The sequence below is a fragment of the Macaca fascicularis genome, chromosome 20 (genome assembly GCF_037993035.2).
Source record: "Macaca fascicularis isolate 582-1 chromosome 20, T2T-MFA8v1.1".
In the NCBI taxonomy this organism is placed as follows: Eukaryota; Metazoa; Chordata; class Mammalia; order Primates; family Cercopithecidae; genus Macaca; species Macaca fascicularis.
The window spans coordinates 33,558,721-33,630,809 of NC_088394.1; positions in this window are offsets into that span (position 1 = coordinate 33,558,721).

Genomic DNA, 72,089 nt, shown 5'->3' on the forward strand with positions numbered 1-72,089 from the left:
GAATCTGAGAACAGATATTTCGGATCCCTTTGAAGACTATAGGGCCAATGGAAATATCCTCCAATAACAAAGAGAAAGAAGCGCTCTGAGAAACTTCTTTGTGTTCTATGAAATCATCGCACAGAGTTACAGATTTCCCCTCAAGAAGCCTTTCGCTAAGACAGTTCTTGTGGAATTGGCAAAGTGATATTTGGAAGCCCATAGAGGGCTATGGTGAAAAAGGAAATATCCTCAGATGAAATCTGGAAAGAAGTGTTCTGAGAAACGGCTTACTGTTCTGTGAATTCATCTCACAGAGTTACATCTGTATTTTGTGGATCTCTTTGCTAGCCTTATTTCTGTGGAATCTGAGAGAAGATATTTCGGATGCCTTTGAAGACTACAGGGCCAAAGGAAATATCCTCCGATAACAAAGAGAAAAAAGCTTTCTGAGAAACTTCTTTGAGTTCTCTGAAATCATCTCACAGAGTTACAGCTTTCCCCTCAAAAAGCCTTTCGCTAACACAGTACTTGTGGAATTGGCAAAGTGATATTTGGACGCCAATAGAGGGCTATGGTGAAAAAGGAAATATCCTCAGATGAAATCTGGAAAGAAGCTTTCTGAGAACCTGCTTAGTGTTCTGAAAATTCATCTCACAGAGTTATATCTGTGTTTCGTGTATCTCTTTGCTAGCCTTATTTCTGTGGAATCTCAGAACAGATATTTCGGATCCCTTTGAAGACTATAGGGCCAAAGGAAATATCCCCCCATAACAAAGAGAAAGAAGCTTTCTGAGAAACTTCTTTGTGTTCTGTGAAACCATCTCACAGAGTTACAGCTTTCCCCTGAAGAAACCTTTCTCTAAGACAGTTCTTGTGGAATTGGCAAAGTGATACTTGGAAGCCCATAGAGGGCTATGGTGAAAAAGGAAATATCCTCAGATGAAATCTGGAAAGAAGCTTTCTGAGAAACTGCTTAGTGTTCTGTTAATTCATCTCACAGAGTTTCATCTGTATTTCTTGAATCTCTTTGCTGGCCTTGTTTCTGTGGAATCTGACAACAGATATTTCTGATCCCTTTGAAGACTACAGGGCCAAAGGAAATATCCTCCGATAACAAAGAGAAAGAAGCTTTCTGAGAAACTTCTTTGTGTTCTCTGAAATCATCTCACAGAGTTACAGGTTTCCCCTCAAGAAGACTTTCGCTAAGACAGTTCTTGTGGAATTGGCAAAGTGATATTTTGAAGCCCCTAGAGGGCTATGGTGTAAAAGGAAATATCCTCAGATGAAATCTGGAAATAAACTTTCTGAGAAACTGCTCTGTGATGTGTGACTTCCACTCACAGAGTTACATCTGTATTTCGTGCATCTCTTTGCTAGCCTTATTTCTGTGGAATCTGAGAACAGATATTTCGGATCCCTTTGAAGACTATAGGGCCAAAGGAATTATGCCCCGATAACAAAGAGAAACAAGCTTTCTGAGAAACTTCTTTGTGTTCTGTGAAATCATCTCACAGAGTTACAGCTTTCCCCTGAAGAAGCCTTTCGCTAAGACAGTTCTTGTGGAATTGGCAAAGTGATATTTGGAAGCCCTTAGAGGGCTATGGAGAAAAAGGAAATATCCTCAGATGAAATCTGGAAAGAAGCTTTATGAGAAACTGCTTAGTGTTCTGTTAATTCATCTCAAAGAGTTACATCTCTATTTCGTGGACCTCTTTGCTAGCCTTATTTCTGTGGAATCTGAGAACAGATATTTCGGATCCCTTTGAAGACTATAGGGCCCATGGAAATATCCTCCGATAACAAAGAGAAAGAAGCGCTCTGAGAAACTTCTTTGTGTTCTGTGAAATCAACGCACAGAGTTACAGCTTTCCCCTCAAGAAGCCTTTCGCTAAGACAGTTCTTGTGGAATTGGCAAAGTGATATTTGGAAGCCCATAGAGGGCTATGGTGAAAAAGGATATATCCTCAGATGAAATCTGGAAAGAAGTTTTCTGAGAAACGGCTTAGTGTTCTGTTACTTCATCTCACTGAGTTACATCTGTATTTTGTGGATCCCTTTGCTAGCCTTATTTCTGTGGAATCTGAGAAAAGATATTTCGGATGCCTTTGAAGACTATAGGGCCAAAGGAAATATCCTCCGATAACAAAGAGAATGAAGCTTTCTCAGAAACTTCTTTGAGTTCTCTGAAATCATCTCACAGAATTACAGCTTTCCCCTCAAGAAGCCGTTCGCTAAGACAGTTCTTTTGGAATTGGCAAAGTGATATTTGGAAGCCCATAGAGGGCTAGGGTGAAAAAGGAAATATCCTCAGATGAAATCTGGAAAGAAGCATTCTGAGAAACTGCTTAGTGTTCTGTTAATTCATCTCACAGAGTTACATCTGTATTTCGTTGATCTCTTTGCTAGCCTTATTTCTGTGGAATCTGAGAACAGATATTTCGGATCCCTTTGAAGACTATAGGGCCAAAGGAAATATCCCCCGATAACAAAGAGAAAGAAGCTTTTTGAGAAACTTCTTTGTGTTCTGTGAAACCATCTCACAGAGTTACTGCTTTCTCCTCAAGAAGCCTTTCTCTAAGACAGTTCTTGTGGAATTGGCAAAGTGATATTTGGAAGCCCATAGAGGGCTAAGGTGAAAAAGGAAATATCCTCAGATGAAATCTGGAAAGAAGCTTTCCCAGAAAATGCTCTGTGATGTGTGACTTCCACTCACAGAGTTACATCTGTATTTCCTGGATATCTTTGCTGGCCTTATTTCTGTGGAATCTAAGAACAGATATTTCGGATCCCTTAGAAGACTAGAGGGCCAAAGGAAATATCCTCCGATAACAAAGAGAAAGAAGCTTTCTGAGAAACTTCTTTGTGTTCTGTGAAATCATCTCACAGAGTTACAGCTTTCCCCTCAAGAAGCCTTTCGCTAAGATAGTTCTTGTGTAATTGGAAAAGTGATATTTTGAAGCCCTTAGAGGGCTATGGTGAAAAAGGAAAAATCCTAAGATGAAATCTGGAAAGAAGATTTCTGAGATACTGCTAAGTGTTCTGTTAATTCATCTCACAGAGCTACATCTGTATGTCGTGGATGTCTTTGCTAGCCTAATTTCTGTGGAATCTGAGAACAGATATTTCGGATCCCTTTGAAGACTAAAGGGCCAAAGGAAATATCCTCCGATAACAAAGAGAAAGAAGCTTTCTGAGAAACTTCTTTGTGTTCTGTGAAATCATCTCACAGAGGTACAGCTTTCTCCTCAAGAAGCCTTTCGCTAAGACAGTTCTTGGGCAATTGGCAAAGTGATATTTGGAAGCCCATAGAGGGCTATGGTGAAAAAGGAAGTATCCTCAGATGAAATCTGGAAAGAAGCTTTCTGAGAAACTGCTCTGTGATGTGTGACTTCCACTCACAGAGTTACATCTGTATTTCCTGGATATCTTTGCTGGCCTTATTTCTGTGGAATCTAAGACCAGATATTTCGGATCCCTTTGAAGACTACAGGGCCAAAGGAAATATCCTCCGATAACAAAGAGAAAGAAGCTTTCTGAGAAACTTCTTTGTGTTCTGTGAAATCATCTCACAGAGTTACAGCTTTCCTCTCAAGAAGCCTTTCGCTAAGACAGTTCTTGTGGAATTGGCAAATTGATATTTGGAAGCCTATAGAGGGCTATGGTAAAAAAGGAAATATCCTCAGATGAAATCTGGAAAGAAGCTTTCTGAGAAACTGATCTGTGAAGTGTGACTTCCACTCACAGAGTTACATCTGTATTTCGTGGATCTCTTTGCTAGCCTTATTTCTGTGGAATCGGAGAACAGATATTTTGGATCCCTTTGAAGACTATAGGGCCAAAGGAAATATCCTCCGATAACAAAGAGAAAGAAGCTTTCGGAGAAACGTCTTTGTGTTCTGTGAAATCATCGCACAGAGTTACAGCTTTCCCCTCTTGAAGCCTTTCGCTAAGACAGTTCTTGTGGAATTGGCAAAGTGATATTTGGAAGCCCATAGAGGGCTATGGTGAAAAAGGAAATAACCTCAGATGAAATCTGGAAAGAAACTTTCTGAGAAACTGCTTAGTGTTCTGTTAATTCATCTTACAAATTTACATCTGTATTTCGTGGATCTCTTTGCTAGCCTTATTTCTGTGGAATCTGAGAACAGATATTTCGAATCCCTTTGAAGACTACAGGGACAAATGAAATATCCTCCGATAACAAAGAGAAAGAAGCTTTCTGAGAAACTTCTTTGTGATCTGTGAAATCATCTCACAGAGTTACAGCTTTCCCCTCTAGAAGCCTTTCGCTAAGACAGTTCTTGTGGAATTGGCAAAGTGATATTTGGAGCCCATAGAGGTCTGTGGTGAAAAAGGAAATATCCTCAGATGAAATCTGGAAAGAAGCTTTCTGAGAAACTGCTTAGTGTTCTGTTAATTCATCTCAAAGAGTTACATCTGTATTTCGTGGACCTCTTTGCTAGCCTTATTTCTGTGGAATCTGAGAACAGATATTTCGGATCCCTTTGAAGACTATAGGGCCAATGGAAATATCCTCCGATAACAAAGAGAAAGAAGCGCTCTGAGAAACTTCTTTGTGTTCTGTGAAATCATCTCACAGAGTTACAGATTTCCCCTCAAGAAGCCTTTCGCTAAGACAGTTCTTGTGGAATTGGCAAAGTGATATTTGGAAGCCCATAGAGGGCTATGGTGAAAAAGGAAATATCCTCAGATGAAATCTGGAAAGAAGTGTTCTGAGAAACGGCTTACTGTTCTGTGAATTCATCTCACAGAGTTACATCTGTATTTTGTGGATCTCTTTGCTAGCCTTATTTCTGTGGAATCTGAGAAAAGATATTTCGGATGCCTTTGAAGACTATAGGGCCAAAGGAAATATCCTCCGATTACAAAGAGAATGAAGCTTTCTCAGAAACTTCTTTGAGTTCTCTGAAATCATCTCACAGAGTTACAGCTTTCCCCTCAAGAAGCCGTTCGCTAAGACAGTTCTTGTGGAATTGGCAAAGTGATATTTGGAAACCCATAGAGGGCTAGGGTGAAAAAGGAAATATCCTCAGATGAAATCTGGAAAGAAGCATTCTGAGAAACTGCTTAGTGTTCTGTTAATTCATCTCACAGAGTTACATCTGTATTTCGTTGATCTCTTTGCTAGCCTTATTTCTGTGGAATCTGAGAACAGATATTTCGGATCCCTTTGAAGACTATAGGGCCAAAGGAAATATCCCCCGATAACAAAGAGAAAGAAGCTTTCTGAGAAACTTCTTTGTGTTCTGTGAAACCATCTCACAGAGTTACAGCTTTCTCCTCAAGAAGCCTTTCTCTAAGACAGTTCTTGTGGAATTGGCAAAGTGATATTTGGAAGCCCATAGAGGGCTATGGTGAAAAAGGAAATATCCTCAGATGAAATCTGGAAAGAAGATTTCTGAGAAACTGATCTGTGATGTGTGACTTCCACTCACAGAGTTACATCTGTATTTCGTGGACCTCTTTGCTAGCCTTATTTCTGTGGAATCTGAGAACAGATATTTCGGATCCCTTTGAAGACTGTAGGGCCAAAGGAAATATCCTCCGATAACAAAGAGAAAGAAGCTTTCTGAGAAACTTCTTTGTGTTCTGTGAAATCATCGCACAGAGTTACAGCTTTCGCCTCAAGAAGCCTTTCGCTAAGACAGTTCTTGTGGAATTCGCAAAGTGATATTTGGAAGCCCATAGAGGGCTAGGGTGAAAAAGGAAATATCCTCAGATGAAATCTGGAAAGAAGCTTTCTGAGAAACTGATCTGTGAAGTGTGCCTTCCACTCACGGAGTTACATCTGTATTTCGTGGATCTCTTTGCTAGCCTTATTTCTGTGGAATCTGAGAACAGATATTTTGGATCCTTTTGAAGACTATAGGGCCAAAGGAAATATCCTCCGATAACAAAGAGAAAGAAGCTTTCGGAGAAACTTCTTTGTGTTCTGTGAAATCACCTCACAGAGTTATAGCTTTCCCCTCAACAAGCCTTTCGCTAAGACAGTTCTTGTGGAATTGGCAAACTGATATTTGGAAGCCCATAGAGGGCTATGGTGAAAAAGGAAATATCCTCAGATGAAATCTGGAAGAAGATTTCTGAGAAACTGATTAGTGTTCTCTTAATTCACCTCACAGAGTTACATCTGTATTTAGTGGATCTCTTTGCTAGCCTTATTTCTGTTGAATATGAGAACAGATATTTCGGATCCCTTTGAAGACTACAGGGCCAAAGGAAATATCCTCCGATAACAAAGAGAAAGAAGCTTTCTGAGAAACTTCTTTGTGTTCTGTGAAATCATCTCACAGAGTTACAGCTTTCCCCTCAAGAAGCCTTACGCTAAGACAGTTCTTGTGGAATTGGCAAAGTGGTATTTGGAAGCCCCTAGAGGGCTATGGTGAAAAAGGAAATATCCTCAGATGAAATCTGGAAAGAAGCTTTCTGAGAAACTGCTTAGTGTTCTGTTAATTCATCTCACAGAGTTACATCTGTATTTTGTGGATCTCTTTGCTAGCCTTATTTCTGTGGAATCTGAGAACAGATATTTCGGATCCCTTTAAAGACTACAGAGCCAAAGGAAATATCCTCCGATAACAAAGAGAAAGAAGCTTTCTGAGAAACTTCTTTGTGTTCTGTGAAATCACCTCACAGAGTTACAGATTTCCCCTCAAGAAGCCTTTCGCTAAGACAGTTCTTGTGGAATTGGCAAAGTGATATTTGGAAGCCCATACAGGACTATGGTGAAAAAGGAAATATCCTCAGATGAAATCTGGAAAGACGCGCTCTGAGAAACTGCGGAGTGTTCTGTTAATTCATCTCACAGAGTTATATCTGTATTTCGTGGATCTCTTTGCTAGCCTTATTTTTGTGGAATCTGAGAACAGATATTTCGGATCCCTTTGAAGACTATAGGGTCAAAGGAAATATCCTCCAATAACAAAGAGAAAGAAGCTTTCTGAGAAACTTCTTTGTGTTCTGTGAAATCATCTCACAGAGTTACAGCTTTCCCCACAAGAAGCCTTTCGCTAAGACAGTTCTTGTGGAATTGGCAAAGTGATATTTGGAAGCCCATAGAGGTCTGTGGTGAAAAAGGAAATATCCTCAGATGAAATCTGGAAAGAAGCTTTCTGAGAAACTGCTTAGTGTTCTGTTAACTCATCTCAATGAGTTACATCTGTATTTCGTGGATCTCTTTGCTAGCCTTCTTTCTGTGGAATCTGAGAACAGATATTTCGGATCCCTTTGAAGGGTATAGGGCCAAAGGAAATATCCTGCGATAACAAAGAGAAAGAAGTTTTCTGAGAAACTTCTTTGGGTTCTGTGAAATCATCTCAAGAGTTACAGCATTCCTCTCAATAAGACTTTCACTAAGATAGTTCTTGTGGAATTGGCAAAGTGATATTTGGAAGCCCATAGTGGGCTATGGTGAAAAAGGAAATATCCTCAGATGAAATCTGGAAAGAAGCTTTCTGAGAAACTGCTTAGTGTTCTGTTAATTCATCTCACAGAGTTACATCTGTATTTCGTGGACCTCTTTGCTAGCCTTATTTCTGTGGAATCTGAGAACAGATATTTCGGATCCCTTTGAAGATTAGAGGGCCAAAGGATATATCCTCCGATAACAAAGAGAAAGAAGCTTTCTGAGAAACTTCTTTGTGTTCTGTGAAATCATCTCACAGAGTTACAGCTTTCCCCTCAAGAAGCCTTTGGCTAAGTCAGTTCTTGAGGAAGTGACAAAGTGATATTTGGAAGCCCATAGAGGGCTATGGTGAAAAAGGAAATATCCTCAGATGAAATCTGGAAAGAAGCTTTCTGAGAAACTGCTTCGTGTTCCGTTAATTCATCTCACAGAGTTACATTTGTATTTCGTGGATCTCTTTGCTAGCCTTAATTCTGTGGAATCTGAGAACAGTTATTTCGGATCCCTTTGAAGACTATAGGGCCAAAGGAAATATCCCCCGATAACAAAGAGAAAGAAGCTTTCTGAGAAGCTACTTTGTGTTATCTGAAATCATTTCACAGAGTTACAGCTTTCCCCTGAAGAAGCCTTTCGCTAAGACAGTTCTTGTGGAATTGGCAAAGTGATATTTGGAAGCCCATAGAGTGCTATGGTGAAAAAGGAAATATCCTCAGATGAAATCTGGAAAGAAGCTATCTGAGAAACTGCTTAGTGTTCTGTTAATTCATCTCACAGAGTTACATTTGTATTTCGTGGATCTCTTTGCTAGCCTTATTTCTGTGGAATCTGAGAACAGATATTTCGGATCCCTTTGAAAACTACAGGGCAAAGGAAATATCCTCCGATAACAAAGAGAAAGAAGCTTTCTGAGAACCTTCTTTGTATTCTGTGAAATCACCTCACAGAGTTACAGCTTCCCCTCAAGAAGCCTTTCGCTAACACAGTTCTTGTGGAATTGGCAAAGTGATATTTGGAAGCCCCTAGAGGGCTACGGTGAAAAAGGAAATATCCTCAGATGAAATCTGGAAATAAACTTTCTGGGAAACTGCTCTGTGATGTGTGACTTCCACTCACAGAGTTACATCTGTATTTCGTGGATCTCTTTGCTAGCCTTATTTCTGTGGAATCTGAGAACAGATATTTCGGATCCCTTTGAAGACTATAGGGCCAAAGGAATTATGCCCCGATAACAAAGAGAAAGAAGCTTTCTGAGAAACTTCTTTGTGTTCTGTGAAATCATCTCACAGAGTTACAGCTTTCCCCTGAAGAAGCCTTTCGCTAAGACAGTTCTTGTGGAATTGGCAAAGTGATATTTGGAAGCCCATAGAGGGCTATGGAGAAAAAGGAAATATCCTCAGATGAAATCTGGAAAGAAGCTTTATGAGAAACTGCTTAGTGTTCTGTTAATTCATCTCAAAGAGTTACATCTCTATTTCGTGGACCTCTTTGCTAGCCTTATTTCTGTGGAATCTGAGAACAGATATTTCGGATCCCTTTGAAGACTATAGGGCCCATGGAAATATCCTCCGATAACAAAGAGAAAGAAGCGCTCTGAGAAACTTCTTTGTGTTCTGTGAAATCATCGCACAGAGTTACAGCTTTCCCCTCAAGAAGCCTTTCGCTAAGACAGTTCTTGTGGAATTGGCAAAGTGATATTTGGAAGCCCATAGAGGGCTATGGTGAAAAAGGAAATATGCTCTGATGAAATCTGGAAAGAAGTTTTCTGAGAAACGGCTTAGTGTTCTGTTACTTCATCTCACTGAGTTACATCTGTATTTTGTGGATCCCTTTGCTAGCCTTATTTCTGTGGAATCTGAGAAAAGATATTTCGGATGCCTTTGAAGACTATAGGGCCAAAGGAAATATCCTCCGATAACAAAGAGAATGAAGCTTTCTCAGAAACTTCTTTGAGTTCTCTGAAATCATCTCACAGAGTTACAGCTTTCCCCTCAAGAAGCCGTTCGCTAAGACAGTTCTTGTGGAATTGGCAAAGTGATATTTGGAAGCCCATAGAGGGCTAGGGTGAAAAAGGAAATATCCTCAGATGAAATCTGGAAAGAAGCATTCTGAGAAACTGCTTAGTGTTCTGTTAATTCATCTCACAGAGTTACATCTTTATTTCGTTGATCTCTTTGCTAGCCTTATTTCTCTGGAATCTGAGAACAGATATTTCGGATCCCTTTGAAGACTATAGGGCCAAAGGAAATATCCCCCGATAACAAAGAGAAAGAAGCTTTCTGAGAAACTTCTTTGTGTTCCGTGAAACCATCTCACAGAGTTACTGCTTTCTCCTCAAGAAGCCTTTCTCTAAGACAGTTCTTGTGGAATTGGCAAAGTGATATTTGGAAGCCCATAGAGGGCTATGGTGAAAAAGGAAATATCCTCAGATGAAATCTGGAAAGAAGCTTTCTGAGAAACTGCTCTGTGATGTGTGACTTCCACTCACAGAGTTACATCTGTATTTCCTGGATATCTTTGCTGGCCTTATTTCTGTGGAATCTAAGACCAGATATTTCGGATCCCTTTGAAGACTACAGGGCCAAAGGAAATATCCTCCGATAACAAAGAGAAAGAAGCTTTCTGAGAAACTTCTTTGTGTTCTGTGAAATCATCTCACAGAGTTACAGCTTTCCTCTCAAGAAGCCTTTCGCTAAGACAGTTCTTGTGGAATTGGCAAATTGATATTTGGAAGCCTATAGAGGGCTATGGTAAAAAAGGAAATATCCTCAGATGAAATCTGGAAAGAAGCTTTCTGAGAAACTGATCTGTGAAGTGTGACTTCCACTCACAGAGTTACATCTGTATTTCGTGGATCTCTTTGCTAGCCCTATTTCTGTGGAATCGGAGAACAGATATTTTGGATCCCTTTGAAGACTATAGGGCCAAAGGAAATATCCTCCGATAACAAAGAGAAAGAAGCTTTCAGAGAAACGTCTTTGTGTTCTGTGAAATCATCGCACAGAGTTACAGCTTTCCCTTCTTGAAGCCTTTCGCTAAGACAGTTCTTGTGGAATTGGCAAAGTGATATTTGGAAGCCCATAGAGGGCTATGGTGAAAAAGGAAATAACCTCAGATGAAATCTGGAAAGAAACTTTCTGAGAAACTGCTTAGTGTTCTGTTAATTCATCTCACAAAGTTACATCTGTATTTCGTGGATCTCTTTGCTAGCCTTATTTCTGTGGAATCTGAGAACAGATATTTCGAATCCCTTTGAAGACTACAGGGACAAATGAAATATCCTCCGATAACAAAGTGAAAGAAGCTTTCTGAGAAACTTCTTTGTGATCTGTGAAATCATCTCACAGAGTTACAGCTTTCCCCTTTAGAAGCCTTTCGCTAAGACAGTTCTTGTGGAATTGGCAAAGTGATATTTGGAGCCCATAGAGGTCTGTGGTGAAAAAGGAAATATCCTAAGATGAAATCTGGAAAGAAGCTTTCTGAGAAACTGCTTAGTGTTCTGTTAATTCATCTCAAAGAGTTACATCTGTATTTCGTGGACCTCTTTGCTAGCCTTATTTCTGTGGAATCTGAGAACAGATATTTCGGATCCCTTTGAAGACTACAGGGCCAATGGAAATATCCTCTGATAACAAAGAGAAAGAAGCGCTCTGAGAAACTTCTTTGTGTTCTATGAAATCATCTCACAGAGTTACAGATTTCCCCTCAAGAAGCCTTTCGCTAAGACAGTTCTTGTGGAATTGGCAAAGTGATATTTGGAAGCCCATAGAGGGCTATGGTGAAAAAGGAAATATCCTCAGATGAAATCTGGAAAGAAGTGTTCTGAGAAACGGCTTACTGTTCTGTGAATTCATCTCACAGAGTTACATCTGTATTTCGTGGATCTCTTTGCTAGCCTTATTTCTGTGGAATCTGAGAGAAGATATTTCGAATGCCTTTGAAGACTACAGGGCCAAAGGAAATATCCTCCGATAACAAAGAGAAAAAAGCTTTCTGAGAAACTTCTTTGAGTTCTCTGAAATCATCTCACAGAGTTACAGCTTTCCCCTCAAAAAGCCTTTCGCTAACACAGTACTTGTGGAATTGGCAAAGTGATATTTGGACGCCAATAGAGGGCTATGGTGAAAAAGGAAATATCCTCAGATGAAATCTGGAAAGAAGCTTTCTGAGAACCTGCTTAGTGTTCTGCTAATTCATCTCACAGAGTTATATCTGTGTTTCGTGTATCTCTTTGCTAGCCTTATTTCTGTGGAATCTCAGAACAGATATTTCGGATCCCTTTGAAGACTATAGGGCCAAAGGAAATATCCCCCGATAACAAAGAGAAAGAAGCTTTCTGAGAAACTTCTTTGTGTTCTGTGAAACCATCTCACAGAGTTACAGCTTTCCCCTGAAGAAACCTTTCTCTAAGACAGTTCTTGTGGAATTGGCAAAGTGATACTTGGAAGCCCATAGAGGGCTATGGTGAAAAAGGAAATATCCTCAGATGAAATCTGGAAAGAAGCTTTCTGAGAAACTGCTTAGTGTTCTGTTAATTCATCTCACAGAGTTACATCTGTATTTCTTGAATCTCTTTGCTAGCCTTGTTTCTGTGGAATCTGACAACAGATATTTCGGATCCCTTTGAAGACTACTGGGCCAAAGGAAATATCCTCCGATAACAAAGAGAAAGAAGCTTTCTGAGAAACTTCTTTGTGTTCTCTGAAATCATCTTACAGAGTTACAGGTTTCCCCTCAAGAAGCCTTTCGCTAAGACAGTTCTTGTGGAATTGGCAAAGTGATATTTGGAAGCCCCTAGAGGGCTATGGTGTAAAAGGAAATATCCTCAGATGAAATCTGGAAATAAACTTTCTGAGAATCTGCTCTGTGATGTGTGACTTCCACTCACAGAGTTACATCTGTATTTCGTGCATCTCTTTGCTAGCCTTATTTCTGTTGAATCTGAGAACAGATATTTCGGGTCCCTTTGAAGACTATAGGGCCAAAGGAAATATCCTCCGATAACAAAGAGAAAGAAGATTTCTGAGAAACTTCTTTGTGTTCTGTGAAATCATCGCACAGAGTTACAGCTTTCCTCTCAAGAAGCCTTTCGCTAAGACAGTTCTTGTGGAATTGGCAAAGTGATATTTGGAAGCCCATAGAGGGCTATGGTGAAAAAGGAAATATCCTCAGATGAAATCTGGAAAGAAACTTTCTCAGAAAATGCTCTGTGATGTGTGACTTCCACTCACAGAGTTACATCTGTATTTCCTGGATATCTTTGTTGGCCTTATTTCTGTGGAATCTAAGAACAGATATTTCGGATCCCTTAGAAGACTACAGGGCCAAAGGAAATATCCTCCGATAACAAAGAGAAAGAACCTTTCTGAGAAACTGCTTAGTGTTCTGTTGATTCATCTCACAGAGTTATATCTGTATTTCGTGGATCTCTTTGCTAGCCTTATTTCTGTTGATTATGAGAACAGATATTTCGGATGCCTTTGAAGACTATAGGGCCAAAGAAAATATCTTCCGAAAACAAAGAGAAAGAAGCTTTCTGAGAAACTTCTTTGTGTTCTGTGAAATCATCTCACAGAGTTTCAGCTTTCCCCTCAAGAAGCCTTTCGCTAAGACAGTTCTTGTGGAATTGGCAAAGTGATATTTGGAAGCCCATAGAGGTCTGTGGTGAAAAAGGAAATAACCTCTGATGAAATCTGGAAGGAAGCTTTCTGAGAAACTGCTTAGTTTTCTGTTAATTCATGTCACAGAGTTACATCTGTATTTCGTGGATCTCTTTGCTAGCCTTATTTCTGTGGAATCTGAGAACAGATATTTCGGATCCCTTTGAAGACTACAGGTCCAAGGGAAATATCCTCCGATAACAAAGAGAAAGAAGCTTTCTGAGAAACTTTTTTGTGTTCTGTGAAATCACCTCACAGAGTTACAGCTTTCCCCTCAAGAAGCCTTTCGCTAAGACAGTTATTGTGGAATTGGCAAAGTGATATTTGGAAGACCATAGAGGGCTATGATGAAAAAGGAAGTATCCTCAGGTGAAATCTCGAAAGAAGCTTTCTGAGAAACTGCTTAGTGTTCTGTTAATTCATCTCACACAGCTACATCTGTATTTCGTGGATCTCTTTGCTAGCCTTATTTCCGTGGAAGCTGGTAACAGATATTACGGATCCCTTTGAAGATGATAGGGCCAAAGGAAATATCCTCTGATAACAAAGAGAAAGAAGCTTTCTCAGAAACTTTTATGTGTTCTGTGAAATCACTTCACAGAGTAACAACTTTCCCCTCAAGAAGCCTTTCGCTAAGACAGTACTTGTGGAATTGGCAAAGTGATATTTGGAAGCCTATAGAGGGCTATGGTGAAAAAGGAAATATCCTCTGATGAAATCTGGAAAGAAGCGTTCTGAGAAACTGCTTAGTGTTCTGTTAATTCATCTCACAGAGTTACATCTGTATTTCGTGGATCTCTTTGCTAGCCTTATTTCTGTTGAATATGAGAACAGATATTTCGGATCCCTTTGTGGACTATAGGGCCAAAGGAAATATCCTCCGATAACAACGAGAAAGAAGCTTATTGAGAAACTTCTTTGTGTTCTGTGAAATCTTCTCACAGAGTTACAGCTTTCCCCTCAAGAAGCCTTTCGCTAAGACAGTTCTTGTGGAATTGGCAAAGTGATATTTGGAAGCCCATAGAGGGCTATGGTGAAAAAGGAAATATCCTCAGATGAAATCTGTAAAGAAGTTTTCTGAGAAACTGCTTAGTGTTCTATTAATTCATCTCACAGAGTTATATCTGTATTTCGTGGATCTCTTTGCTAGCCTTATTTCTGTGGAATCTGAGAACACATATTTCGGATCCCTTTGAAGACTATAGGGCCAAAGGAAATATCCTCCGATAACAAAGAGAAAGAAGCTTTCTGAGAAACTGCTTAGTGTTCTGTTAATTCATCTCACAGAGTTACATCTGTATTTCGTGGATCTCTTTGCTAGCCTTATTTCTGTGGAATCTGAGAACAGATATTTCGGATCCCTTTGAAGACTACGGGGCCAAACGAAATATCCAGCGATAACAAAGAGAAAGAAGCTTTCTGAGAAACTTCTTTGTGTTCTTTGAAATCATCTCACAGAGTTACAGCTTTCCCCTCAAGAAGCCTTTCGCTAAGACAGTTCTTGTGGAATTGGCAAAGTGATATTTGGAAGCCCAAGAGGGCTATGGAGAAAAAGGAAATATCCTCAGATGAAATCTAGAAAGAAGTTTTCTGAGAATCTGCTTAGTGTTCTGTTAATTCATCTCACAGAGTTTCATCTGTATTTCTTGGATCTCTTTGCTAGCCTTGTTTCTGTGGAATCTGAGAACAGATATTTCGGATCCCTTTGAAGACTACAGGGCCAAAGGAAATATCCTCCGATAACAAAGATAAAGAAGCTTTCTGAGAAACTTATTTGTGTTCTGTGAAATCATCTCACAGAGGTACACTTTCCGCTCAGAAGCCTTTCGCTAAGACAGTTCTTGTGGAATTGGCAAAGTGATATTTGGAAGCCCATAGAGGGCTATGGTGAAAAAGGAAATATCCTCAGATGAAATCTGTAAAGAAGCTTTCTGAGAAACTGCTTAGTGTTCTATTAATTCATCTCACAGAGTTATATCTGTGTTTCGTGGATCTCTTTGCTAGCCTTATTTCTGTGGAATCTGAGAACACATATTTCGGATCCCTTTGAAGACTATAGGGCCAAAGGAAATATCCTCCGATAACAAAGAGAAAGAAGCTTTCTGAGAAACTGTTTAGTGTTCTGTTAGTTCATCTCACAGAGTTACATCTGTATTTCGTGGATCTCTTTGCTAGCCTTATTTCTGTGGAATCTGAGAACAGATATTTCGGATCCCTTTGAAAACTACAGGGCCTAACGAAATATCCTCTGATAACAAAGAGAAAGAAGCTTTCTGAGAAACTTCTTTGTGTTCTGTGAAATCATCTCACAGAGTTATATCTGTATTTCGTGGATCTCTTTGGTAGCCTTATTTCTGTGGAATCTGAAAACAGATATTTCAGATCCCTTTGAAGACTATAGGTCCAATGGAAATATCCTCCGATAACAAAGAGAAAGAAGCTTTCTGAGAAAGTGCTTAGTGTTCTGTTAATTCATCTCACAGAGTTACATCTGTATTTCGTGGATCTCTTTGCTAGCCTTATTTCTGTGGAATCTGAGAACAGATATTTCGGATCCCTTTGAAGACTACAGGGCCAAACGAAATATCCTCCGATAACAAAGAGAAAGAAGTTTTCTGAGAAACTTCTTTGTGTTCTGTGAAATCATCTCACAGAGTTACAGCTTTCCCCTCAAGAAGCCGTTCGCTAAGACAGTTCTTGTGGAATTCGCAAAGTGATATTTGGAAGCCCATAGAGGGCTATTGTGAAAAAGGAAATATCCTCAGATGAAATCTGGAAAGAAGCTTTCTGAGAAACCGCTTAGTGTCCTGTTAATTCATCTCACAGAGTTACATCTGTATTTCGTGGATCTCTTTGCTAGCCTTATTTCTGTGGAATCTGAGAACAGATATTTCGGATCCCTTTGAAGAGTACAGGGCCAAAGAAAATATCCTCCGATAACAAAGAGAAAGAAGCTTTCTGAGAAACTTCTTTGTGTTCTGTGAAATCATCTCACAGAGTTACAGCTTTCAACTCAAGAAGTCTTTCGCTAAGACTGTTCTTGTGGAATTTGCAAAGTGATGTTTGGAAGCCCATAGAGGGCTATGGTGAAAAAGGAAATATCCTCAGATGAAATCTGGAAAGAAGCTTTCTGATTAACTGCTTAGTGTTCTGTTGATTCATCTCACAGAGTTACATCTGTATTTCGTGGATCTCTTTGCTAGCCTTATTTCTGTGTAGTCTGAGAACAGATATTTCGGATCCCATTGAAGACTATAGGGCCAAAGGAAATATCCTCCGATAACAAAGAGAAAGAAGCTTTCTGAGAAACTGCTTTGTGTTCTGTGAAATCATCTCACAGAGTTACAGCTTTCCCCTCAAGAAGCCGTTCGCTAAGACAGTTCTTGTGGAATTCGCAAAGTGATATTTGGAAGCCCATAGAGGGCTATGGTGAAAAAGGAAATAACCTCAGATGAAATCTGGAAGGAAGCTTTCTGAGAAACTGCTTAGTGTTCTGTTAATTCATCTCACAGAGTTACATCTGTATTTTATGGATCTCTTTGCTAGCCTTATTTCTGTGGAATCTTAGAACAGATATTTCGGATCCCTTTGAAGACTACAGGTCCAAGGGAAATATCCTCCGATAACAAAGAGAAAGAAGGTTTCTGAGAAACTTTTTTGTGTTCTGTGAAATCACCTCACAGAGTTACAGCTTTCCCCTCAAGAAGCCTTTCGCTAAGACAGTTCTTGTGGAATTGGCAAAGTGATATTTGGAAGCCTGTAGAGGGCTATGGTGAAAAAGGAAATATCCTCAGATGAAATCTTTAAAGAAGCTTTCTGAGAAACTGCTTAGTGTTCTATTAATTCATCTCAAAGAGTTATATCTGTATTTCGTGGATCTCTTTGCTAGCCTTATTTCTGTGGAATCTGAGAACAGATATTTCGGATCCCTTTCAAAACTACAGGGCCAAACGAAATATCCTCTGATAACAAAGAGAAAAAAGCTTTCTGAGAAACTTCTTTGTGTTCTCTGAAATCATCTCACAGAGTTATATCTGTATTTCGTGGATCTCTTTGCTAGCCTTATTTCTGTGGAATCTGAAAACAGATATTTCGGATCCCTTTGAAGACTATATGTCCAAAGGAAATATCCTCCGATAACAAAGAGAAAGAAGCTTTCTGAGAAACTGCTTAGTGTTCTGTTAATTCATCTCACAGAGTTACATCTGTATTTCGTGGATCTCTTTGCTAGCCTTATTTCTGTGGAATCTGAGAACAGATATTTCAGATCCCTTTGAAGACTACAGGGCCAAACGAAATATCCTCCGATAACAAAGAGAAAGAAGCTTTCTGAGAAACTTCTTTGGGTTCTTTGAAATAACCTCAAGAGTTACAGCTTTCCCCTCAAGAACCCTTTCGCTAAAACAGTTCTTGTGGAATTGACAAAGTGATATTTGGAAGCCCATAGAGGGCTTTGGTGAAAAAGGAAATATCCTCAGATGAAATCTAGAAAGAAGCTTTCTGAGAAAGTGCTTAGTGTTCTGTTAATTCATCTCACAGAGTTTCATCTGTATTTCTTGGATCTCTTTGCTAGCCTTGCTTCTTTGGAATCTGAGAACAGATATTTCGGATCCCTTTGAAGACTAAAGGGCCAAAGGAAATATCCTCCGATAACAAAGAGAAAGAAGCTTTCTGAGAAATTTCTTTGTGTTCTGTGAAATCATCTCACAGAGTTACAGCTTTCCCCTCAAGAAGCCTTTCGCTAAGACAGTTCTTGTGGAATTGGCAAAGTGATATTTGGAAGCCCAAAGAGGGCTATGGTGAAAAAGGAAATATCCTCAGATGAAATCTGCAAAGAAGCTTTCTGAGAAACTGCTTAGTGTTCTATTAATTCATCTCACAGAGTTATATCTGTATTTCGTGGATCTCTTTGCTAGCCTTATTTCTGTGGAATCTGAGAACACATATTTCGGATCCCCTTGAGCACTATAGGGCCAAAGGAAATATCCTCCGATAACAAAGAGAAAGAAGCTTTCTGAGAAACTGCTTAGAGTTCTGTTAATTCATCTCACAGAGTTACCTCTGTATTTCGTGGATCTCTTTGCTAGCCTTATTTCTGTGGAATCTGAGAACAGATATTTCGGATCCCTTTGAAAACTACAGGGCCAAACGAAATATCCTCTGATAACAAAGAGAAAGAAGCTTTCTGAGATACTTCTTTGTGTTCTGTGAAATCATCTCACAGAGTTATATCTGTATTTCGTGGATCTCTTTCCTAGCCTTATTTCTGTGGAATCTGAAAACAGATATTTCGGATCCCTTTGAAGACTATAGGTCCAAAGGAAATATCCTCCGATAACAAAGAGAAAGAAGCTTTCTGAGAAACTGCTTAGTGTTCTGTTAATTCATCTCACAGAGTTACATCTGTATTTCGTGGATCTCTTTGCTAGCCTTATTTCTGTGGAATCTGAGAACAGATATTTCGGATCCCTTTGAAAACTACAGGGCCAAAGGAAATATCCTCCGATAACAAAGAGAAAGAAGCTTTCTGAGAAACTTCTTTGTGTTCTGTAAAATCATCTCACAGAATTACAGCTTTCCCCTCAAGAAGCCTTTCGCTAAGACAGTTCTTTTGGAATTGGCAAAGTGATATTTGGAAGCTCATAGAGGGCTATGGTGAAAAAGGAAATATACTCAGATGAAATCTGGAAAGAAGCTTTCTGAGAAACTGCTTAGTGTTCTGTTAATTCATCTCACAGAATTATATCTGTATTTCGTGGATCTCTTTGCTAGCCTTTTTTCTGTTGATTATGAGAACAGATATTTCGGATCCCTTTGAAGACTATAGGGCCAAAGGAAATATCCTCCGATAACAAAGAGAAAGAAGCTTTCGGAGAAACTTATTTGTCTTCTGTGAAATCATCGCACAGAGTTACAGCTTTCCCCTCATGAATCCTTTCGCTAAGACAGTTCTTGTGGCATAGGCAAAGTGATATTTGGAAGCCCATAGAGGGCTATGGTGAAAAAGGAAATATCCTCAGATGAAATCTGGATAGAAGCTTTTTGAGAAACTGCTTAGTGTTCTGTTAATTCATCTCACAGAGTTACATCTGTATTTCGTGGATCTCTTTGCTAGCCTTATTTCTGTGGAATCTGAAAACAGATATTTGGGATCCCTTTGAAGACTACAGGGCCAAAGGAAATATCCTCTGATAACAAAGAGAAAGAAGCTTTCTGAGAAACTTCTTTGTATTCTGTGAAATCAGCTCACAGAGTTACAGCTTTCCCCTCAAGAAGCCTTTCGCTAAGACAGTTCTTGTGGAATTGGCAAAGTGATAATTGGAAGCCCATATAGGACTATGGTGAAAAAGGAAATATCCTCAGATGAAATCTGGAAAGAAGCTTTCTGAGAAACTGCTTAGTGTTCTGTTAAGTCATCTCACAGAGTTATATCTGTATTTCGTGGCTCTCTTTGCTAGCCTTATTTCTGTGGAATCTGAGAACAGATATTTCGGATCCCTTTGAAGACTATAGGGCCAAAGGAAATATCCTCCACTAACAAAGAGAAAGAAGCATTCTGAGAAACTGCTTAGTGTTCTGTTAATTCATCTCACAGAGTTACATCGGTATTTCGTGGATCTCTTTGCTAGCCTTATTTCTGTGGAATCTGAAAACAGATATTTGGGATCCCTTTGAAGACTACAGGGCCAAAGGAAATATCCTCCGATAACAAAGAGAAAGAAGCTTTCTGAGAAACTTCTTTCTGTTCTGTGAAATCATCGCACAGAGTTACAGCTTTCCCCTCAAGAAGCCTTTCGCTAAGACAGTTCTTGTGGAATTTGCAAAGTGATATTTGGAAGCCCATAGAGGGCTACGGCGAAAAAGGAAATATCCTTAGATGAAATCTGGAAAGAAGCTTTCTGAGAAACTGCTCTGTGATGTGTGACTTCCACTCACAGAGTTACTTCTGTATTTCGTGGATCTCTTTGCTAGCCTTATTTCTCTGGAATCTGAGAATAGATATTTCGGATCCCTTCGAAGACTACAGGGCCAAAGGAAATATCCTCCGATAACAAAGAGAAAGAAGCTTTCTGCGAAACTTTTTTGTGTTCTGTGAAATCATCTCACAGAGTTACAGCTTTCCCCTCAAGAAGGCTTTGCTAAGACAGTTCTTGTGGAGTTGGCAAAGTGATATTTGGAAGCCCATAGAGGGTTATGGTGAAAAAGGAAATATCCTCAGATGAAACCTGGAAAGAAGTTTGTGAGAAACTGCTTAGTGTTCTGTTAATTCATCTCACAGAGTTACATCTGTATTTCGTGGATCTCTTTGCTAGCCTTATTTCTGTGGAATCTGAGAACAGATATTTCGGATCCCTTTGAAGACTACAGGGCCAAAGGAAATATCCTCAGATAACAAAGAGAAAGAAGCTTTCTGAGAAACTTTTTTGTGTTCTGTGAAATCACCTCAAAGAGTTACAGCTTTCCCCTCAAGAAGCCTTTAGCTAAGACAGTTCTTGTGGAATTGGCAAAGTCATATTTGGAAGCCAATATAGGACTATGGTGAAAAAGGAAATATCCTCAGATGAAATCTGGAAAGAAGCTTTCTGAGAAACTGCTTAGTGTTCTGTTACATCATCTCAAAGAGTTATATCTGTATTTCGTGGATCTCTTTGCTAGCCTTATTTCTGTGGAATCTGAGAACACATATTTCGGATCCCTTAGAAGACTATAGGGCCAAAGGAAATATCCTCCGATAACAAAGAGAAAGAAGCTTTCTGAGAAACTTCTTTGTGTTCTGTGATATCACCTCACAGAGTTACAGCTTTCCCCTCAAGAAGCCTTTCGCTAAGACAGTTCTTGTGGAGTTGGCATAGTGATATTTGGAAGCCCATTGAGGGCTATGATGAAAAAGGAAATATCCTCAGATGAAATCTGGAAAGAACCTTTTGAGAAACTGCGCTGTGATGTGTGACTTCCACACGCTCAGTTACATCTGTATTTCGTGGATCTCTTTGCTAGCCTTATTTCTGTGGAATCTGAGAACAGATATTTCGTATCCCTTTGAAGACTATAGGGCCAAAGGAAATATCCTCCGATAACAAAGAGAAAGAAGCTTTCTGAGAAACTGCTTAGTGTTCTGTTAATTCATCTCACAGAGTTACATCGGTATTTCATGGATCTCTTTGCTAGCCTTATTTCTGTGGAATCTGAAAACAGATATTTCGGATCCCTTTGTAGACTACAGGGCCAAAGGAAATATCCTCCGATAACAAAGATAAAGAAGCTTTCTGAGAAACTTCCTTGTGTTCTGTGAAATCATCGCACAGAGTTACAGCTTTCCCCTCAAGAAGCCTTTCGCTAAGACAGTTCTTGTGGAATTTGCAAAGTGATATTTGGAAGCCCATAGAGGGCTACGGCGAAAAAGGAAATATCCTCAGATGAAATCTGGAAAGAAGCGTTCTGAGAAACTGCTTAGTGTTCTGTTAATTCATCTCACAGAGTTACATCTGTATTTCGTGGATCTCTTTGCTAGCCTTATTTCTGTGGAATCTGAGAACAGATATTTCGGATCCCTTTGAAGACTACAGGGCCAAAGGAAATATCCTCCGATAACAAAGAGAAAGAAGCTTTCTGAGAAACTTCTTTGTGTTCTGTGAAATCATCTCACAGAGTTACAGCTTTCCCCTCAAGAAGCCTTTCGCTAAGACAGTTTTTGTGGCATTGGCAAAGTGATATTTGGCAGCCCATAGAGGGCTATGGTAAAAAAGGAAATATCCTCAGATGAAATCAGGAAAGAAGCTTTTGAGAAACTGCTTAGTGTTTTGTTAATTCATCTCACAGAGGTACATCTGTATTTCGTGGATCTCTTTGCTAGCCTTATTTCTGTAGAATCTGAGAACAGATATTTCGGATCCTTTGAAGACTACAGGGCCAAAGGAAATATCCTCCGATAAGAAAGAGAAAGAAGCTTTCTGAGAAACTTCTTTGTGTTCTGTGAAATCAACTCACAGAGTTACAGCTTTCCCCTCAAGAAGCCTTTCGCTAAGACAGTTCTTGTGGAATTGGCAAAGTGATATTTGGAAGCCAATATAGGACTATGGAGAAAAAGGAAATATCCTCAGATGAAATCTAGAAAGAAGCTTTCTGAGAAACTGCTTAGTGTTCTGTTACTTCATCTCAAAGAGTTATATCTGTATTTCGTGGATCTCTTTGCTAGCCTTATTTCTGTGGAATCTGAGAACACATATTTCGGATCCCTTAGAAGACTACAGGGCCAAAGGAAATATCCTCCGATAACAAAGAGAAAGAAGCTTTCTGAGAAACTTCTTTGTGTTCTGTGATATCACCTCACAGAGTTACAACTTTCCCCTCAAGAAGCCTTTCGCTAAGACAGTTCTTGTGGAATTGGCAAAGTGATATTTGGAAGCCCATTGAGGGCTATGATGAAAAAGGAAATATCCTCAGATGAAATCTGGAAAGAACCTTTTGAGAAACTGCGCTGTGATGTGTGACTTCCACTCGCCGAGTTACATCTGTACTTCGTGGATCTCTTTGCTAGCCTTATTTCTCTGGAATGTGAGAATAGATATTTCGGATCCCTTCGAAGAATACAGGTCCAAAGGAAATATCCTCCGATAACAAAGAGAAAGAAGCTTTCTGAGAAACTTTTTTGTGTTCTGTGAAATCACCTCACAGAGTTACAGCTTTCCCCTCAAGAAGCCTTTCGCTAAGACAGTTCTTGTGGAATTGGTAAAGTGATATTTGGCAGCCCATAGAGGGCTATGGTAAAAAAGGAAATATCCTCAGATGAAATCTGGAAAGAAGCTTTCTGAGAAACTGCTTAGTGTTCTGTTAATTCATCTCACAGAGTTACATCTGTATTTCGTGGATCTCTTTGCCAGCCTTATTTCTGTTGATTATGAGAACAGATATTTCGGATCCCTTTGAAGACTACAGGGCCAAAGGAAATATCCTCCGATAACAAAGAGAAAGAAGCTTTCGGAGAAACTTCTTTGTGTTCTGTGAAATCATCGCACAGAGTTACAGCTTTGCCCTCATCAATCCTTTTGCTAAGACAGTTCTTGTGGCATAGGCAAAGTGATATTTGGAAGCCCATAGAGGGCTATGGTGAAAAAGGAAATATCCTCAGATGAAATCTGGATAGAAGCTTTCTGAGAAACTGCTTAGTGTTCTGTTAATTCATCTCACAGAGTTACATCTGTATTTCGTGGATCTCTTTGCTAGCCTTATTTCTGTGGAATCTGAGAACAGATATTTCGGATCCCTTTGAAGACTACAGGGTCAAAGGAAATATCCTCCGATAACAAAGAGAAAGAAGCTTTCCGAGAAACTTCTTTGTATTCTGTGAAATCAGCTCACAGAGTTACAGCTTTCCCCTCAAGAAGCCTTTCGCTAAGACAGTTCTTGTGGAATTGGCAAAGTGATATTTGGAAGCCCATAGAGGGCTATGGTAAAAAGGAAATATCCTAAGATGAAATCTGGAAAGAAGCTTTCTGAGAAACTCCTTAGTGTTCTGTTAATTCATCTCACAGAGTTACATCTGTATTTCGTGGATCTCTTTGCTAGCCTTATTTCTGTGGAATCTGAGAACAGATATTTCGGATCCCTTTGAAGACTACAGGGCCAAAGGAAATATCCTCCGATAACAAAGAGAAAGAAGCTTTCTGAGAAACTTCTTTGTGTTCTGTGAAATCACCTCACAGAGTTACAGCTTTCCCCTCAAGAAGCCTTTCGCTAAGACAGTTCTTGTGGAATTGGTAAAGTGATATTTGGAAGCCCATATAGGACTATGGTGAAAAAGGAAATATCCTCAGATGAAATCTGGAAAGAAGCTTTCTGAGAAACTGCTTAGTGTTCTGTTAAGTCATCTCACAGAGTTATATCTGTATTTCTTGGCTCTCTTTGCTAGCCTTATTTCTGTGCAATCTGAGAACAGATATTTCGGATCCCTTTGAAGACTATAGGGCCAAAGGAAATATCCTCCGATAACAAAGAGAAAGAAGCTTTCTGAGAAACTGCTTAGTGTTCTGTTAATTCATCTCACAGAGTTACATCGGTATTTCGTGGATCTCTTTGCTAGCCTTATTTCTGTGGAATCTGAAAACAGATATTTGGGATCCCTTTGAAGACTACAGGGCCAAAGGAAATATCCTCCGATAACAAAGAGAAAGAAGCTTTCTGAGAAACTTCTTTGTGTTCTGTGAAATCATCGCACAGATTTACAGCTTTCCCCTCAAGAAGCCTTTCGCTAAGACAGTTCTTGTGGAATTTGCAAAGTGATATTTGGAAGCCCATAGAGGGCTACGGCGAAAAAGGAAATATCCTCAGATGAAATCTGGAAAGAAGCTTTCTGAGAAACTGCTTAATGTTCTGTTAATTCATCTCACACAGTTACATCTGTATTTCGTGGATCTCTTTGCTAGCCTTATTTCTGTGGAATCTGAGAACAGATATTTCGGATCCCTTTGAAGACTACAGGGCCAAAGGAAATATCCTCCGATAACAAAGAGAAAGAAGCTTTCTGAGAAACTTCTTTGTGTTCTGTGAAATCATCTCACAGAGTTACAGCTTTCCCCTCAAGAAGCCTTTCGCTAAGACAGTTCTTGTGGAATTGGCAAAGTGATATTTGGAAGCCCATAGAGGGCTATGGTAAAAAGGAAATATCCTAAGATGAAATCTGGAAAGAAGCTTTCTGAGAAACTCCTTAGTGTTCTGTTAATTCATCTCACAGAGTTACATCTGTATTTCGTGGATCTCTTTGCTAGCCTTATTTCTGTGGAATCTGAGAACAGATTTCGGATCCCTTTGAAGACTACAGGGCCAAAGGAAATATCCTCCGATAACAAAGAGAAAGAAGCTTTCTGAGAAACTTCTTTGTGTTCTGTGAAATCACCTGACAGAGTTACAGCTTTCCCCTCAAGAAGCCTTTCGCTAAGACAGTTCTTGTGGAATTGGTAAAGTGATATTTGGAAGCCCATATAGGACTATGGTGAAAAAGGAAATATCCTCAGATGAAATCTGGAAAGAAGCTTTCTGAGAAACTGCTTAGTGTTCTGTTAAGTCATCTCACAGAGTTATATCTGTATTTCTTGGCTCTCTTTGCTAGCATTATTTCTGTGCAATCTGAGAACAGATATTTCGGATCCCTTTGAAGACTATAGGGCCAAAGGAAATATCCTCCGATAACAAAGAGAAAGAAGCTTTCTGAGAAACTGCTTAGTGTTCTGTTAATTCATCTGACAGAGTTACATCGGTATTTCGTGGATCTCTTTGCTAGCCTTATTTCTGTGGAATCTGAAAACAGATATTTGGGATCCCTTTGAAGACTACAGGGCCAAAGGAAATATCCTCCGATAACAAAGAGAAAGAAGCTTTCTGAGAAACTTCTTTGTGTTCTGTGAAATCATCGCACAGAGTTACAGCTTTCCCCTCAAGAAGCCTTTCGCTAAGACAGTTCTTGTGGAATTTGCAAAGTGATATTTGGAAGCCCATAGAGGGCTACGGCGAAAAAGGAAGTATCCTCAGATGAAATCTGGAAAGAAGCTTTCTGAGAAACTGCTTAGTGTTCTGTTAATTCATCTCACAGAGTTACATCTGTATTTCGTGGATCTCTTTGCTAGCCTTATTTCTGTGGAATCTGAGAACAGATATTTCGGATCCCTTTGAAGACTACAGGGCCAAAGGAAATATCCTCCGATAACAAAGAGAAAGAAGCTTTCTGAGAAACTTCTTTGTGTTCTGTGAAATCATCTCACAGAGTTACAGCTTTCCCCTCAAGAAGCCTTTCGCTAAGACAGTTTTTGTGGCATTGGCAAAGTAAGATTTGGCAGCCCATAGAGGGCTATGGTAAAAAAGGAAATATCCTCAGATGAAATCTGGAAAGAAGCTTTCTGAGAAACTGCTTAGTGTTTTGTTAATTCATCTCACAGAGTTACATCTGTATTTCGTGGATCTCTTTGCTAGCCTTATTTCTGTAGAATCTGAGAACAGATATTTCGGATCCTTTGAAGACTACAGGGCCAAAGGAAATATCCTCCGATAACAAAGAGAAAGAAGCTTTCTGAGAAACTTCTTTGTGTTCTGTGAAATCAACTCACAGAGTTACAGCTTTCCCCTCAAGAAGCCTTTCGCTAAGACAGTTCTTGTGGAATTGGCAAAGTGATATTTGGAAGCCCATATAGGACTATGGTGAAAAAGGAAATATCCTCAGATGAAATCTGGAAAGAAGCTTTCTGAGAAACTGCTTAGTGTTCTGTTAATTTATCTCACAGAGTTATATCTGTATTTCGTGGATCACTTTGCTAGCCCTATTTCTGTGGAATCTAAGAACAGATATTTCGGATCCCTTTGAAGACTATAGGGCCAAAGGAAATATCCTCCGATAACAAAGAGAAAGAAGCTTTCTGAGAAACTTCTTTGTGTTCTCTGAAATCACCTCAAAGAGTTACAGCTTTCCGCTCAAGAAGCCTTTCGCTAAGACAGTTCTTGTGGAATTGGCAAAGTGATATTTGGAAGCCCGTAGAGGGCTATGGTGAAAAAGGAAATATCCTCACATGAAATCTGGAAAGAAGCTTTCTGAGAAACTTCTTAGTGTTCTGTTAATTCATCTCACAGAGTTACATCTGTATTTCGTGGATCTCTTTGCTAGCCTTATTTCTGTTGATTATGAGAACGGATATTTCGGATCCCTTTGAAGACTATAGGGCCAAAGGAAATATCCTACGATAACAAAGAGAAAGAAGCTTTCTGAGAAACTTCTTTGTGTTCTGTGAAATCATCTCACAGAGTGACAGCTATCCCCTCAAGAAGCCTTTCGCTAAGACAGTTCTTGTGGAATTGGCAAAGTGATATTTGGTAGCCCATAGAGGGCTATGGTGAAAAAGGAAATATCCTCAGATGAAATCTGGAAAGAAGCTTTCTGAGAAACTGCTTAGTGTTCTGTTAATTCATCTCACAGAGTTACATCTGTATTTCGTGGATCTCTTTGCTAGCCTTATTTCTGTGGGATCTGAGAAAAGATATTTCGGATCCCTTTGAAGACTATAGGGCCAAAGAAAATATCCTCCGATAACAAAGAGAAAGAAGCTTTCTGAGAAACTTCTTTGTGTTCTGTGAAATCACCTCACAGAGTTACGGCTTTCCCCTCAAGAAGCCTTTCGCTAAGACAGTTCTTGTGGAATTGGCAAAGTGATATTTGGAACCGCATATAGGACTATGGTGAAAAAGGAAATATCCTCAGATGAAACCTGGAAAGAAGCTTTCTGAGAAACTGCTTAGTGTTCTGTTAATTCATCTCACAGAGTTACATCTGTATTTCGTGGATCTCTTTGCTACCCTTATTTCTCTGGATTATGAGAACGGATATTTCGGATCCCTTTGAAGACTATAGGGCCAAAGGAAATATCCTACGATAACAAAGAGAAAGAAGCTTTCTGAGAAACTTCTTTGTGTTCAGTGAAATCATCGCACAGAGTGACAGCTTTCCCCTCAAGAAGTCTTTCGCTAAGACAGTTCTTGTGGAATTGGCAAAGTGATATTTGGAAGCCCATATAGGACTATGGTGAAAAAGGAAATATCCTCAGATGAAATCTGGAAAGAAGCTTTCTGAGAAACTGCTTAGTGTTCTGTTAATTCATCTCACAGAGTTACATCTGTATTTCGTGGATCTCTTTGCTAGCCTTATATCTGTGGAATGTGAGAACAAATATTTCGGATCCCTTTGAAGATTATAGGGCCAAAGGAAATATCCTCCGATAACAAAGAGAAAGAAGCTTTCTGAGAAACTTCTTTGTGTTCTGTGAAATCATCTCACAGAGTTACAGCTTTCCCCTCAAGAAGCCTTTCGCTAAGACAGTTTTTGTGGCATTGGCAAAGTAATATTTGGCAGCCCATAGAGGGCTATGGTAAAAAAGGAAATATCCTCAGATGAAATCTGGAAAGAAGCTTTCTGAGAAACTGCTTAGTGTTTTGTTAATTCATCTCACAGAGTTACATCTGTATTTCGTGGATCTCTTTGCTAGCCTTATTTCTGTAGAATCTGAGAACAGATATTTCGGATCCTTTGAAGACTACAGGGCCAAAGGAAATATCCTCCGATAACAAAGAGAAAGAAGCTTTCTGAGAAACTTCTTTGTGTTCTGTGAAATCAACTCACAGAGTTACAGCTTTCCCCTCAAGAAGCCTTTCGCTAAGACAGTTCTTGTGGAATTGGCAAAGTGATATTTGGAAGCCCATATAGGACTATGGTGAAAAAGGAAATATCCTCAGATGAAATCTGGAAAGAAGCTTTCTGAGAAACTGCTTAGTGTTCTGTTAATGTATCTCACAGAGTTATATCTGTATTTCGTGAATCACTTTGCTAGCCTTATTTCTGTGGAATCTAAGAACAGATATTTCGGATCCCTTTGAAGACTATAGGGCCAAAGGAAATATCCTCCGATAACAAAGAGAAAGAAGCTTTCTGAGAAACTTCTTTGTGTTCTCTGAAATCACCTCAAAGAGTTACAGCTTTCCCCTCAAGAAGCCTTTCGCTAAGACAGTTCTTGTGGAATTGGCAAAGTGATATTTGGAAGCCCATAGAGGGCTATGGTGAAAAAGGAAATATCCTCAGATGAAATCTGGAAAGAAGCTTTCTGAGAAACTTCTTAGTGTTCTGTTAATTCATCTCACAGAGTTACATCTGTATTTCGTGGATCTCTTTGCTAGCCTTATTTCTGTTGATTATGAGAACGGATATTTCGGATCCCTTTGAAGACTATAGGGCCAAAGGAAATATCCTACGATAACAAAGAGAAAGAAGCTTTCTGAGAAACTTCTTTGTGTTCTGTGAAATCATCTCACGGAGTGACAGCTATCCCCTCAAGAAGCCTTTCGCTAATACAGTTCTTGTGGAATTGGCAAAGTGATATTTGGTAGCCCATAGAGAGCTATGGTGAAAAAGGAAATATCCTCAGATGAAATCTGGAAAGAAGCTTTCTGAGAAACTGCTTAGTGTTCTGTTAATTCATCTCACAGAGTTACATCTGTATTTCGTGGATCTCTTTGCTAGCCTTATTTCTGTGGGATCTGAGAAAAGATATTTCGGATCCCTTTGAAGAATATAGGGCCAAAGAAAATATCCTCCGATAACAAAGAGAAAGAAGCTTTCTGAGAAACTTCTTTGTGTTCTGTGAAATCACCTCACAGAGTTACAGCTTTTCCCTCAAGAAGCCTTTCGCTAAGACAGTTCTTGTGGAATTGGCAAAGTGATATTTGGAACCCCATATAGGACTATGGTGAAAAAGGAAATATCCTCAGATGAAATCTGGAAAGAAGCTTTCTGAGAAACTGCTTAGTGTTCTGGTAATTTATCTCACAGAGTTATATCTGTATTTCGTGGATCTCTTTGCTAGCCTTATTTCTGTGGAATCTGAGAACAGATATTTAGGATCCCTTTGAAGACTATAGGGCCAAAGGAAATATCCTCCGATAACAAAGAGAAAGAAGCTTTCTGAGAAACTTCTTTGTGTTCTGTGAAATCATCTCAAAGAGTTACAGCTTTCCCCTCAAGACGCCTTTCGCTAAGACAGTTCTTGTGGAATTTGAAAAGTGATATTTGGAAGCCCACTAAGGGCTATGGTGAAAAAGGAAATATCCTCAGAAGAAATCTGGAAAGAAGCTTTCTGAGAAACTGCTTAGTGTTCTGTTAAGTCATCTCACAGAGTTATATCTGTATTTCGTGGCTCTCTTTGCTAGCCTTATTTCTGTGCAATCTGAGAACAGATATTTCGGATCCCTTTGAAGACTATAGGGCCAAAGGAAATATCCTCCGATAACAAAGAGAAAGAAGCTTTCTGAGAAACTGCTTAGTGTTCTGTTAATTCATCTGACAGAGTTACATCGGTATTTCGTGGATCTCTTTGCTAGCCTTATTTCTGTGGAATCTGAAAACAGATATTTGGGATCCCTTTGAAGACTACAGGGCCAAAGGAAATATCCTCCGATAACAAAGAGAAAGAAGCTTTCTGAGAAACTTCTTTGTGTTCTGTGAAATCATCGCACAGAGTTACAGCTTTCCCCTCAAGAAGCCTTTCGCTAAGACAGTTCTTGTGGAATTTGCAAAGTGATATTTGGAAGCCCATAGAGGGCTACGGCGAAAAAGGAAATATCCTCAGATGAAATCTGGAAAGAAGCTTTCTGAGAAACTGCTTAGTGTTCTGTTAATTCATCTCACAGAGTTACATCTGTATTTCGTGGATCTCTTTGCTAGCCTTATTTCTGTGGAATCTGAGAACAGATATTTCGGATCCCTTTGAAGACTACAGGGCCAAAGGAAATATCCTCCGATAACAAAGAGAAAGAAGCTTTCTGAGAAACTTCTTTGTGTTCTGTGAAATCATCTCACAGAGTTACAGCTTTCCCCTCAAGAAGCCTTTCGCTAAGACAGTTTTTGTGGCATTGGCAAAGTAAGATTTGGCAGCCCATAGAGGGCTATGGTAAAAAAGGAAATATCCTCAGATGAAATCTGGAAAGAAGCTTTCTGAGAAACTGCTTAGTGTTTTGTTAATTCATCTCACAGAGTTACATCTGTATTTCGTGGATCTCTTTGCTAGCCTTATTTCTGTAGAATCTGAGAACAGATATTTCGGATCCTTTGAAGACTACAGGGCCAAAGGAAATATCCTCCGATAACAAAGAGAAAGAAGCTTTCTGAGAAACTTCTTTGTGTTCTGTGAAATCAACTCACAGAGTTACAGCTTTCCCCTCAAGAAGCCTTTCGCTAAGACAGTTCTTGTGGAATTGGCAAAGTGATATTTGGAAGCCCATATAGGACTATGGTGAAAAAGGAAATATCCTCAGATGAAATCTGGAAAGAAGCTTTCTGAGAAACTGCTTAGTGTTCTGTTAATTTATCTCACAGAGTTATATCTGTATTTCGTGGATCACTTTGCTAGCCCTATTTCTGTGGAATCTAAGAACAGATATTTCGGATCCCTTTGAAGACTATAGGGCCAAAGGAAATATCCTCCGATAACAAAGAGAAAGAAGCTTTCTGAGAAACTTCTTTGTGTTCTCTGAAATCACCTCAAAGAGTTACAGCTTTCCCCTCAAGAAGCCTTTCGCAATGACAGTTCTTGTGGAATTGGCAAAGTGATATTTGGAAGCCCATAGAGGGCTATGGTGAAAAAGGAAATATCCTCACATGAAATCTGGAAAGAAGCTTTCTGAGAAACTTCTTAGTGTTCTGTTAATTCATCTCACAGACTTACATCTGTATTTCGTGGATCTCTTTGCTAGCCTTATTTCTGTTGATTATGAGAAGAGATATTTCGGATACCTTTGAAGACTATAGGGCCAAAGGAAATATCCTACGATAACAAAGAGAAAGAAGCTTTCTGAGAAACTTCTTTGTGTTCTGTGAAATCATCTCACAGAGTGACAGCTATCCCCTCAAGAAGCCTTTCGCTAAGACAGTTCTTGTGGAATTGGCAAAGTGATATTTGGTAGCCCATAGAGGGCTATGGTGAAAAAGGAAATATCCTCAGATGAAATCTGGAAAGAAGCTTTCTGAGAAACTGCTTAGTGTTCTGTTAATTCATCTCACAGAGTTACATCTGTATTTCGTGGATCTCTTTGCTAGCCTTATTTCTGTGGGATCTGAGAAAAGATATTTCGGATCCCTTTGAAGACTATAGGGCCAAAGAAAATATCCTCCGATAACAAAGAGAAAGAAGCTTTCTGAGAAACTTCTTTGTGTTCTGTGAAATCACCTCACAGAGTTACAGCTTTCCCCTCAAGAAGCCTTTCGCTAAGACAGTTCTTGTGGAATTGGCAAAGTGATATTTGGAACCCCATATAGGACTATGGTGAAAAAGGAAATATCCTCAGATGAAACCTGGAAAGAAGCTTTCTGAGAAACTGCTTAGTGTTCTGTTAATTTATCTCACAGAGTTATATCTGTATTTCGTGGATCTCTTTGCTAGCCTTATTTCTGTGGAATCTGAGAACAGATATTTAGGATCCCTTTGAAGACTATAGGGCCAAAGGAAATATCCTCCGATAACAAAGAGAAAGAAGCTTTCTGAGAAACTTCTTTGTGTTCTGTGAAATCATCTCAAAGAGTTACAGCTTTCCCCTCAAGACGCCTTTCGCTAAGACAGTTCTTGTGGAATTGGAAAAGTGATATTTGGAAGCCCACTAAGGGCTATGGTGAAAAAGGAAATATCCTCAGAAGAAATCTGGAAAGAAGCTTTCTGAGAAACTGCTTAGTGTTCTGTTAAGTCATCTCACAGAGTTATATCTGTATTTCGTGGCTCTCTTTGCTAGCCTTATTTCTGTGCAATCTGAGAACAGATATTTCGGATCCCTTTGAAGACTATAGGGCCAAAGGAAATATCCTCCGATAACAAAGAGAAAGAAGCTTTCTGAGAAACTGCTTAGTGTTCTCTGAAATCACCTCAAAGACTTACAGCTTTCCCCTCAAGAAGCCTTTCGCTAAGACAGTTCTTGTGGAATTGGCAAAGTGATATTTGGAAGCCCATAGAGGGCTATGGTGAAAAAGGAAATATCCTCAGATGAAACCTGGAAAGAAGCTTTCTGAGAAACTGCTTATTGTTCTGTTAATTCATCTCACAGAGTTACATCTGTATTTCGTGGATCTCTTTGCTAGCCTTATTTCTCTGGATTATGAGAACGGATATTTCGGATCCCTTTGAAGACTATAGGGCCAAAGGAAATATCCTACGATAACAAAGAGAAAGAAGCTTTCTGAGAAACTTCTTTGTGTTCAGTGAAATCATCGCACAGAGTGACAGCTTTCCCCTCAAGAAGTCTTTCGCTAAGACAGTTCTTGTGGAATTGGCAAAGTGATATTTGGAAGCCCATATAGGACTATGGTGAAAAAGGAAAGATCCTCAGATGAAATCTGGAAAGAAGCTTTCTGAGAAACTGCTTAGTGTTCTGTTAATTCATCTCACAGAGTTACATCTGTATTTCGTGGATCTCTTTGCTAGCCTTATATCTGTGGAATGTGAGAACAAATATTTCGGATCCCTTTGAAGATTATAGGGCCAAAGGAAATATCCTCCGATAACAAAGAGAAAGAAGCTTTCTGAGAAACTTCTTTGTGTTCTGTGAAATCATCTCACAGAGTTACAGCTTTCCCCTCAAGAAGCCTTTCGCTAAGACAGTTTTTGTGGCATTGGCAAAGTAATATTTGGCAGCCCATAGAGGGCTATGGTAAAAAAGGAAATATCCTCAGATGAAATCTGGAAAGAAGCTTTCTGAGAAACTGCTTAGTGTTTTGTTAATTCATCTCACAGAGTTACATCTGTATTTCGTGGATCTCTTTGCTAGCCTTATTTCTGTAGAATCTGAGAACAGATATTTCGGATCCTTTGAAGACTACAGGGCCAAAGGAAATATCCTCCGATAAGAAAGAGAAAGAAGCTTTCTGAGAAACTTCTTTGTGTTCTGTGAAATCAACTCACAGAGTTACAGCTTTCCCCTCAAGAAGCCTTTCGCTAAGACAGTTCTTGTGGAATTGCCAAAGTGATATTTGGAAGCCCATATAGGACTATGGTGAAAAAGGAAATATCCTCAGATGAAATCTGGAAAGAAGCTTTCTGAGAAACTGCTTAGTGTTCTGTTAATTTATCTCACAGAGTTATATCTGTATTTCGTGGATCACTTTGCTAGCCTTATTTCTGTGGAATCTAAGAACAGATATTTCGGATCCCTTTGAAGACTATAGGGCCAAAGGAAATATCCTCCGATAACAAAGAGAAAGAAGCTTTCTGAGAAACTTCTTTGTGTTCTCTGAAATCACCTCAAAGAGTTACAGCTTTCCCCTCAAGAAGCCTTTCGCTAAGACAGTTCTTGTGGAATTGGCAAAGTGATATTTGGAAGCCCATAGAGGGCTATGGTGAAAAAGGAAATATCCTCAGATGAAATCTGGAAAGAAGCTTTCTGAGAAACTTCTTAGTGTTCTGTAAATTCATCTCACAGAGTTACATCTGTATTTCGTGGATCTCTTTGCTAGCCTTATTTCTGTTGATTATGAGAACGGATATTTCGGATCCCTTTGAAGACTATAGGGCCAAAGGAAATATCCTACGATAACAAAGAGAAAGAAGCTTTCTGAGAAACTTCTTTGTGTTCTGTGAAATCATCTCACAGAGTGACAGCTATCCCCTCAAGAAGCCTTTCGCTAAGACAGTTCTTGTGGAATTGGCAAAGTGATATTTGGTAGCCCATAGAGAGCTATGGTGAAAAAGGAAATATCCTCAGATGAAATCTGGAAAGAAGCTTTCTGAGAAACTGCTTAGTGTTCTGTTAATTCATCTCACAGAGTTACATCTGTATTTCGTGGATCTCTTTGCTAGCCTTATTTCTGTGGGATCTGAGAAAAGATATTTCGGATCCCTTTGAAGAATATAGGGCCAAAGAAAATATCCTCCGATAACAAAGAGAAAGAAGCTTTCTGAGAAACTTCTTTGTGTTCTGTGAAATCACCTCACAGAGTTACAGCTTTCCCCTCAAGAAGCCTTTCGCTAAGACAGTTCTTGTGGAATTGGCAAAGTGATATTTGGAACCCCATATAGGACTATGGTGAAAAAGGAAATATCCTCAGATGAAATCTGGAAAGAAGCTTTCTGAGAAACTGCTTAGTGTTCTGGTAATTTATCTCACAGAGTTATATCTGTATTTCGTGGATCTCTTTGCTAGCCTTATTTCTGTGGAATCTGAGAACAGATATTTAGGATCCCTTTGAAGACTATAGGGCCAAAGGAAATATCCTCCGATAACAAAGAGAAAGAAGCTTTCTGAGAAACTTCTTTGTGTTCTGTGAAATCATCTCAAAGAGTTGCAGCTTTCCCCTCAAGACGCCTTTCGCTAAGACAGTTCTTGTGGAATTGGAAAAGTGATATTTGGAAGCCCACTAAGGGCTATGGTGAAAAAGGAAATATCCTCAGAAGAAATCTGGAAAGAAGCTTTCTGAGAAATGCTTAGTGTTCTGTTAAGTCATCTCACAGAGTTATATCTGTATTTCGTGGCTCTCTTTGCTAGCCTTATTTCTGTGCAATCTGAGAACAGATATTTCGGATCCCTTTGAAGACTATAGGGCCAAAGGAAATATCCTCCGATAACAAAGAGAAAGAAGCTTTCTGAGAAACTGCTTAGTGTTCTCTGAAATCACCTCAAAGAGTTACAGCTTTCCCCTCAAGAAGCCTTTCGCTAAGACAGTTCTTGTGGAATTGGCAAAGTGATATTTGGAAGCCCATAGAGGGCTATGGTGAAAAAGGAAATATCCTCAGATGAAATCTGGAAAGAAGCTTTCTGAGAAACTGCTTAGTGTTCTGTTAATTCATCTCACAGAGTTACATCTGTATTTCGTGGATCTCTTTGCTAGCCTTATATCTGTGGAATGTGAGAACAAATATTTCGGATCCCTTTGAAGATTATAGGGCCTAAGGAAATATCCTCCGATAACAAAGAGAAAGAAGCTTTCTGAGAAACTTCTTTGTGTTCTGTGAAATCATCTCACAGAGTTACAGCTTTCCCCTCAAGAAGCCTTTCGCTAAGACAGTTTTTGTGGCATTGGCAAAGTAATATTTGGCAGCCCATAGAGGGCTATGGTAAAAAAGGAAATATCCTCAGATGAAATCTGGAAAGAAGCTTTCTGAGAAACTGCTTAGTGTTTTGTTAATTCATCTCACAGAGTTACATCTGTATTTCGTGGATCTCTTTGCTAGCCTTATTTCTGTAGAATCTGAGAACAGATATTTCGGATCCTTTGAAGACTACAGGGCCAAAGGAAATATCCTCCGATAACAAAGAGAAAGAAGCTTTCTGAGAAACTTCTTTGTGTTCTGTGAAATCAACTCACAGAGTTACAGCTTTCCCCTCATGAAGCCTTTCGCTAAGACAGTTCTTGTGGAATTGGCAAAGTGATATTTGGAAGCCCATATAGGACTATGGTGAAAAAGGAAATATCCTCAGATGAAATCTGGAAAGAAGCTTTCTGAGAAACTGCTTAGTGTTCTGTTAATTTATCTCACAGAGTTATATCTGCATTTCGTGGATCACTTTGCTAGCCTTATTTCTGTGGAATCTAAGAACAGATATTTCGGATCCCTTTGAAGACTATAGGGCCAAAGGAAATATCCTCCGATAACAAAGAGAAGGAAGCTTTCTGAGAAACTTCTTTGTGTTCTCTGAAATCACCTCAAAGAGTTACAGCTTTCCCCTCAAGAAGCCTTTCGCTAAGACAGTTCTTGTGGAATTGGCAAAGTGATATTTGGAAGCCCATAGAGGGCTATGGTGAAAAAGGAAATATCCTCAGATGAAATCTGGAAAGAAGCTTTCTGAGAAACTGCTTAGTGTTCTGTTAATTCATCTCACAGAGTTACATCTGTATTTCGTGGATCTCTTTGCTAGCCTTATTTCTGTGGGATCTGAGAAAAGATATTTCGGATCCCTTTGAAGACTATAGGGCCAAAGAAAATATCCTCCGATAAAAAAGAGAAAGAAGCTTTCTGAGAAACTTCTTTGTGTTCTGTGAAATCATCTCACAGAGTTACAGCTTTCCCCTCAAGAAGCCTTTCGCTAAGACAGTTCTTGTGGAATTGGCAAAGTGATATTTGGAACCCCATATAGGACTATGGTGAAAAAGGAAATATCCTCAGATGAAATCTGGAAAGAAGCTTTCTGAGAAACTGCTTAGTGTTCTGTTAATTTATCTCACAGAGTTATATCTGTATTTCGTGGATCTCTTTGCTAGCCTTATTTCTGTGGAATCTGAGAACAGATATTTAGGATCCCTTTGAAGACTATAGGGCCAAAGGAAATATCCTCCGATAACAAAGAGAAAGAAGCTTTCTGAGAAACTTCTTTGTGTTCTGTGAAATCATCTCAAAGAGTTACAGCTTTCCCCTCAAGACGCCTTTCGCTAAGACAGTTCTTGTGGAATTGGAAAAGTGATATTTGGAAGCCCACTAAGGGCTATGGTGAAAAAGGAAATATCCTCAGAAGAAATCTGGAAAGAAGCTTTCTGAGAAACTGCTTAGTGTTCTGTTAAGTCATCTCACAGAGTTATATCTGTATTTCGTGGCTCTCTTTGCTAGCCTTATTTCTGTGCAATCTGAGAACAGATATTTCGGATCCCTTTGAAGACTATAGGGCCAAAGGAAATATCCTCTTATAACAGAGAAAGAAGCTTTCTGAGAAACTTCTTTGTGTTCTCTGAAATCATCTCAAAGAATTACAGCTTTCCCCTCAAGAAGCCTTTCGCTAAGACAGTTCTTGTGGAATTGGCAAAGTGATATTTGGAAGCCCATAGAGGGCTATGGTGAAAAAGGAAATATCCTCAGATGAAACCTGGAAAGAAGCTTTCTGAGAAACTGCTTAGTGTTCTGTTAATTCATCTCACAGAGTTATATCTGTATTTCGTGAATCTCTTTCCTAGCCTTATTTCTGTTGATTATGAGAACAGATATTTCGGATCCCTTTGAAGACTATAGGGCCAAAGTAAATATCCTCCGATAACAAAGAGAAAGAAGCTTTCTGAGAAACTTCTTTGTATTCTGTGAAATCATCGCACAGAGTGACAGCTTTCCCCTCAAGAAGCCTTTCGCTTAGACAGTTCTTGTGGAATTGGCAAAGTGATATTTGGAAGCCCATAGAGGGCTATGATGAAAAAGGAAATATCCTCAGATGAAATCTGGAAAGAAGCTTTCTTAGAAACTGCTTAGTGTTCTGTTAATTCATCTCAAAGAGTTACATCTGTATTTCGTGTATCTCTTTGCTAGCCTTATTTCTGTGGAATCTGAGAACAGATATTTCGCATCCCTTTGAAGACTACAGGGCCAAAGGAAATATCCTCCGATAAGAAAGAGAAAGAAGCTTTCTGAGAAACTTCTTTGTGTTCTGTGAAATCAACTCACAGAGTTACAGCTTTCCCCTGAGGAAGCCTTTCGCTAAGACAGTTCTTGTGGAATTGGCAAAGTGATATTTGGAAGCCCATAGAGGGCTATGGTGAAAAACGAAATAGCCTCACATGAAATCTGGAAAGAAGCTTTCTGAGAAACTGCTTAGTGTTCTGTTAATTCATCTCACAGAGTTATATATGTATTTCGTGGTTCTCTTTGCTAGCCATATTTCTGTGGAATCTGAGAACAGATATTTCGGATCCCTTTGAAGACTACAGGGCCAAAGGAAATATCCTCCGATAACAAAGAGAAAGAAGCTTTCTGAGAAACTTCTTTGTGTTCTGTGAAATCATCGCACAGAGTTACAGCTTTCCCCTCAAGAAGCCTTTCCATAAGACAGTTCTTGTGGAATTGCAAAAGTGATATTTGGAAGCCCACAGAGGGCTATGGTGAAAAAGTAAATATCCTCAGATGAAATCTGGAAAGAGGCTTTCTGATTAACTGCTTAGTGTTCCGTTAATTCATCTCACAGAGTTACATCTGTATTTCGTGGATCTCTTTGCTAGCCTTATTTCTGTGCAATCTGAGAACAGATATTTCGGATCCCTTTGAAGAATATCGGGCCAAAGGAAATATCCTCGGATAACAAAGAGAAAGAAGCTTTCTGAGAAACTTCTTTGTGTTCTGTGGAATCATCTCACAGAGTTACAGCTTTCCCCTCAAGAAGCCTTTCGCTAAGACAGTTCTTGTGGAATTGGCAAAGTGATATTTGGAAGCCCTTAGAGGGCTATGGTGAAAAAGGAAATACCCTCAGATGAAATCTGGAAAGAAGCTTTCTGAGAGACTGCTCTGTGATGTGTGCCTTCCACTCAAAGAGTTACATCTGTATTACGTGGATCTCTTTGATAGCCTTATTTCTGTGGAATCTGAGAAAAGATATTTCGGATCCCTTTGAAGACTATAGGGCCAAAGGAAATATCCTCCGATAACAAAGAGAAAGAAGCTTGCTGAGGAACTTCTTTGTGTTCTGTGAAATCATCTCACAGAGTTACAGCTTTCCCCTCAAGAATCCTTTCGCTAAGACAGTTCTTGTGGAATTGGCAAAGTGATATTTGGAAGCCCATAGAGGGCTATGGTGAAAAAGGAAATATCCTCAGATGAAATCTGGAAAGAAGCTTTCTGAGAATCTGCTTAGTGTCTGTTAATTCATCTCACAGAGTTACATCTGTATTTCACGTATCTCTTTGCTAGCCTTATTTCTGTGGAATCTGAGAACAGATATTTCGGATCCCTTTGAAGACTACAGGGCCAAAGGAAATATCCTCCGATAACAAAGAGAAAGAAACTTTCTGAGAAACTTCTTTCTGTTCTGTGAAATCATCTCACAGAGTTACAGCTTTCCCCTCAAGAAGCCTTTCGCTAAGACAGTTCATGTGGAATTGGCAAAGTGATATTTGGAAGCCCATAGAGGGCTATGGTGAAAAAGGAAATATCCTCAGATGAAATCTGGAAAGAAGCTTTCTGAGAAACTGCTTAGTGTTCTGTTAATTCATCTCACAGAGTTATATCTGTATTTCGTGGTTCTCTTTGCTAGCCTTATTTCTGTCGAATCTGAGAACAGATATTTCGCATCTCTTTGAAGACTACAGGGCCAAAGGAAATATCCTCCGATAACAAAGAGAAAGAGGCTTTCTGAGAAACTTCTTTGTGTTTTGTGAAATCATCGCACAGAGTTACAGCTTTCCCATCATGAAGCCTTTCCATAAGACAGTTCTTGTGGAATTGGAAAAGTGATATTTGGAAGCCCATAGAGGGCTATGGTAAAAAAAGAAATATCCTCAGATGAAATCTGGAAAGAATCTTTCTGATTAACTGCTTAGTGTTCTGTTAATTCATCTCACAGAGTTACATCTTTATTTCGTGGATCTCTTTGCTAGCCTTATTTCTGTGCAATCTGAGAACAGATATTTCGGATCCCTTTGAAGAATATAGGGCCAAAGGAAATATCCTCCGATAACAAAGAGAAAGAAGTTTCTGAGAAACTTCTTTGTGTTCTCTGAAATCATCTCACAGAGTTACAGCTTTCCCCTCAAGAAGCCTTTCGCTAAGACAGTTCTTGTGGAATTGGCAAAGTGATATTTGGAAGCCCTTAGAGGGCTATGGTGAAAAAGAAAATATCCTCAGATGAAATCTGGAAAGAAGCTTTCTGAGAAACTGCTTAGTGTTCTGTTAATTCATCTCACAGAGTTGTATCTGTATTTCCTGGATCTCTTTGCTAGCCTTATTTCTGTGGAATCTGAGAAAAGATATTTCGGATGCCTTTGAAGACCATAGGGCCAAAGGAAATATCCTCCGATAACAAAGAGAAAGAAGCTTTCTGAGAAACTTATTTGTGTTCTGTGAAATCATCTCACATATTTACAGCCTTCCCCTCAAGAACCCTTTCGCTAAGACAGTTCTTGTGGAATTGGCAAAGTGATATTTGGAAGCCCGTAGAGGGCTATGGTGAAAAAGGAAATATCCTCAGATGAAATCTGGAAAGAAGCTTTCTGAGAAACTGCTTAGTGTTCTGTTAATTCATCTCACAGAGTTACATCTGTATTTCGTGGATCTCTTTCCTAGCCTTAGTTGTGAGGAATCTGAGAACTGGTATTTCGGATGCCTCTGAAGACTATAGGGCCAAAGGAAATAACCTCCGATAACAAAGAGAAAGAAGCTTTCTGGGAAACATCTTTGTGTTCTGTGAAATAATCTCACAGAGTTACAGCTTTCCCCTCAAGAATCCTTTTGCTCAGACAGTTCTTTTGGAATTGGCAAAATGATATTTGGAATCCCATAGAGGGCTACGGTGAAAAAGGAAATATCCTCAGATGAAATCTGGAAAGAAGCTTTCTGAGAAACTGCTCTGTGATGTGTGACTTCCACTCACAGAATTACATCTGTATTTCGTGGATCTCTTTGCTAGCCTTATTTCTGTGGAATCTGAGAACAGATATTTCGGATCCCTTTGAAGACTACAGGGCCAAAGGAAATATCCTCCGATAACAAAGAGAAAGAAGCTTTCTGAGAAACTTCTTTGTGTTCTGTGAAATCATCGCACAGAGTTACAGCTTTCCCCTCAAGAAGCCTTTCGCTAAGACAGTTCTTGTGGAATTGGCAAAGTGATATTTGGAAGTCCATAGAGGGCTATGGGGAAAAAGGAAATATCCTCAGATGAAATCTGGAAAGAAGCTTTCTGATTAACTACTTAGTGTTCCGTTAATTCATCTCACAGAGTTACATCTGTATTTCGTGGATCTCTTTGCTAGCCTCATTTCTGTGCAATCTGAGAACAGATATTTCGGATCCCTTTGAAGAATATCGGGCTAAAGGAAATATCCTCCGATAACAAAGAGAAAGAAGCTTTCTGAGAAACTTCTTTGTGTTCTGTGAAATCATCTCACAGAGTTACAGCTTTCCCCTCAAGAAGCCTTTCGCTAAGACAGTTCTTGTGGAATTGGCAAAGTGATATTTGGAAGACCTTAGAGGGCTATGGTGAAAAAGGAAATACCCTCAGATGAAATCTGGAAAGAAGCTTTCTGAGAAACTGCTCTGTGATGTGTTTCTTTCACTCAAAGAGTTACATCTGTATTTCGTGGATCTCCTTGCTAGCCTTATTTCTGTGGAATCTGAGAAAAGATATTTCGGATGCCTTTGGAGACTATAGGGCCAAAGGAAATATCCTCCGATAACAAAGAGAAAGAAGCTTTCTGAGAAATTTCTTTGTGTTCTGTGAAATCATCTCACAGAGTTACAGCATTCCCCTCAAGAAGCCTTTCGCTAAGACAGTTCTTGTGGAATTGTTAAAGTGATATTTGGAAGCACATAGAGGGCTATGGTGAAAAAGGAAATATCCTCAGATGAAATCTGGAAAGAAGCTTTCTGAGAAACTGCTTAGTGTCTGTTAAGTCATCTCACAGAGTTACATCTGTATTTCACCTATCTCTTTGCTAGCCTTATTTCTGTGGAATCTGAGAACAGATATTTCGGATCCCTTTGAAGACAACAGGGCCAAAGGAAATATCCTCCGATAGCAAAGAGAAAGAAGCTTTCTGAGAAACTTCTTTGTGTTCTGTGAAATCAAATCACAGAGTTACAACTTTCCCCTCAAGAAACCTTTCGCTAAGACAGTTCTTGTGGAATTGGTAAAGTGATATTTGGAATCACTTAGAAGGCTATGGTGAAAAAGGAAATATCCTCAGATGAAATCTGGAAAGAAGCTCTGTGAGAAACTGCTCTGTGATGTTTGTCTTCCACTCACAGAGATACATCTGTATTACGTGAATCTCTTTGCTAGCCTTATTTCTGTGGAAACTGAGAAAAGATATTGCGGATCCCTTTGAAGACTATAGGGCCAAAGGAAATATCCTCCGATAACAAAGAGAAAGAAGCTTTTTGAGAAACTTCTTTGTGTTCTGTGAAATTATCTCACAGAGTTACAGCTTTCCCCTCAAGAAGCCTTTCGCTAAGACAGTTCTTGTGGAATTGGCAAAGTGATATTTGGAAGCCCATAGAGGGCTATGGTGAAAAAGGAAATATCCTCAGATGAAATCTGGAAAGAAGCTTTCTGAGAAACTGCTTAGTGTTCTGTTAATTCACCTCACAGAGTTACATCTGTATTTCGTGGATCTCTTTGCTAGCCTTATTTCTGTGGAATCTGAGAACAGATATTTCGGATCCCTTTGAAGACTATAGGGCCAAAGGAAATATCCTCCGAAAACAAAGAGAAAGAAGCTTTCTGACAAACTTCTTTGTGTTCTGTGAAATCATCACACAGAGTTACAGCTTTCCCCTCAAGAAGCCTTTCGCTAAGACAGTTCTCGTGGAATTGGGAAAGTGATATTTGGAAGCCCATAGAGGGCTATGGTGAAAAAGGAAATATCCTAAGATTAAATCTGGAAAGAAGCTTTCTAAGAAACTGCTTAGTGTTCTGTTAATTCATCTCACAGAGTTACATCTGTATTTCGTGGATCTCTTTGCTAGCCTTATTTCTGTGGAATCTGAGAACAGATATTTCGCATCCCTTTGAAGACTACAGGGCCAAAGGAAATATCCTCCGATCACAAAGAGAAAGAAGCTTTCTGAGAAAGTTCTTTGTGTTCTGTGAAATCATCTCACAGAGTTACAGCTTTCCTCTCAAGAAGCCTTTCGCTAAGACAGTTAGTGTGGAATTCGCAAAGTGATATTTGGAAGCCCTTAGAGGGCTATGGTGAAAAAGGAAATATCCTCAGATGAAATCTGGAAAGAAGCTTTCTGAGAAACTGCTTAGTGTTCTGTTAATTCATTTCACAGAGTTATATCTGTATTTCCTGGATCTCTTTGCTAGCCTTATTTCTGTGGAATCTGAGAAAAGATATTTCGGATGCCTTTGAAGACCGTAGGGCCAAAGGAAATATCCTCCGATAACAAAGAGAAAGATGCTTTCTGGGAAACTTCTTTGTGTTCTGTGAAATCATCTCACAGAGTTACAGCCTTCCCCTCAAGAAGCCTTTCGCTAAGACAGTTCTTGTGGAATTGTCAAAGTGATATTTGGAAGCCCATAGAGGGCTATGGTGAAAAAGGAAATATCCTCAGATGAAATCTGGAAAGAAGCTTTCTGAGAAACTGCTTAGTGTCTGTTAATTCATCTCACAGAGTTACATCTGTATTTCATGTATCTCTTTGCTAGCCTTTTTTCTGTGGAATCTGAGAACAGATATTTCGGATCCCTTTGAAGGCTACAGGGCCAAAGGAAATATCCTCTGATAGCAAAGAGAAAGAAACTTCCTGAGAAACTTCTTTGTGTTCTGTGAAATCAACTCACAGAGTTACAGCTTTCCCCTCAAGAAGCCTTTCGCTAAGACGGTTCTTGTGGAATTGGCAAAGTGATATTTGGAAGCCCATAGAAGGCTATGGTGAAAAAGGAAATATCGTCAGATGAAATCTGGAAAGAAGCTCTCTGAGAAACTGCTCCGTGATGTGTGTCTTCCACTCACATAGTTACATCTGTATTACGTGAATTTCTTTGCTAGCCTTATTTCTGTGGAAACTGAGAAAAGATATTTCGGATCCCTTTGAAGACTATAGGGCCAAAGGAAATATCCTCCGATAACAAAGAGAAAGAAGCTTTCTGAGAAAGTTCTTTGTGTTCTGTGAAATCATCTCACAGAGTTACAGCTTTCCCCTCAAGAAGCCTTTCGCTAAGACAGTTCTTGTGGAATTGGCAAAGTGATATTTGGAAGCCCATAGAGGGCTGTGTTGAAAAAGGAAATATCCTCAGATGAAATCTGGAAAGAAGCTTTCTGAGAAACTGCTTAGTGTTCTGTTAATTCACCTCACAGAGTTACATCTGTATTTCTTGGATCTCTATGCTAGCCTTATTTCTGTGGAATCTGAGAACAGATATTTCAGATCCCTTTGAAGACTATAGGTCCAAAGGAAATATCCTCCGAAAACAAAGACAAAGAAGCTTTCTGAGAAACTTCTTTGTGTTCTGTGAAATCATCTCACAGAGTTACAGCTTTCCCCTCAAGAAGCCTTTCGCTAAGACAGTTCTTGTGGAATTGGCAAAGTGATATTTGGAAGCCCATAGAAGGCTAAGGTGAAAAAGGAAATATCCTAAGATGAAATCTGGAAAGAAGCTTTCTGAGAAACTGCTTAGTGTTCTGTTAATTCATCTCACAGAGGTACATCTGTATTTCGCGGATCTCTTTGCTAGCCTTATTTCTGTGGAATCTGAGAACAGATATTTCGGATCCCTTTGAAGACTACAGGGCCAAAGGAAATATCCTCCGATAACAAAGAGAAAGAAGCTTTCTGAGAAACTTCTTTGTGTTATGTGAAATCATCTCACAGAGTTACAGCTTTCCCCTCAAGAAGCCTTTCGCTAAGACAGTTCTTGTGGAATTGGCAAAGTGATATTTGGAAGCCCATAGAGGGCTATGGTGAAAAAGGAAATATCCTCAGATGAAATCTGGAAAGAAGCTTTCTGAGAAACTGCTTAGTGTTCTGTTAATTCATCTCACAGAGTTACATCTGTATTTCCTGGATCCCTTTGCTAGCCTTATTTCTGTCGAATCTGAGAAAAGATATTTCGGATGCCTTTGAAGACCATAGGGCCAAAGGAAATATCCTCCGATAACAAAGAGAAAGAAGCTTTCTGAGAAACTTCTTTGTGTTCTGTGAAATCATCTCACAGAGTTACAGCCTCCCCCTCAAGAAGCCTTTCGCTAAGACAGTTCTTGTGGAATTGGCAAAGTGATATTTGGAAGCCCTTAGAGGGCTATGGTGAAAAATGAAATACCCTCAGATGAAATCTGGAAAGAAGCTTTCTGAGAAACTGCTCTGTGATGTGTGTCTTCCACTCAAAGAGTTACATCTGTATTACGTGGATCTCTTTGCTAGCCTTATTTCTGTGGAATCTGAGAAAAGATATTTCGGATCCCTTTGAAGACTATAGGGCCAAAGGAAATATCCTCCGATAACAAAGAGAAAGAAGCTTTCTGAGAAATTTCTTTGTGTTCTGTGAAATCATCTCACAGAGTTACAGCATTCCCCTCAAGAAGCCTTTCGCTAAGACAGTTCTTGTGGAATTGGCAAAGTGATATTTGTAAGCCCATAGAGGGCTATGGTGAAAAAGGAAATATCCTCAGATGAAATCTGGAAAGAAGTTTTCAGAGAAACTGCTCTGTGATGTGTGACTTTCACTCTCAGACTTACATCTGTATTTCGCGGATCTCTCTGCTAGCCTTATTTCTGTGGAATCTGAGAACAGATATTTCGGATGCTTTTGAAGACTATAGGGCCAAAGGAAATATCCTCCGATAAAAAAGACAAAGAAGCTTTCTGAGAAACTTCTTTGTGTTCTGTGAAATCATCTCACAGAGTTACAGCTTTCCCCTCAAGAATCCTTTCGCTAAGACAGTTCTTGTGGAATTGGCAATGTGATATTTGGAAGCCCATAGAGGGCTATGGTGAAAAGGAAATATCCTCAGATGAAATCTGGAAAGAAGCTTTCTGAGAAACTGCTTAGTGTCTGTTAATTCATCTCACAGAGTTACATGTGTATTTCACGTGTCTCTTTGCTAGCCTTATATCTGTGGAATATGAGAACAGATATTTCGGATCCCTTTGAAGACTACAGGGCCAAAGAAAATATCCTCCGATAGCAAAGAGAAAGAAGCTTTCTGAGAAACTTCTTTGTGTTCTGTGAAATCAACTCACAGAGTTACAACTTTCCCCTCAAGAAACCTTTCGCTAAGACAGTTCTTGTGGAATTGGTAAAGTGATATTTGGAATCCCATAGAAGGCTATGGTGAAAAAGGAAATATCCTCAGATGAAATATGGAAAGAAGCTCTGTGAGAAACTGCTCTGTGATGTGTGTCTTCTACTCACAGAGTTACATCTGTATTACGTGAATCTCTTTGATAGCCTTATTTCTGTGGAAACTGAGAAAAGATATTGCGGATCCCTTTGAAGACTATAGGGCCAAAGGAAATATCCTCCGATAACAAAGAGAAAGAAGCTTTCTGAGAAACTTCTTTGTGTTCTGTGAAATCATCTCACAGAGTTACAGCTTTCCCCTCAAGAAGCCTTTCGTAAGACAGTTCTTGTGGAATTGGCAAAGTGATATTTGTAAGCCCATAGAGGGCTATGGTGAAAAAGGAAATATCCTCACATGAAATCTGGAAAGAAGCTTTCTGAGAAACTGCTTAGTGTTCTGTTAATTCATCTCACAGAGTTATATCTGTATTTCGTGGTTCTCTTTGCTAGCCTTTTTTCTGTGGAATCTGAGAGCAGATATTTCGGATCCCATTGAAGACTACAGGGCCAAAGGAAATATCCTCCGATAACAAAGAGAAAGAGGCTTTCTGAGAAACTTCTTTGTGTTCTGGGAAATCATCGCACAGAGTTACAGCTTTCCCCTCAAGAAGCCTTTCCATAAGACAGTTCTTGTGGAATTGGAAAAGTGATATTTGGAAGCCCATAGAGGGCTATGGAGAAAAAGGAAATATCCTCAGATGAAATCTGGAAAGAAGCTTTGTGAGAAACTGCTTAGTGTTCCGTTAATTCATCTCACAGGGTTACATCTGTATTTCGTGGATATCTTTGCTAGCCTTATTTCTGTGCAATCTGAGAACAGATATTTCGGATCCCTTTGAAGAATATAGGGCCAAAGGAAATATCCTCCGATAACAAAGAGAAAGAAGCTTTCTGAGAAACTTCTTTGTGTTCTGTGAAATAATCTCACAGAGTTACAGCTTTCCCCTCAAGAATGATTTTGCTCAGACAGTTCTTGTGCAACTGGCAAAATGATATTTGGAATCCCATAGAGGGCTACGGTGAAAAAGGAAATATCCTCAGATGAAATCTGGAAAGAAGCTTTCTGAGAAACTGCTCTGTGATGGGTGACTTCCACTCACAGAATTACATCTGTATTTCGTGGATCTCTTTGCTAGCCTTATTTCTGTGGAATCTGAGAACAGATATTTCGGATCCCTTTGAAGACTACAGGGCCAAAGGAAATATCCTCCGATAACAAAGAGGGAGAAGGTTTCTGAGAAATTTCTTAGTGTTCTGTGAAATCATCTCACAGAGTTACAACTTTCCCCTCAAGAAGCCTTTCGCTAAGACAGTTCTTGTGGAATTGGCAAAGTGATATTTGGAAGCCCATAGAGGGCTATGGTGAAAAAGGAAATATCCTCAGATGAAATCTGGAAAGAAGTTTCTGAGAAACTGCTTAGTGTTCTGTTAATTCATCTCACAGAGTTACATCTGTATTTCGTGGATCTCTTTCCTAGCCTTATTTGTGAGGAATCTGAGAACAGATATTTCGGATGCCTCTGAAGACTATAGGGCCAAAGGAAATATCCTCCGATAACAAAGAGAAAGAAGCTTTCTGGGAAACATCTTTGTGTTCTGTGAAATAATCTCACAGAGTTACAGCTTTCTCCTCAAGTATGATTTTGCTCAGACAGTTCTTGTGGAATTGGCAAAATGATATTTGGAATCCCCTAGAGGGCTGTGGTGAAAAAGGAAATATCCTCAGATGAAATCTGGAAAGAAGCTTTCCGAGAAACTGCTCTGTGATGTGTGACTTCCACTCACAGAATTACATCTGTATTTCGTGGATCTCTTTGCTAGCCTTATTTCTGTGGAATCTGAGAACAGATATTTCGGATCCCTTTGAAGACTATAGGGCCAAAGGAAATATCCTCCGATAACAAAGAGAAAGAAGCTTTCTGAGAAACTTCTTTTTGTTCTGTGAAATCATCTCACAGAGTTACAGCTTTCCCCTCAAGAAGCCTTTCGTAAGACAGTTCTTGTGGAATTTGCAAAGTGATATTTGGAAGCCCATAGAGGGCTATGGTGAAAAAGGAAATATCCTCAGATGAAATCTGGAAAGAAGCTTTCAGAGAAACTGCTTAGTGTTCTGTTAATTCATCTCACAGAGTTACATCTGTATTTCCTGGATCCCTTTGCTAGCGTTATTTCTGTCGAATCTGAGAACAGATATTTCGGATCCCTTTGAAGAATATAGGGCCAAAGGAAATATCCTCCGATAACAAAGAGAAAGAAGCTTTCTGAGAAACTTATTTGTGTTCTGTGAAATCATCGCACAGAGTTACAGCTTTCCCCTCAAGAAGCCTTTCGCTAAGACAGTTCTTGTGGAACTGGCAAAGTGATATTTGGAAGCCCATAGAGGGCTATGGTGAAAAAGGAAGTATCCTCAGATGAAATCTGGAAAAAAGCTTTCTGAGAAACTGCTTAGTGTTCTGTTATTTCATCTCACAGGGTTACATCTGTATTTCGTGGATCTCTTTGCTAGCCTTATTTCTGTGGAATCTGAGAACAGATATTTCGGATCCCTTTGAAGACTATAGGGCCAAAGGAAATATCCTCCGATAACAAAGAGAAAGAAGCTTTCTGAGAAACTTCTTTGTGTTCTGTGAAATCATCGCACAGAGTTACAGCTTTCCCCTCAAGAAGCCTTTCGCTAAGACAGTTCTTGTGGAATTGGCAAAGAGACATTTGGAAGCCCATAGAGGGCTATGGTGAAAAAGGAAATATCCTCAGATGAACTCTGGAAAGAAGCTTTCTGAGAAACTGCTTAGTGTTCCGTTAATTCATCTCACAGAGTTACATCTGTATTTCGTGGATCTCTTTGCTAGCCTTATTTCTGTGCAATCTGAGAACAGATATTTCGGATCCCTTTGAAGACTACAGGGCCAAAGGAAATATCCTCCGATAACAAAGAGAAAGAAGCTTTCTGAGAAACTTCTTTCTGTTCTGTGAAATCATCTCACAGAGTTACAGCTTTCCCTTCAAGAAGCCTTTCGCTGAGACAGTTCTTGTGGAATTGGCAAAGTGATATTTGGAAGCCCATAGAGAGCTATGGTAAAAAAGGAAATATCCTCAGATGAAAATTGGAAAGAAGCTTTCTGAGAAACTGCTTAGTGTTCTGTTAATTCATTTCACAGAGTTATATCTGTATTTCCTGGATCCCTTTGCTAGCCTTATTTCTGTTGAATCTGAGAACAGATATTTCGGATCCCTTTGGAGAATATAGGGCCAAAGGAAATATCCTCCGATAACAAAGAGAAAGAAGCTTTCTGAGAAACTCCTTTGTTTTCTTGTAAATCATCTCACAGATTTACAGCCTTCCCCTCAAGAAGCCTTTCGCTAAGACAGTTCTTGTGAAATTGGCAAAGTGATATTTGGAAGCCCATAGACTGCTATGGTGAAAAACGAAATATCGTCAGATGAAATCTGGAAAGAAGCTTTCTGAGAAACTGCTTAGTGTTCTGTTAATTCATCTCACAGAGTTATATCTGTATTTCGTGCATCTCTTTGCTAGCCTTATTTCTTTTGAACATGAGAACAGATATTTCGGATCCCTTTGAAGACTATGGGGCCGAAGGAAATATCCTCCGATAACAAAGAGAAAGAAGCTTTCTGAGAAACTTCTTTGTGTTCTGTGAAATCAACGCACAGAGTTACAGCTTTCCCCTCAAGAAGCCTTTCGCTAAGACAGTTCTTGTGGAATTGGCAAAGAGATATTTGGACGCCCATAGAGGGGTATGTTGAAAAAGGAAATATCCTCAGATGAAATCTGGAAAGAAGCTTTCTGAGAAACTGCTTAGTGTTCTTTTAATTCATCTCACAGAGTTACATCTGTATTTCGTCTATCTCTTTGCTAGCCTTATTTCTGTGGAATCTGAGAACCGATATTTCGGATCCCTTTGAAGACTACAGGGCCAAAGGAAATATCCTCCGATAACAAAGAGAAAGAAGCTTTCTGAGAAACTTCTTTGTGTTCTGTGAAATCACCTCACAGAGTTACAGCTTTCCCTTCAAGAAGCCTTTCACTAAGACAGTTCTTGTGGAATTGGCAAAGTGATATTTGGAAGCCCATAGAGAGCTATGGTAAAAAAGGAAATATCCTCAGATGAAATCTGGAAAGAAGCTTTCTGAGAAACTGCTTAGTGTTCTGTTAGTTCATTTCACAGAGTTATATCTGTATTTCCTGGATCCCTTTGCTAGCCTTATTTCTGTTGAATCTGAGAACAGATATTTCGGATCCCTTTGAAGAATATAGGGCCAAAAGAAATATCCTCCGATAACAAAGAGAAAGAAGCTTTCTGAGAAACTCCTTTGTTTTCTGTGAAATCATCTCACAGAGTTACAGCCTTCCCCTCAAGAAGCCTTTCACTAAGACAGTTCTTGTGGAATTGGCAAAGTGATATTTGGAAGCCCATAGAGGGCTCTGGTGAAAAAGGAAATATCGTCAGATGAAATCTGGAAGGAAGCTTTCTGAGAAACTGCTTAATGTCTGTTAATTCATCTCACGGAGTTACATCTGTATTTCATGTATCTCTTTGCTAGCCTTATTTCTGTGGAATCTGAAAACAGATATTTCGGATTCCTTTGAAGACTACAGGGCCAAAGGAAATATCCTCCGTTAACAAAGAGAAAGAAGCTTTCTGAGAAACTTCTTTGTGTTCTGTGAAATCATCGCACAGTGTTACAGCTTTCCCCTCAAGAAGCCTTTAGCTAAGACAGTTCTTGTGGCATTGGCAAAGTGATATTTGGAAGCCCATAGAGGGCTACTGTGAAAAAGGAAATATCCTCTGATGAAATCTGGAAAGAAGCTTTCTGAGAAACTGCTTAGTGTTCTGTTAATTCATCTCACAGAGTTACATCTGCATTTCGTGGATCTCTTTGCTAGCCTTATTTCTGTGGAATCTGAGAACAGATAATTCGGATCCCTTTGAAGAATACAGGGCCAAAGGAAATATCCTCCGATAACAAAGAGAAAGAAGCTTTCTGAGAAACTTCTTTCTGTTCTGTGAAATCATCTCACAGAGTTACAGCTTTCCCCTCAAGAAGCCTTTCGCTAAGACAGTTCTTGTGGAATTGGCAAAGTGATATTTGGAAGCCCACAGAGGGCTATGGTGAAAAAGGAAATATCCTCAGATGAAATCTGGAAAGAAGCTTTCTGAGAAACTACTTAGTGTTCTGTTAATTCACCTCACGGAGTTACATCTGTATTTCGTGGATCACTTTGCTAGCCTTATTTCTGTGGAATCTGAGAATAGATATTTCGGATCCCTTTGAAGACCACAGGGCCAAAGGAAATATCCTCCGATAACAAAGAGAAAGAAGCTTTCTGAGAAACTTCTTTGTGTTCTCTGAAATCATCTCACAGAGTTACAGCTTTCCCCTCAAGTAGCCTTTCGCTAAGACAGTTCTTGTGGAATTGGCAAAGAGATATTTGGAATCCCATATAGAACTATGGTGAAAAAGGAAATATCCTCAGATGAAATCTGGAAAGAAGCTTTCTGAGAAACTGCTTAGTGTTCTGTTAATTCATTTCACAGAGTTATATCTGTATTTCCTGGATCCCTTTGCTAGCCTTATTTCTGTTGAATCTGAGAACATATATTTCGGATCCCTTTGAAGAATATAGGGCCAAAGGAAATATGCTCCGATAAAAAAGAGAAAGAAGCTTTCTGAGAAAGTTCTTTGTGTTCTGTGAAATCATCTCACAGAGTTACAGCTTTCCCCTCAAGAAGCCTTTCGCTAAGACAGTTCTTGTGGAATTGGCAAAGTGATATTTGGAAGCCCATAGAGGTTTATAGTGAAAAAGGAAATATCCTCAGATGAAATTTGGAAAGAAGCTTTCTGAGAAACTGCTTAGTGTTCTGTTAATTCACCTCACAGAGTAACATCTGTATTTCGTGGATCTCTTTGCTAGCCTTATTTCTGTGGAATCTGAGAACAGATATTTCGGATCCCTTTGAAGACTATAGGGCCAAAGGAAATATCCTCCGATAACAAAGAGAAAGAAGCTTTCTGAGAAACTTCTTTGTGTTCTCTGAAATCATCTCACAGAGTTACAACTTTCCCCTCAAGAAACCTTTCGCTAAGACAGTTCTTGTGGAATTGGCAAAGTGATATTTGGAAGACCATAGAGGGCTATGGTGAAAAAGGAAATATCCTCAGATGAAATCTGGAAAGAAGCTTTCTGAGAAACTACTTAGTGTTCTGTTAATTCACCTCACGGAGTTACATCTGTATTTCGTGGATCACTTTGCTAGCCTTATTTCTGTGGAATCTGAGAATAGATATTTCGGATCCCTTTGAAGACCACAGGGCCAAAGGAAATATCCTCCGATAACAAAGAGAAAGAAGCTTTCTGAGAAACTTCTTTGTGTTCTCTGAAATCATCTCACAGAGTTACAGCTTTCCCCTCAAGTAGCCTTTCGCTGAGACAGTTCTTGTGGAATTGGCAAAGAGATATTTGGAATCCCATATAGAACTATGGTGAAAAAGGAAATATCCTCAGATGAAATCTGGAAAGAAGCTTTCTGAGAAACTGCTTAGTGTTCTGTTAATTCATTTCACAGAGTTATATCTTTATTTCCTGGATCCCTTTGCTAGCCTTATTTCTGTTGAATCTGAGAACATATATTTCGGATCCCTTTGAAGAATATAGGGCCAAAGGAAATATGCTCCGATAAAAAAGAGAAAGAAGCTTTCTCAGAAACTTCTTTGTGTTCTGTGAAATCATCTCACAGAGTTACAGCTTTCCACTCAAGAAGCCTTTCGCTAAGACAGTTCATGTGTTATTGGCAAAGTGATATTTGGAAGCCCATAGAGGGCTATGGTGAAAAAGGAAATATCCCCAGATGAAATCTGGAAAGAAGCTTACTGAGAAACTGCTCTGTGATGTGTGACTTCCACTCACAGAGTTACATCTGTATTTCGTGGATCTCTTTGCTAGCCTTATTTCTGTGGAATCTGAGAACAGATATTTCGGAACCCTTTGAAGACTAGAGGGTCAAAGGAAATATCCTACGAAAACAAAAGAAAGAAGGTTTCTGAGAAACTTCTTTGTGTTATGTGAAATCATCTCACAGAGTTACAGCTTTCCTCTCAAGAAGCCTTTCGCTAAGACAGTTCTTGTGGAATTGGCAAAGTGATATTTGGAAGCCCATAGAGGGCTATGGTGAAAAAGGAAATATCCTCAGATGAAATCTGGAAAGAAGCTTTCTGAGAAACTGCTCTGTGATGTGTGACTTCCACTCACAGAGTTACATCTGTATTTCGTGGATCTCTTTGCTAGCCTTATTTCTATGGAATCTGAGAATAGATATTTCGGATCCCTTTGAAGACTACAGGGCTAAATGAAATATCCTCCGATAACAAAGAGAAAGAAGCTTTCTGAGAAACTTTTTTGTGTTCTGTGAAATCACCTAACAGAGTTACAGCTTTCCCCTCAAAAGCCTTTCGCTAAGACAGTTCTTGTGGAATTGGCAAAGTGATATTTGGAAGCCCATATAGGACTATGGTGAAAAACGAAATATCCTCAGATGAAATCTGGAAAGAAGCTTTCTGAGAAACTGCTTAGTGTTGTGTTAATTCATTTCACAGAGTTATATCTGTATTTCCTGGATCCCTTTGCTAGCCTTTTTTCTGTTGAATCTGAGAACAGATATTTCGGATCCCTTTGAAGAATATAGGGCCAAAGGAAATATCCTCCGATAACAAAGAGAAAGAAGCTTTCTGAGAAACTTCTTTGTGTTCTGTGAAATCATCTCACAGAGTTACAGCTTTCCCCTCAAGAAGCCTTTCGCTAAGACAGTTCTTGTGGAATTGGCAAAGTGATATTTGAAGCCCATAGAGGGCTATGGTGAAAAAGGAAATTTCCTCAGATGAAATCTGGAAAGAAGCTTTCTGAGAAACTGCTTAGTGTTCTGTTAATTCATTCCACAGAGTTATATCTGTATTTCCTGGATCCCTTTGCTAGCCTTATTTCTGTTGAATCTGAGAACAGATATTTCGGATCCCTTTGAAGACTACAGGGCCAAAGGAAATATCCTCCGATAACAAAGAGAAAGAAGCTTTCTGAGAAACTTCTTTGTGTTCTGTGAAATCACCTCACAGAGTTACAGCTTTCCCCTCAAGAAGCCTTTCACTAAGACAGTTCTTGTGGAATTGGCAAAGTGATATTCGGAAGCCCATATACAACTATGGTGAAAAAGGAAATATCCTCAGATGAAATCTGGAAAGCAGTTTTCTGAGAAACTGCTTAGTGTTCTGTTAATTCATTCCACAGAGTTATATCTGTATTTCCTGGATCCCTTTGCTAGCCTTATTTCTGTTGAATCTGAGAACAGATATTTCGGATCCCTTTGAAGAATATAGGGCCAAAGGAAATATCCTCCGATAACCAAGAGAAAGAAGCTTTCTGAGGAACTTCTTTGTGTTCTTTGAAATCATCTCACAGAGTTACAGCTTTCCGCACAAGAAGCCTTTCGCTAAGACAGTTCTTGTGGAACTGGCAAAGTGATATTTGGAACCCCTAGAGGGCTATGGTGAAAAAGGAAATATCCTCAGATGAAATCTGGAAAGAAGCTTTCTGAGAAACTGCTTAGTGTTCTGTTAATTCACCTCACAGAGTTACATCTGTATTTCGTGGATCTCTTTGCTAGCCTTATTTCTGTGGAATCTGAGAACAGATATTTCAGATCCCTTTGAAGACTAGAGGATCAAAGGAAATATCCTCCGAAAACAAAAGAAAGAAGGTTTCTGAGAAACTTCTTTGTGTTCTGTGAAATCATCTCACAGATTTACAGCTTTCCCCTCAAGAAGCCTTTCGCTAAGACAGTTCTTGTGGAATTGGCAAAGTGATATTTGGAAGCCCTTAGAGGGCTATGGTGAAAAAGGAAATATCCTCAGATGAAAATTGGAAAGAAGCTCTCTGAGAAACGCGCTGTGATGTGTGTCTTCCACTCACAGAGTACATCTGTATTACGTGGATCTCTTTGCTAGCCTTTTTTCTGGGGAATCTGAGAAAAGATATTTCGGATCCCTTTGAAGACTCCAGGGCCAAAGGAAATATCCTCCGATAACAAAGAGAAAGAAGCTTTCTGAGAAACTTCTTTGTGTTCTGTGAAATCATCTCACAGAGTTACAGCTTTCCCCTCAAGAAGCTTTTCGCTAAGACAGTTCTTGTGGAATTGGCAAAGTGATATTTGGAAGCCCATAGAGGGCTATGGTGAAAAAGGAAATATCCTCAGATGAAATCTGGAAAGAAGCTTTCTGAGAAACTGCTCAGTGTTCTGTTAATTCATTTCAAAGAGTTATATCTGTATTTCCCATATCCCTTTGCTAGCCTTATTTCTGTTGGATCTGAGAACAGATATTTCGGACCCCTTCGAAGAATATAGGGCCAAAGGAAATATCCTCCGATAAGAAAGAGAAAGAAGCTTTCTAAGACACTTCTTTGTGTTCTCTGAAATCATCTCACAGAGTTACAGCTTTCCCCTCAAGAAGCCTTTCGCTAAGACAGTTCTTGTGGAATTGGCAAAGTGATATTTGGAAGCCCATAGAGGGCTATGGTGAAAAAGGAAATATCCTCAGATGAAATCTGGAAAGAAGCTTTCTGAGAAACTGCTTAGTGTCTGTTAATTCACCTCACAGAGTTACATCTGTATTTCATGTATCTCTTTGCTTGCCTTATTTCTGAGGAATCTGAGAACAGATATTTCGGATCCCTTTGAAGAATACAGGGCCAAAGGAAATATGCTCCGATAACAAAGAGAAAGAAGCTTTCTGAGAAACTTCTTTGTGTTTTGTGAAATCATCTCACAGATTTACAGCTTTCCCCTGAAGAAGCCTTTCGCTAAGACAGTTCTTGTGGAATTGGCAAAGTGATATTTGGAAGCCCATAGAGGGCTATGGTGAAAAAGGAAATATCCTCAGATGAAAATTGGAAAGAAGCTCTCTGAGAACCTGCTCTGTGATGTGTGTCTTCCACTCACAGAGTACATCTGTATTACGTGGATCTCTTTGCTAGCCTTATTTCTGTGGAATCTGAGAAAAGATATTTCGGATCCCTTTGAAGACTACAGGGCCGAAGGAAATATCCTCCCATAACAAAGAGAAAGAAGCTTTCTGAGAAACTTCTTTGTGTTCTGTGAAATCATCTCACAGAGTTACAGCTTTCCCCTCAAGAAGCCTTTCGCTAATATAGTTCTTGTGGAATAGGAAAAGTGATATTTTGAAGCCCTTAGAGGGCTATGGTGAAAAAGGAAAAATCCTAAGATGAAATCTGGAAAGAAGCTTTCTGAGAAACTGCTTAGTGTTCTGTTAATTCAACTCACAGAGCTACATCTGTATGTCGTGGATCTCTTTGCTAGCCTTATTTCTGTGGAATCTGAGAACAGATATTTCGGATCCCTTTGAAGACTATAGGGCCAAAGGAAATATCCTCCGATAACAAAGAGAAAGAAGCTTTCTGAGAAACTTCTTTGTGTTCTGTGAAATCATCTCACAGAGTTACAGCTTTCCCCTCAAGAAGCCTTTGGCTAAAACAGTTCTTGTGGAATTGGCAAAGTGATATTTGGAAGCCCATAGAGGGCTATGGTGAAAAAGGAAATATCCTCAGATGAAATCTGGAAAGAAGCTTTCTGAGAAACTGCTTAGTGTTCTGTTAATTCATCTCACAAATTTACATATGTATTTCGTGGATCTCTTTGCTAGCCTTATTTCTGTGGAATCTGAGAACAGATATTTCGGATCCCTTTGAAGACTATAGGGCCAAAGGAATATCCAAGATAACAAAGAGAAAGAAGCTTCCTGAGAAACTTCTTTGTGTTCTGTGAAATCATCTCACAGAGTTACAGCTTTCCCCTCAAGAAGACTTTCGGTAAGATAGTTCTTGTGGAATTGGCAAAGTGATATTTGGAAGCCCTTAGAGTGCTATTGTGAAAAAGGAAAAATCCTCAGATGAAATCTGGAAAGAAGCTTTCTTAGAAACTCCTTAGTGCTCTGTTAATTCACCTCACAGAGTTACATCTGTGTTTCGTCGATCTCTTTGATAGCCTTATTTTTGTGGAATCTGAGAAGAGATATTTCGGATCCCTTTGAAGACTATAGGGCCAAAGGAAATATCCTCCGATAACAAAGAGAAAGAAGCTTTCTTAAAAACTTCTTTGTGTTCTGTGAAATCATCGCACAGAGATACAGCTTTTCCCTCAAGAAGCCTTTCGCTAAGACAGTTCTTGTGGAATTGGCAAAGTGATATTTGGAAGCCCATAGAGGGCTGTGGTTAAATAGGAAATATGCTCAGATGAAATCTGGAAAGAAGCTTTCTGAGAAACTGATCTGTGATGTGTGACTTCCACTCACAGAGTTACATCTGTATTTCGTGGATCTCTTTGCTAGCCTTATTTCTGTGGAATCTGAGAACAGATATTTCGGATCCCTTTGAAGACAATAGGACCAAAGGAAATATCCTCCGATAACAAAGAGAAAGAAGCTTTCTGAGAAACTTCTTTGTGTTCTGTGAAATCATCTCACAGAGGTACAGCTTTTCGCTCAAGAATCCTTACGCTAAGACAGTTCTTGTGGAATTGGCAAAGTGATATTTGTAAGCCCATAGTGGGCTATGGTGAAAAAGGAAATATCCTCAGATGAAATCTGGAAAGAAGCTTTCTGAGAAACTGCTTAGTGTTCTGTTAATTCATCTCACAGAGTTACATCTGTATTTCGTGGATCTCTATGCTAGCCTTATTTCCGTGGAATCTGAGAACAGATATTTCGGATCCCTTTGAAGACTCTAGGGCCAAAGGAAATATCCTACGATAACAAAGAGAAAGAAGCTTTCTGAGAAACTTCTGTGTGTTCTGTGAAATCATCTCACAGAGTTACAGCTTTCCCCTCAAAAAGCCTTTCGCTAAGACAGTTCTTGTGGAATTGGTAAAGTGATATTTGTAAGCCCATAGAGGGCTATGGTGAAAAAGGAAATATCCTCAGATGAAATCTGGAAAGAAGCTTTCTGAGAAACTGCTTAGTGTTCTGTTAATTCATTCCACAGAGTTATATCTGTATTTCCTGGATCCCTTTGCTAGCCTTATTTCTGTTGAATCTGAGAACAGATATTTCGGATCCCTTTGAAGAATATAGGGCCAAAGGAAATATCCTCCGATAACCAAGAGAAAGAAGCTTTCTGAGGAACTTCTTTGTGTTCTTTGAAATCATCTCACAGAGTTACAGCTTTCCGCACAAGAAGCCTTTCGCTAAGACAGTTCTTGTGGAACTGGCAAAGTGATATTTGGAACCCCTAGAGGGCTATGGTGAAAAAGGAAATATCCTCAGATGAAATCTGGAAAGAAGCTTTCTGAGAAACTGCTTAGTGTTCTGTTAATTCACCTCACAGAGTTACATCTGTATTTCGTGGATCTCTTTGCTAGCCTTATTTCTGTGGAATCTGAGAACAGATATTTCAGATCCCTTTGAAGACTAGAGGATCAAAGGAAATATCCTCCGAAAACAAAAGAAAGAAGGTTTCTGAGAAACTTCTTTGTGTTCTGTGAAATCATCTCACAGATTTACAGCTTTCCCCTCAAGAAGCCTTTCGCTAAGACAGTTCTTGTGGAATTGGCAAAGTGATATTTGGAAGCCCTTAGAGGGCTATGGTGAAAAAGGAAATATCCTCAGATGAAAATTGGAAAGAAGCTCTCTGAGAAACGCGCTGTGATGTGTGTCTTCCACTCACAGAGTACATCTGTATTACGTGGATCTCTTTGCTAGCCTTTTTTCTGGGGAATCTGAGAAAAGATATTTCGGATCCCTTTGAAGACTCCAGGGCCAAAGGAAATATCCTCCGATAACAAAGAGAAAGAAGCTTTCTGAGAAACTTCTTTGTGTTCTGTGAAATCATCTCACAGAGTTACAGCTTTCCCCTCAAGAAGCTTTTCGCTAAGACAGTTCTTGTGGAATTGGCAAAGTGATATTTGGAAGCCCATAGAGGGCTATGGTGAAAAAGGAAATATCCTCAGATGAAATCTGGAAAGAAGCTTTCTGAGAAACTGCTCAGTGTTCTGTTAATTCATTTCAAAGAGTTATATCTGTATTTCCCATATCCCTTTGCTAGCCTTATTTCTGTTGGATCTGAGAACAGATATTTCGGACCCCTTCGAAGAATATAGGGCCAAAGGAAATATCCTCCGATAAGAAAGAGAAAGAAGCTTTCTAAGACACTTCTTTGTGTTCTCTGAAATCATCTCACAGAGTTACAGCTTTCCCCTCAAGAAGCCTTTCGCTAAGACAGTTCTTGTGGAATTGGCAAAGTGATATTTGGAAGCCCATAGAGGGCTATGGTGAAAAAGGAAATATCCTCAGATGAAATCTGGAAAGAAGCTTTCTGAGAAACTGCTTAGTGTCTGTTAATTCACCTCACAGAGTTACATCTGTATTTCATGTATCTCTTTGCTTGCCTTATTTCTGAGGAATCTGAGAACAGATATTTCGGATCCCTTTGAAGAATACAGGGCCAAAGGAAATATGCTCCGATAACAAAGAGAAAGAAGCTTTCTGAGAAACTTCTTTGTGTTTTGTGAAATCATCTCACAGATTTACAGCTTTCCCCTGAAGAAGCCTTTCGCTAAGACAGTTCTTGTGGAATTGGCAAAGTGATATTTGGAAGCCCATAGAGGGCTATGGTGAAAAAGGAAATATCCTCAGATGAAAATTGGAAAGAAGCTCTCTGAGAACCTGCTCTGTGATGTGTGTCTTCCACTCACAGAGTACATCTGTATTACGTGGATCTCTTTGCTAGCCTTATTTCTGTGGAATCTGAGAAAAGATATTTCGGATCCCTTTGAAGACTACAGGGCCGAAGGAAATATCCTCCCATAACAAAGAGAAAGAAGCTTTCTGAGAAACTTCTTTGTGTTCTGTGAAATCATCTCACAGAGTTACAGCTTTCCCCTCAAGAAGCCTTTCGCTAATATAGTTCTTGTGGAATAGGAAAAGTGATATTTTGAAGCCCTTAGAGGGCTATGGTGAAAAAGGAAAAATCCTAAGATGAAATCTGGAAAGAAGCTTTCTGAGAAACTGCTTAGTGTTCTGTTAATTCAACTCACAGAGCTACATCTGTATGTCGTGGATCTCTTTGCTAGCCTTATTTCTGTGGAATCTGAGAACAGATATTTCGGATCCCTTTGAAGACTATAGGGCCAAAGGAAATATCCTCCGATAACAAAGAGAAAGAAGCTTTCTGAGAAACTTCTTTGTGTTCTGTGAAATCATCTCACAGAGTTACAGCTTTCCCCTCAAGAAGCCTTTGGCTAAAACAGTTCTTGTGGAATTGGCAAAGTGATATTTGGAAGCCCATAGAGGGCTATGGTGAAAAAGGAAATATCCTCAGATGAAATCTGGAAAGAAGCTTTCTGAGAAACTGCTTAGTGTTCTGTTAATTCATCTCACAAATTTACATATGTATTTCGTGGATCTCTTTGCTAGCCTTATTTCTGTGGAATCTGAGAACAGATATTTCGGATCCCTTTGAAGACTATAGGGCCAAAGGAATATCCAAGATAACAAAGAGAAAGAAGCTTCCTGAGAAACTTCTTTGTGTTCTGTGAAATCATCTCACAGAGTTACAGCTTTCCCCTCAAGAAGACTTTCGGTAAGATAGTTCTTGTGGAATTGGCAAAGTGATATTTGGAAGCCCTTAGAGTGCTATTGTGAAAAAGGAAAAATCCTCAGATGAAATCTGGAAAGAAGCTTTCTTAGAAACTCCTTAGTGCTCTGTTAATTCACCTCACAGAGTTACATCTGTGTTTCGTCGATCTCTTTGATAGCCTTATTTTTGTGGAATCTGAGAAGAGATATTTCGGATCCCTTTGAAGACTATAGGGCCAAAGGAAATATCCTCCGATAACAAAGAGAAAGAAGCTTTCTTAAAAACTTCTTTGTGTTCTGTGAAATCATCGCACAGAGATACAGCTTTTCCCTCAAGAAGCCTTTCGCTAAGACAGTTCTTGTGGAATTGGCAAAGTGATATTTGGAAGCCCATAGAGGGCTGTGGTTAAATAGGAAATATGCTCAGATGAAATCTGGAAAGAAGCTTTCTGAGAAACTGATCTGTGATGTGTGACTTCCACTCACAGAGTTACATCTGTATTTCGTGGATCTCTTTGCTAGCCTTATTTCTGTGGAATCTGAGAACAGATATTTCGGATCCCTTTGAAGACAATAGGACCAAAGGAAATATCCTCCGATAACAAAGAGAAAGAAGCTTTCTGAGAAACTTCTTTGTGTTCTGTGAAATCATCTCACAGAGGTACAGCTTTTCGCTCAAGAATCCTTACGCTAAGACAGTTCTTGTGGAATTGGCAAAGTGATATTTGTAAGCCCATAGTGGGCTATGGTGAAAAAGGAAATATCCTCAGATGAAATCTGGAAAGAAGCTTTCTGAGAAACTGCTTAGTGTTCTGTTAATTCATCTCACAGAGTTACATCTGTATTTCGTGGATCTCTATGCTAGCCTTATTTCCGTGGAATCTGAGAACAGATATTTCGGATCCCTTTGAAGACTCTAGGGCCAAAGGAAATATCCTACGATAACAAAGAGAAAGAAGCTTTCTGAGAAACTTCTGTGTGTTCTGTGAAATCATCTCACAGAGTTACAGCTTTCCCCTCAAAAAGCCTTTCGCTAAGACAGTTCTTGTGGAATTGGTAAAGTGATATTTGTAAGCCCATAGAGGGCTATGGTGAAAAAGGAAATATCCTCAGATGAAATCTGGAAAGAAGGTTTCTGAGAAACTGCTTAGTGTTCTGTTAATTCATCTCACAGAGTTACATCTGTATTTCGTGGATCACTTTACTAGCCTTATTTCTGTGGAATCTGAGAAAAGATATTTCGGATCCCTTTGAAGACTATACGGCCAAAGGAAATATCCTCCGATAACAAAGAGAAAGAAGCTTTCTGAGAAACTTCTTTGTTTTCTGTGAAATCATCTCACCGAGTTACAGTTTCCCCTCAAGAAGCCTTTCACTACGACAGTTCTTGTGGAATTGGCAAAGTGATATTTGGAAGCCCATAGAGGGCTATGGTGAAAAAGGAAATATCCTCAGATGAAATCTGGAAAGAAACTTTCTGAGAAACTGCTTAGTGTTCTGTTAATTCATCTCACAGTGTTACATCTGTATATCGTGGATCTCTTTGCTAGCCTTATTTCTGTGGAACCTGAGAACAGATATTTCGGATCCCTTTGAAAACTATAGGGCAAAAGGAAATATCCTGTGATAACAAAGAGAAAGAAGCTTTCTGAGAAACTTCATTGTGTTCTGTGAAATCATCTCACAGAGTTACAGCTTTCCCCTCAAGAAGACTTTCGCTAAGACAGTTCTTGTGGAATTCGCAAAGTGATATTTGGAAGCCCATAGAGGGCTGTGGTTAAAAATGAAATATGCTCAGATGAAATCTGGAAAGAAGCTTTTTGAGAAACTGATCTGTGATGTGTGACTTCCACTCACAGAGTTACATCTGTATTTCGTGGATCTCTTTGCTAGCCTTATTTCTGTGGAATCTGAGAACAGATATTTCGGATCCCTTTGAAGACTATAGGGCCAAAGGAAATATCCTCCGATAACAAAGAGAAAGAAGATTTCTGAGAAACTTCTTTGTGTTCTGTGAAATCACCGCACAGAGTTACAGCTTTCCTCTCAAGAAGCCTTTCGCTAAGACAGTTCTTGTGGAATTGGCAGAGTGATATTTGGAAGCCCGTAGAGGGCTATGGTGAAAAAGGAAATATCCTCAGATGAAATCTGGAAAGAAGCTTTCTGATTAACTGCTTAGTGTTCTGTTAATTCATCTCACAGAGTTACATCTGTATTTCGTGGATCTCTTTGCTAGCCTTATTTCTGTGGAATCTGAGAACAGATATTTCGAATCCCTTTGAAGACTATAGGGCCAAAGGAAATATCCTCCCATAACAAAGAGAAAGAAGCTTTCTGAGAAACTTCTTTGTGTTCTGTGAAATCATCTCACAGAGGTACAGCTTTCCGCTCAAGAAGCCTTTCGCTAAGACAGTTCTTGTGGAATTGGCAAAGTGATATTTGGAAGCCCATAGAGGGCTAAGGTGAAATTGGAAATATCCTCAGATTAAATCTGGAATGAAGCTTTCTGAGAAACTGCATAGTGTTCTGTTAATTAATCTCACAAAGTTATATCTGTAATTCGTGGATCTCTTTGATAGCCTTATTTCTGTGGAATCTGAGAACAGATATTTCGGATCCCTTTGAAGACTATAGGGCCGAAGGAAATAACCTCCGATAACAACGAGAAAGATGCTTTCTGAGAAACTTCCTTGTGTTCTGTGAAATCATCTCACAGAGTTACAGCTTTCCCCTCAAGAAGCCTTTCGCTAAGACAGTTCTTGTGGAATTGGCAAAGTGATATTTGGAAGCCCATAGAGGGCTATGGTGAAAAAGGAAATATCCTCAGATGAAATCTGAAAGAAGCTTTCTGAGAAACTGCTCTGTGATGTGTGACTTCCACTCACAGAGTTATATCTGTATTTCGTGGATCTCTTTGCTGGCCTTATTTCTGTGGAATCTCAGAACAGATATTTAGGATCCCTTTGAACACTATAGGGACAAAGGAAATAACCTCCGATAACAAAGAGAAAGAAGCTTTCTGAGAAACTTCTTTGTGTTCTATGAAATCATCTCACAGAGTTACAGCTTTCACCTCAAGAAGCCTTTCGCTAAGACAGTTCTTGTGGAATTGGCAAAGTGATATTTGGAAGCCCATAGTGGGCTATGGTGAAAAAGGAAATATCGTCAGATGAAATCTGAAAGAAGCTTTCTGAGAAACTGCTCTGTGATGTGTGACTTCCACTCACAGAGTTACATCTGTATTTCGTGGATCTCTTTGCTGGCCTTATTTCTGTGGAATCTCAGAACAGATATTTAGGATCCCTTTGAACACTATAGGACAAAGGAAATAACCTCCGATAACAAAGAGAAAGAAGCTTTCTGAGAAACTTCTTTGTGTTCTCTGAAATCATCTCACAGAGATACAGCTTTCCCCTCAAGAAGCCTTTTGCTAAGAAAGTTCTTGTGGAATTGGCAAAGTGATATTTCGAAGCCCATAGAGGGCTATGGTGAAAAAGGAAATATCCTCAGATGAAATCTGGAAAGAAGCTTTCTGAGAAACTTCTTAGTGTTCTGTTAATTCATCTCACAGAGTTACATCTGTATTTCGTGGATCTCCTTGCTAGCCTTATTTCTGTGGAATCTGAGAACAGATATTTCGGATCCCTTTGAAGACTATATTGCCAAAGGAAATATCCTCCGATAACAAAGAGAAAGAAGCTTTCTGAGAAACTTCTTTGTGTTCTGTGAAATCATCTCACAGAGTTACATCTTTCCCCTCAAGAAGCCTTTCGCTAAGACTGTTCTTGTGGAATTGGCAAAGTGTTATTTGGAAGCCCATAGAGGGCTATGGTGAAAAAAGAAATATCCTCAGATGAAATCTGGAAGGAAGGTTTCTGAGAAACTGCTTAGTGTTCTGTTAATTCATCTCTCAGAGTTACATCTGTATTTCGTGGATCTCTTTGCTAGCCTTATTTCTGTGCAGTCTGAAAACAGATATTTCGGATTCCTTTGAAGACTATAGGGCCAAAGGAAATATCCTCCGATAACAAAGAGAAAGAAGCTTTCTGAGAAAGTTCTTTGTGTTCTGTGAAATCATCTCACAGAGTTACAGCTTTCCCCTCAAGATGCCTTTCACTAAGACAGTTCTTGTGGAATTGGCAAAGTGATATTTGGAAGCCCAAAGAGGGCTATGGTGAAAAAGGAAATATCCTCAGATGAAATCTGGAAAGAAGCTTTCTGAGAAACTCATCTGTGATGTGTGACTTCCACTCACAGAGTTACATCTGTATTTCGTGGATCTCTTTGCTGGCCTTATTTCTGTGGAATCTCAGCACAGATATTTAGGATCCCTTTTAACACTATAGGACAAAGGAAATAACCTCCGATAACAAAGAGAAAGAAGCTTTCAGAGAAACTTCTTTGTGTTCTCTGAAATCATCTCACAGAGTTACAGCTTTCCCCTCAAGAAGCCTTTCGCTAAGATAGTTCTTGTGGAATTGGCAAAGTGATATTTGGAAGCCCATAGAGGGCTATGGTGAAATAGGAAATATCCTCAGATGAAATCTGGAAAGAAGCTTTCTGAGAAACTGCTTAGTGTTCTGTTAATTCATCTCACAGTGCTACATCTGTATTTCGTGGATCTCTTTGCTAGCCTTATTTCTGTGGAATCTGAGAACAGATATTTCGGATCCCTTTGAAGACTATAGGGCCGAAGGAAATATCCTCCCATAACAAAGAGAAAGAAGCTTTCTGAGAAACTTCTTTGTGTTCTGTGAAATCATCTCACAGAGTTACAGCTTTCCCCTCAAGAAGCCTTTCGCTAATATAGTTCTTGTGGAATAGGAAAAGTGATATTTTGAAGCCCTTAGAGGGCTATGGTGAAAAAGGAAAAATCCTAAGATGAAATCTGGAAAGAAGCTTTCTGAGATACTGCTAACGGTTCTGTTAATTCATCTCACAGAGCTACATCTGTATGTCGTGGATCTCTTTGCTAGCCTTATTTCTGTGGAATCTGAGAACAGATATTTCGGATCTCTTTGAAGACTATAGGGCCAAAAGAAATATCCTCCAATAACAAAGAGAAAGATGCTTTCTGAGAAATTTTTTGTATTCTGTGATATCATCTCTCAGAATTACAGCTTTCCCCTCAAGAAGCCTTTCGCTAAGACAGTTCTTGTGGAATTGGCAAAGTGATATTTGGAAGCAAATAGAGGGCTATGGTGAAAAAGGAAATATCCTCAGATGAAATCTGGAAAGAAGCTTTCTGAGAAACTGCTCTGTGATGTGTGACTTCCACTCACAGAGTTACATCTGTATTTCGTGGATCACTTTGCTAGCCTTATTTCTGTGGAATCTGAGAACAGATATTTCGGATCCCTTTGAAGGCTATAGGGCCAAAGGAAATATCCACTGATAACAAAGAGAAAGAAGCTTTCTGAGAAACTTCTTTGTGTTCTGTGAAATCATCTCACAGAGTTACAGCTTTCCCCCCAAGAAGCCTTTCGCTAAGACAGTTCTTGTGGAATTGGCAAAGTGATATTTGGAAGCCCATAGAGGGCTATGGTGAAAAAGGAATTATCCTCAGATGAAATCTGGAAAGAAGCTTTCTGAGAAACTGCTTAGTGTTCTGTTAATTCAACTCACAGAGCTACATCTGTATGTCGTGGATCTCTTTGCTAGCCTTATTTCTGTGGAATCTGAGAACAGATATTTCGGATCCCTTTGAAGACTATAGGGCCAAAGGAAATATCCTCCGATAACAAAGAGAAAGAAGCTTTCTGAGAAACTTCTTTGTGTTCTGTGAAATCATCTCACAGAGTTACAGCTTTCCCCTCAAGAAGCCTTTGGCTAAAACAGTTCTTGTGGAATTGGCAAAGTGATATTTGGAAGCCCATAGAGGGCTATGGTGAAAAAGGAAATATCCTCAGATGAAATCTGGAAAGAAGCTTTCTGAGAAACTGCTCTGTGATGTGTGACTTCCACTCACAGAGTTACATCTGTATTTCGTGGATCACTTTGCTAGCCTTATTTCTGTGGAATCTGAGAACAGATATTTCGGATCCCTTTGAAGACTATAGGGCCAAAGGAAATATCCACTGATAACAAAGAGAAAGAAGCTTTCTGAGAAACTTCTTTGTGTTCTGTGAAATCATCTCACAGAGTTACAGATTTCCCCCCAAGAAGCCTTTCGCTAAGATAGTTCTTGTGGAATTGGCAAAGTGATATTTGGAAGCCCATAGAGGGCTATGGTGAAAAAGGAATTATCCTCAGATGAAATCTGGAAAGAAGCTTTCTGAGAAACTGCTTAGTGTTCTGTTAATTCAACTCACAGAGCTACATCTGTATGTCGTGGATCTCTTTGCTAGCCTTATTTCTGTGGAATCTGAGAACAGATATTTCGGATCCCTTTGAAGACTATAGGGCCAAAGGAAATATCCTCCGATAACAAAGAGAAAGAAGCTTTCTGAGAAACTTCTTTGTGTTCTGTGAAATCATCTCACAGAGTTACAGCTTTCCCCTCAAGAAGCCTTTGGCTAAAACAGTTCTTGTGGAATTGGCAAAGTGATATTTGGAAGCCGATAGAGGGCTATGGTGAAAAAGGAAATATCCTCAGATGAAATCTGGAAAGAAGCTTTCTGAGAAACTGCTTAGTGTTCTGTTAATTCATCTCACAAATTTACATATGTATTTCGTGGATCTCTTTGCTAGCCTTATTTCTGTGGAATCTGAGAACAGATATTTCGGATCCCTTTGAAGACTATAGGGCCAAAGGAATATCCAAGATAACAAAGAGAAAGAAGCTTCCTGAGAAACTTCTTTGTGTTCTGTGAAATCATCTCACAGAGTTACAGCTTTCCCCTCAAGAAGACTTTCGGTAAGATAGTTCTTGTGGAATTGGCAAAGTGATATTTGGAAGCCCTTAGAGTGCTATTGTGAAAAAGGAAAAATCCTCAGATGAAATCTGGAAAGAAGCTTTCTTAGAAACTCCTTAGTGCTCTGTTAATTCACCTCACAGAGTTACATCTGTGTTTCGTCGATCTCTTTGATAGCCTTATTTCTGTGGAATCTGAGAAGAGATATTTCGGATCCCTTTGAAGACTATAGGGCCAAAGGAAATATCCTCCGATAACAAAGAGAAAGAAGCTTTCTTAAAAACTTCTTTGTGTTCTGTGAAATCATCGCACAGAGATACAGCTTTTCCCTCAAGAAGCCTTTCGCTAAGACAGTTCTTGTGGAATTGGCAAAGTGATATTTGGAAGCCCATAGAGGGCTGTGGTTAAATAGGAAATATGCTCAGATGAAATCTGGAAAGAAGCTTTCTGAGAAACTGATCTGTGATGTGTGACTTCCACTCACAGAGTTACATCTGTATTTCGTGGATCTCTTTGCTAGCCTTATTTCTGTGGAATCTGAGAACAGATATTTCGGATTCCTTTGAAGACAATAGGACCAAAGGAAATATCCTCCGATAACAAAGAGAAAGAAGCTTTCTGAGAAACTTCTTTGTGTTCTGTGAAATCATCTCACAGAGGTACAGCTTTTCGCTCAAGAAGCCTTACGCTAAGACAGTTCTTGTGGAATTGGCAAAGTGATATTTGGAAGCCCATAGTGGGCTATGGTGAAAAAGGAAATATCCTCAGATGAAATCTGGAAAGAAGCTTTCTGAGAAACTGCTTAGTGTTCTGTTAATTCATCTCACAGAGTTACATCTGTATTTCGTGGATCTCTATGCTAGCCTTATTTCCGTGGAATCTGAGAACAGATATTTCGGATCCCTTTGAAGACTCTAGGGCCAAAGGAAATATCCTACGATAACAAAGAGAAAGAAGCTTTCTGAGAAACTTCTGTGTGTTCTGTGAAATCATCTCACAGAGTTACAGCTTTCCCCTCAAAAAGCCTTTCGCTAAGACAGTTCTTGTGGAATTGGTAAAGTGATATTTGTAAGCCCATAGAGGGCTATGGTGAAAAAGGAAATATCCTCAGATGAAATCTGGAAAGAAGGTTTCTGAGAAACTGCTTAGTGTTCTGTTAATTCATCTCACAGAGTTACATCTGTATTTCGTGGATCACTTTACTAGCCTTATTTCTGTGGAATCTGAGAAAAGATATTTCGGATCCCTTTGAAGACTATACGGACAAAGGAAATATCCTCCGATAACAAAGAGAAAGAAGCTTTCTGAGAAACTTCTTTGTTTTCTGTGAAATCATCTCACCGAGTTACAGTTTCCCCTCAAGAAGCCTTTCACTACGACAGTTCTTGTGGAATTGGCAAAGTGATATTTGGAAGCCCATAGAGGGCTATGGTGAAAAAGGAAATATCCTCAGATGAAATCTGGAAAGAAACTTTCTGAGAAACTGCTTAGTGTTCTGTTAATTCATCTCACAGTGTTACATCTGTATTTCGTGGATCTCTTTGCTAGCCTTATTTCTGTGGAACCTGAGAACAGATATTTCGGATCCCTTTGAAAACTATAGGGCAAAAGGAAATATCCTGTGATAACAAAGAGAAAGAAGCTTTCTGAGAAACTTCATTGTGTTCTGTGAAATCATCTCACAGAGTTACAGCTTTCCCCTCAAGAAGACTTTCGCTAAGACAGTTCTTGTGGAATTCGCAAAGTGATATTTGGAAGCCCATAGAGGGCTGTGGTTAAAAATGAAATATGCTCAGATGAAATCTGGAAAGAAGCTTTTTGAGAAACTGATCTGTGATGTGTGACTTCCACTCACAGAGTTACATCTGTATTTCGTGGATCTCTTTGCTAGCCTTATTTCTGTGGAATCTGAGAACAGATATTTCGGATCCCTTTGAAGACTATAGGGCCAAAGGAAATATCCTCCGATAACAAGGAGAAAGAAGATTTCTGAGAAACTTCTTTGTGTTCTGTGAAATCACCGCACAGAGTTACAGCTTTCCTCTCAAGAAGCCTTTCGCTAAGACAGTTCTTGTGGAATTGGCAGAGTGATATTTGGAAGCCCATAGAGGGCTATGGTGAAAAAGGAAATATCCTCAGATGAAATCTGGAAAGAAGCTTTCTGATTAACTGCTTAGTGTTCTGTTAATTCATCTCACAGAGTTACATCTGTATTTCGTGGATCTCTTTGCTAGCCTTATTTCTGTGGAATCTGAGAACAGATATTTCGAATCCCTTTGAAGACTATAGGGCCAAAGGAAATATCCTCCCATAACAAAGAGAAAGAAGCTTTCTGAGAAACTTCTTTGTGTTCTGTGAAATCATCTCACAGAGGTACAGCTTTCCGCTCAAGAAGCCTTTCGCTAAGACAGTTCTTGTGGAATTGGCAAAGTGATATTTGGAAGCCCATAGAGGGCTAAGGTGAAATTGGAAATATCCTCAGATTAAATCTGGAATGAAGCTTTCTGAGAAACGGCATAGTGTTCTGTTAATTAATCTCACAAAGTTATATCTGTAATTCGTGGATCTCTTTGCTAGCCTTATTTCTGTGGAATCTGAGAACAGATATTTCGGATCCCTTTGAAGACTATAGGGCCGAAGGAAATAACCTCCGATAACAACGAGCAAGATGCTTTCTGAGAAACTTCCTTGTGTTCTGTGAAATCATCTCACAGAGTTACAGCTTTCCCCTCAAGAAGCCTTTCGCTAAGACAGTTCTTGTGGAATTGGCAAAGTGATATTTGGAAGCCCATAGAGGGCTATGGTGAAAAAGGAAATATCCTCAGATGAAATCTGAAAGAAGCTTTCTGAGAAACTGCTCTGTGATGTGTGACTTCCACTCACAGAGTTATATCTGTATTTCGTGGATCTCTTTGCTGACCTTATTTCTGTGGAATCTCAGAACAGATATTTAGGATCCCTTTGAACACTATAGGGACAAAGGAAATAACCTCCGATAACAAAGAGAAAGAAGCTTTCTGAGAAACTTCTTTGTGTTCTCTGAAATCATCTCACAGAGTTACAGCTTTCACCTCAAGAAGCCTTTCGCTAAGACAGTTCTTGTGGAATTGGCAAAGTGATATTTGGAAGCCCCTAGTGGGCTATGGTGAAAAAGGAAATATCGTCAGATGAAATCTGAAAGAAGCTTTCTGAGAAACTGCTCTGTGATGTGTGACTTCCATTCACAGAGTTACATCTGTATTTCGTGGATCTCTTTGCTGGCCTTATTTCTGTGGAATCTCAGAACAGATATTTAGGATCCCTTTGAACACTATAGGACAAAGGAAATAACCTCCGATAACAAAGAGAAAGAAGCTTTCTGAGAAACTTCTTTGTGTTCTCTGAAATCATCTCACAGAGTTACAGCTTTCCCCTCAAGAAGCCTTTCGCTAAGATAGTTCTTGTGGAATTGGCAAAGTGATATTTGGAAGCCCATAGAGGGCTATGGTGAAATAGGAAATATCCTCAGATGAAATCTGGAAAGAAGCTTTCTGAGAAACTGCTTAGTGTTCTGTTAATTCATCTCACACTGCTACATCTGTATTTCGTGGATCTCTTTGCTAGCCTTATTACTGTGGAATCTGAGAACAGATATTTCGGATCCCTTTGAAGACTATAGGGCCAAAGGAAATATCCTCCGATAACAAAGAGAAAGAAGCTTTCTGAGAAACTTCTCTGTGTTCTGTGAAATCATCTCACAGAGGTACAGCTTTCCGTTCAAGAAGCCTTTCGCTAAGACAGTTATTGTGGAATTGGCAAAGTGATATTTGGAAGCCCATAGATGGCTATGGTGAAAAAGAAAATATCGTCAGACGAAATCTGGAAAGAAGCTTTCTGAGAAACTGCTTAGTGTTCTGTTAATTCATCTCACAGAGTTACATCTGTATTTCGTGGATCTCTTTGCTGGCCTTATTTCTGTGGAATCTCAGAACAGATATTTAGGATCCCTTTGAGGACTATAGGGACAAAGGAAATAACCTCCGATAACAAAGAGAAAGAAGCTTTCTGAGAAACTTCTTTGTGTTCTGTGAAATCACCGCACAGAGTTACAGCTTTCCTCTCAAGAAGCCTTTCGCTAAGATAGTTCTTGTGGAATTGGCAAAGTGATATTTGGAAGCCCATAGAGGGCTATGGTGAAATAGGAAATATCCTCAGATGAAATCTGGAAAGAAGCTTTCTGAGAAACTGCTTAGTGTTCTGTTAATTCATCTCACAGAGCTACATCTG